Below are 70,229 nucleotides of genomic sequence, written 5' to 3'. Positions count from 1 at the left end.
TGAGCATAAGTTGTAGGGCAATTCCTTAGGGGCTGTGAGTCAGGGAAGGGGCATTTGTATGTTCTTCAGTGTTTCTAGCTCTCCTCACCAGCATTTTCTAAGACATCCCCAATATCTTATGGTCTTTGATAAATGGTCCAATTTTATCTTTTTTTTAAAGATTTATTTATTTATGCATACAAAAACTGGAGTGTAAGTCGGAGGTGCGGGTGGTGAGAGGATTCATTAGAGAGAGTGGAGAGTGGAACGGGAAGATCTACTGAAATACACTGCTGAGGGGAGCAGTGGATGCGACAGGAGATCTGCTGAGCCATGTGGGGGATCGAACTCATGCTGTAGTGGCTGGCAGTAGCTTGCTAGCTCTGTCTTTAACCCCTGCACCACGGGGGAGGCCCTGGTCCAAGGATTTCTTTAAAGCGCCTTGCTGTCTGGAATTCTTGTAGAGCCCCTTCTCTGGAAATCGGAGTCCCTGGTGCTCCCGTGCAGGTACAACATGTGACTGTGGTTAATGCTGTCCACCCTGTCCCGGCCACACTCGGGCACACACTCGGGGACACAGGCATGGATCCATTCTCCCACAAGCCTCGTCAGGAATTTTGAATGCTACTCAGCCTTTACTTAAATATGGTAGCATAGGCCCTCTCGGATTTTTAATCCCGGAAAGATTCTAGGCTTTTTGTTTCAACTTGTTCTCCCCCTCCAAATACAGTCTGTTCATCTACCTTCTAAATGTCTCCTTGTCCAATATAGACTGGGGTTGCCTTGAGGGTGGAGATGGGGTGGGAGGCCTGCGGCTTTTTCGGTGTAGTTTGCTTGGGACTCCTGCCTTCATTTTGCATTTCTGTTTTACCACTGCTTTTTAAAGTGATGAATATCAAACACTTTTTCTATTTTGGATCACTCAGTGGGGAAAGAACTGTAAGGGAATTATCTCCATTACATTAAAATGTTTTTGCCACATATAAGAAACCTCATAAAACCAACCCCCCATTGAGTAAAGTTGTGGTATAAAACTAGATTGAAAAGAGGGACCGGGAAATATTTCAATCATTCATCCAGTCAATATTGTGCCCTTAATTTTCCATCAGGGACACGTACTTTTTATAATTATAAAAAGACTTTCCTAATCAATTGAACCCTGCATGCTATTGCTGTTAATGCTGTTTTCATGTGAAGAGTGAAATTTTTCTGCTCTGCAGCCCAAACTCTCTGTCAGGCATTGTTGAGGTCCCAGCAGGTTTGGGTACAGGTGCAGGTGGTGGGGGGAGCACTGTGTGCTTGCTGCACAGAGGTAGGAGGCTGAGTCGCTAGACTGGGCGTCTCTGATGAGCAGGGAGAAGCGCAGGTTGTCCTGGTCGAGTAGCGCTGCAAATTTTCCATTATCTTTTTTTTCACGGGTGTATCTGGAGATCAGCAACTTGAGGCCTTTCCCAGAATATTGTCTATACCACACGAAGTACTCATAAGTACGGTCACTGTAAGTGCAATTGAGAGAGACAGTGGCTCCCTCCGGGACACTCAGAGGCGTCTGGCTCTGCTTCACTCCCTTCTGTTGGCTTCTCGTCCCTGTACAAAAAGGCAGTGGTCACTCAAAGAAGATTGGTTGCATAGTGGATGCTCAATCTCAAGAATTTAAATGATATTTCAACAGACTTCACACCTGAACTCTCTCTTAGAGGGAAAAAATAGTTATGTTTCTACCCATTGACCCAGAATAGCAAAATCTCCAAAATATTGGACAGTATGTTCCCACAGAGATGCCCAAACTCACCCGTTAACTGAAGCCACAGGATCATTAATAAAACCCTGGAGGATTTCATCATTCTTTCTGGTACACTGAGGGTTCAAATTTTAAACTCTAAGAAAATGAGCTTAGCTCAGACATTTCTAATTCTTCTGCTTTGGGAGTCATAAAAAGAATCTGCTCTACCAATAAGAAAAAACGATTCCCTTTTCATCACCCTTGCTACACCAGCAAGACCCACCCTTCTCTCTCTCACCTCCCTCCCCCCCTTCTCCCTTATCTCCCATCCACCACCACTCCCACCACCACCCCCCAACAACACAAACTGGAAGACTTGAGCGCTCACCTCAGAATCCCTGAGAAGACACTGCCATCTTGTGGACTCATGACAGTGATCAAAGAAACACTCAAAATGTAACCCTTGCTGTAAGAACTGATGAAAGTAACATCTGCCACTTTAGATTAAAACTTTGAGAAGCTATGGTCCAAGTTAATGTTGGGGGAGAAGGGGGAGGAGGATGTGTATTAAATGGCAACCTTTATCTCAGCAAAAGTAGTTGTACCAAATAGCTGTTTTGCTGAACTGGAAGCTGAGTCATGCAGTGCCCCTTGCAGGAGTCTGCGGGGGGGGGGGGGGGTGGCGGGTGCGGAGAGGGGAGCCTTGCCATTCAAGGGGCAGTTCATTTTTGTTTTTTTGGTTTTTTAAAGAGACATGTATTTTTATTTATTTATTTGTTTGTTTGTTTGTTTTTATTTATTACATGCACTGGGTACAGTCTGAAGCGCGGGAGGGTGAGAGAATTCACCAGAGCCAGAGGGGAGAACAGAGCAGGCAGACTGACGAAGTACACTGCTGAGGGGAGCAGCGGGCGGCAGGAGAAGTCTGCGCGCCATGTGGGACCCTCCTCCGGTGGCCGGGGAGCAGCCGGGGATCGAACCGGCGCCACAGAGGCCGCGGGCAGCTTCGCAACCCAGCGCTCAACCACTGCGCAACCGGGGAGGCCCGGGGCAGTTCATTTTGGATAGCTCCTCTCCACATCAGCTCAGACACCGCCTGTCTCATGCCCTCACATTCAACTTTTGAAGAAATCTGTCCTAGCTCAAATGAACCCTTTCAAGTAAGGACGACCTAAAATCCAACTAAACAAACATGTTTCTAACTGTATCTGGGCAATATTTTTAAACAAGATCAGGGACTAGAAATTGCTTGGGAGTCTTCATTCCATTTTACACCAATGACATGTAAGTGTCAAAATAGTGCTTACTTGAGCAGCTATTGTTATTATTATTATCATTATAAGTAGCAGTACTAATAATAGTAGTAGAGTATTACAATATAACCGTGCTTCATCATCGGACCTGTAAGTAAAGCCCAATGTGACAAACCCTTCATTTGTTTAATTCTTCTTATTCCCCCTTTTTTTGTATGAAGTCTGGGTATCTGGGACTCTAAAAGCTGAGGATCTGGACTCTCTCTGCATTTCCAGCCTACCCTAGCCAGCAAAGCAGATTTATCAGAGCACTATCTATGCAAAAAGTTTGATTCAACAGAGAAACAAGCACAGACAGCTACTGTCCCTCCTTTGTCCCTCAATTTGTTGCATGTCCTTGCAGAGGCCAGTGGCTAAAAATCAGCAAAGCAGCAGGCCCTTTCTACACAAGAGCCAAGTAATCAGTATCCATGCTACATGGACTGGTCAGGCCCTTCCCCATTGATCACCGTGTAGGAAATAAAATGAGATGAGGCTAATATGAAAATACCTTTGTCTAAGGATACATTGCACTTTACAGAAATCACAGTCATTTCTCAAAAGTAAAAACCAAAAGAGACAGGACGGTGACACAAGATGACAAGCTCTACTGTCTTAGAAACTCTATGAAAACCAATATAAAATTTTAAGAATAGGATATGAACATGAAGCACAGTCTTAAGAAAAAACAACCCTCTTTTAAACCTTTTTTTACAAAAATTAATTAAATGAAGATCTACTAGATCTAATATTGTAGTGGATCCAAAGCATAGCAGGGCTAACAAATAACAGAATTCATATGACAGCCAGTTGTCATTTCTACAAAAGCTTCTTGTCTAATGGTGTCTAAAGAAAATATGAAACTCCTTCAGATAACTAAAAATAGTTTTATGCTAGTCAATCAAAAAGAAACACTGTAGACCCTCCTGTTGTGCCAGCAAACACAGGGCAGTTTCTCTGTGGATCCAGGCAGATGGGTAAGGGAGTGTCCTGAAGCCCTCAGTGGATTCTTCAGGCTTTTAATGATCTTTTACGCCACTTGTAGTGAGGCAACCAGGTGCAGGGCAGGTAGGGGGACTGGAGGCCCGGAGGCTGGCAGGCCTCCTGCTTCTGCAAATCTTTACTCTCTCTGACATCGTCTCATGGTTTCTCCCTCTCTTAGCCAGTCCGCTGCTCTCTGCCTCACTGTCCTCTGTGACACCGCCCTTATATGCCCCACCTCCAGGCTCAGGTGTGTCCACTCATGCACCCCCCTCATCATACTCCAGGTGTCCATTATCAGACAAGCGTACCCCGCACCCACGCTCCCAAATGCCTCCTGCATTCAAGGCCACAAGTGATAGCCACAGAGGCCAATGGTGCAAAAGCCTGACCATTACTGACCCCACACCTCCCCCATTTGATTTCAGCAGACTTCATTCTCCACAGTAATAACTTTTTAGGTGTGTCTTGTGAACTTCAAAGTACTGCAAAGAAAGTGCTCTTTCAAAGATAATTTATTTTAAGATTCTGTAAATGCTACTAATTTGGTATCCATTTGAAGTACTTTGGTTTTATTGTTAAAAAGACAACAAAGGAGATCTTTATACATATGGACACGTACATCTTTAAACTATATTTCCATTCACATAGCTGTGTATATTTCCTTTCACATAGCTTTGTAGTGATTGTTTATGCATTTGATTTTCAATTGACAGGGAGAAAGGAGATACAAACAAAAAATACAAATATGCTCACTTTATATTTATCTGTGAAGTTACTTTTATCATTATTTATTATGTTTTGTATGTCTTGGACTTTTTCATCCATTCCTATAACATTTCCAGGTTGCCAGCTTCTCCAGGAATGAATAGGATTAGATGAGGCAAAAGAAAACTCAGGAAATTCACTGTTTCATCATCCCTCAGGGCCTAAGTTCCTTAGCTAGTTGTGCTTCTTCTTCCCACTCTTTTATGGGTTTTTTTTGTTGTTGTTGTTGTTTTTAAAGATTTATTTATTTATGCATACAAGACCTGGGATACAGGCCAGAGGTGTGGGGGCGTGTGAAGATTCACCAGAGTGAATCTGGTGACAGAGTGGGGAACCGAACAGGCAGATTGACTGAACTACACTGCTGAGGGGAGCAGCAGGCGAGACAGGAGAGGTCTGCTGCACCATGTGGGTAGCTCCCTGGCCGGGGCTCAAACTCATGTTGCAGTGGCTGCGGATAGCTTCATAGGCTGCGTCTTAACCCCTTGCACCACCAGGGAGACCCTTTCTTATGTTTTGTTTTTACATAAGGCTCAGGGTTTTCAGATGTTCTTAACAGGAAGAGAAGGAAAAAAGTACACCCACTCCAACTTTCCAGAAGTAGGAAATATTGTGCTTTGTCCTTCTGTGAATAACAACCTTGGACCAACCTGGTGGCTAACCTTGGTAGCAGCCCAATCAAGCCCAATAAAATTTAATTCTGGTTAGCCATCTGGATTTTCTCATCGGATAATTGTGGGCCTAGACATTGAGGGTGAATTTATTTGAATACGCTCTTCTAAGAAGTGAAGTGGCCCAGGAGGGCCAAGATAGTGAATATAATTGGTGTCTGTAAATGCTGTAAAAACATCCTGGTTCCTCTTGCTCTTTATCCTTTTGTGCAAAAGCTTTGCATTAAGAAATGGTTGGGGAAAAGAAAAAGTTATAGCTACTAGAATGGCCACACCAATTCTGTGGTGGAGAGGGAAGAGCAAGAACCCTGATGCCTGAGAAGGGAAAACCCTAGCCCCTGGGAGGTGTGAAGGCGTCAGGGATTAATTCTCCTTTTTATGCTAGATCCTGAGCTGCAGACCAGCAAGACAGCCATCTGGCCTACTGAGCCCAGCAACTGCTGCAGCTGGCCCTCTGATCTGTTCTGCTTTGTCATCCTCTTCCACAGTCTATGAAAGCAGACAAATTCATATGAATGTGGGTTATCTGTGAACTATTACTATTCTGCTGTGCCTGACACCATCAGTGGAAGCTTCCCAACCTGAATTCCTATCCCCATATTTGTATGAACACATAAATCAGCACAACCTTGTTTCAATCTGACTGCTACAAATAAATTATGCTTCTGATGTGTGAGCAGTCTTGACTCATGAATGGCCAGCGAGGTTGTAAATACTAACACTGCTCATATAGCTTAACCAAATGACGTGATGCTCATTCTAATAAGATTTAATGATAAAATTCAAACTGGACATAGCTGTTCCCCTTGGGGTTATACATTTAAGTCTATGAGAAGGAGCCATAGACTGTCTCCATTGAGAATGATGGTTGCTTTTTGATTCCTTTTTGGCAATTCACCAAAGATCCGTGTGTCAATCTAAACTCCCTTCATAGATCATAATGAATATTACACTATATCTTAGCTGTCTCATCCTGGGGCTTATTCACAGTTGTCTGAATATGGGATCCTAGGAGGCAAGACAGAGGTTAACGTTATATATTGTTTTCACCCTAGAGTTTGCTGACAGTAGCTTTGATTAAATGTTGTTTGAGATGAATTAAATAGATTTAGTCTCAGCCTCAGCTTGTCAGATTAATCAAAATGACTGATAGAGTAGCCTACTCATGAAAAAAAATCTAGAAACAAAAGTATAATTTCTGTAGAACACAGAGAATACAGGACATAGAGTGGATATTGTTGAGTGTGAGTCTCTCATACTCCTGCGTGTCTTGCTGGGTGGGCCAATAATCACTCAACCTAAACCCTTTCTCAGCGTGGCATCTGCATAAAGTCACCTTGAGGGATAAGATGATGACTTCTCTGAGGGAAAGAACATGCTTGCTTACTGCTTGCTAAAGGAAAAAAAAAAAGCTGCAAACTCCCAAGCTAGTGTTCCTCAGGCATGACACAGCCACTACGTGCCACTTGCATCCTTTGCGTCACCCTGTGGGGCTTAAAGGCAGGGGCAGCTCAAGCAAATGTGCCAATCTGGTTGCTGCACCATAAGTGACAGTCTTTTGTCCCTGGCCCAGGTGGCTGTGTCTTTACTGACGGCATCAAACAAACAGCAAACTTATTAACATGCATCAAGGGTGAAATTCAAGTCCTGACAAACTCCCCTCTGCCACCTTTACAAGTACTATAATAAAGGATTGGATTGCTTTTGAGAAAAATTAGTTTCACCAAATTGGTTTAGAAAAGACTCTTTTTGAAGGCTATAATGTGTAGTCCCATGTGGAACTTAACTACCATTTCTGATAAAATGTGTGAGCAATTTTCCGATATATTTTAATGAAATAAAACTCCTTCTGGGAAATTAGTGTTACATACTCAAGGACTATTTCTTATGTAAGAATAGAGCATAACAGCAGCCATTTTAAAGTACAGCAGCCATTTTTAGAGCTTAACTGACAGGTTGCAATTCCTGGAATCCTAGATTCTAAGAACTGGCATCAGTAACCATTAGATTACCCTAACAGTTGGATTCCTAGAATCCACATCTGAAGCTGTCAGATTACCCTAAGGGACCCATTCTGCATGCCTATTTAAACTGCTTAATTTTGGTGCTCGGGGTCCAACCCTGTGTGGGCACAGCCGCTGTGTCCGTTTCACTCCGGGGGTTCAGACCCTAGCTCGAGCTAGCTAATAAAGGCCACCTTTGCTTTTACATCGAACTTGGGTCTCAGTCATTCTTGGACTCGGCACCAGTGTGCTCTAACACTATAATAAAGGCTTGGATTGCTTTTGAGAAAAATTAGTTTCCCCAAACTGGTTTAGAAAAGACTCTTTTTGAAGGCTATAATGTGTAGTCCCATGTGGAACTAAAACTACCATTTCTGATAAAATGTGTGAGCAATTTTCTGATATATTTAATGAAATAAAACTCCTTCTGGGAAATTAGTGTTACATACTCAAGGACTATTTCTTATGGGAAGCAACTAATAGCCAGTGCACAGTCAAAAGTAGAATAATTAGGAACCAGTCCTCTAACCATAATAATGATCTTTAATCAAATTTTTTAAAAAAATAGCTAGTCTCCTATAAATGTCTTTATCAAGGCTAATTATTTGAATTTCCTTCCTGAGTAGCTTTTCTCTTGGAGCGATTTAAAATAAAACATTAACATATGCTCATAATTATTTGACTTGAAGTTACTTTTATACTTTCTAAAGTCTTTTGTTTTTTAATTTTTTTTTAAGATTTATTTTGTATTTTTATTTATTTATTTATTATTTTATTTATACAAGTACTGGGTACAGTCAGAAGCGCGGGAGGGTGAGAGAATTCACCAGAGCCAGAGCGGGGAGCAAAGCAGGCAGAAGGACTGAAGTACACTGCTGAGGGGAGCAGCGGGCGGCAGGAGAGGTCTGCGTGCCATGTGGGACCCTCCTCCCTCCTCCGGTGGCCGGGGAGCAGCCAGGGATCGAACCGGCGCTGCAGAGGCTATGGGCAGCTTCGCAATCCAGTGCTCAACCGCTGCGCCACCGGGGAGGCCCTTTCTAAAGTCTTTTGGATGTCTCTTTTTCTTTTAGATATTTCATTACTAGTCTTAGAGATTGATAACCCAGCTCATTCAGAGCATACCCAATAAAGTGAAGTCCACTGGGTGAAGACAAGCTGAGACCCTGAGTGGATCTAACTGATAGAATTCACTAAGCAAAGGAATGTTCTCTTCTGAAACTGAGGATAAGGGCCAAAGAGAACTGGCTTGTACCATGTAAACCAGTAAGGAGAATACATATATACACAAAATTATGAGCTGCTAGGGTGGGAATGAAAAGAAGGTAAATGGGGGGAGAGAGAGAGAGAGATGGAGAGTGGAGGGCAGCAGACAACAGTCATCCAATCAATAAATATTTCTTGACTATTATGGGCCAGTCACTTTTCTAGAAACTAAGGATAAAACTGTAAATAGAACAAATAATGTTTCTGGCCTCAAAGAGCTTGTTTTCTAATGGGAGGTATAAGCAATGAACACACTGACACATAAGTCAACTATATCGCTGCCTATTACAATCACAGTTGCATGAAATTGTTTGGGTATCCAGACATCTATTTCCAAAAGGGGTGTGTGGGGCTTCCCCACACCAAGCCTGCTAGTGTCTGAGAATTCAACTAAATTCTAACATCACAGTTAATTAGTGCAATCGAGGACTGCGCATAGCATGTAGGCATCTGTAACTTAAGTGTCTTTTCTAGAACACCAATAACTGAAGTGCCCAGGAGAACTGTCCTGCTGCTTCAGATCGACCGCTGGCTGGTGTCACGCTGGCATGATGGTCTCAGCCATAATGTTCTCCCAAGGAACATCTGTGGGTGCAGGAAAAGGGCCGGTGAAGTGTCTGGAAAGGTGTGCTGATGTGGAGTGTGGCTGAATCGGTGAAGCTGCTGTCTCCCCACACACTTTCTAAGAACTCGAATGGCCATTAAGTGAAAACTGAAAAATATCTGCCGGGGAAAGGAAACAGCAGGTACTGTCATCAGCCCCATTAGCTGTTTCTCGTCCAGTTATTTGACATGGACAGGTGTCAGGACCCCTGTCCGAGCTGATCTCTTCCTTGCCACCGAAATTATCACCTACTTCAGCAGCAGTAATGCAACAGGACAGTCTTACCCTTGGAATAACTGGGTGCAATGGCTGTTGAGTGAGGAGATGTTTATACTATATACACATCTAGGCTCAAAGTCAAACTCAGTCGTGTCGGAGAGAGAAATACTACCTTACACACGACATAAAAAAAAATGCTCCTGCTTCACCACCCAAGCCTCCTTGATAACCTCAGGTGCACGTTGAGTACTGGCTGCAGGTGCCCTGGGAGCACACTCCCCCACCCGGAGGAGAAGGTAAATCACTGAACTGGGAGCTGTGATGTGCTACAGTCCATTGCCATCCCCTTTCTGTTCTTTTTGTGGGTTTGTGCCCTTCTCGGTTTGTTTACTGTCTTCTTAATAGGGTTTTAAGAGATACAGTGATGAATATGTAGCCTTAATTTTTCCATTGACATTGCAAATTATCTCACTTGAGACCTTGTAAAGTCAACAGAGCAATGTACTGACCAGGGATAAGAGCAGAGATGATAATTATGGCTTTGCTGTGTCATTTCTGCTCCTTCCTTCTTTTTGAATATCAGCCAGTGCATAACATCTAATTTTACCAGAAAAGGAACCTCCTTTTTAAGCTCAGTCTTGTCTTCTTTAACCTTCTCTCTCTGTGAAGAGTCATGGTTTTTTGAGGCTATAGTTCTCCCATCACCTCTCCCAGCCCAATCGGTCAGGAGGTCATTATGCAGATACCATCTTCTCGGGCATACTTCAACTCACCAAAAGTATAATAATTTAATCATATAATACCTAATTACATAGTTATTATATAATCCCCACCAGCTTGGCCTACAACAACTTGTGGGGGAAGGACTTTGACTGCATGGATGAGCAAGAGAGGGCTTCGTTGTTAGGCAATTTTCCCTTCAAGTTACCTTGACACAAAGAAACAGACAAAACGTTAGTGAAATTTATATGACACAATAAAACCCTGTATGGCCACAGCAATATTAATAAAAAACAAGGGGTATGGAGGTGTCATGCTCCCAGGCTTCAAACTATATGTAAACAAGAAATAATAAATACTGGTGAGAGAGCTCCTATGGAAAATAATATAGAGGGTTTCTCAAAATATTAAAAATAGATACATCATATGATGTAGCAATTCCACTCCCTGACAAAGAATGCAAAAACACCAATTCACAGGGATATCTGCACTCCTCCCTCCATGACAGCACGAATTACAATACCTAAGTGATGGAAACAACCTAAGTGTCCTACAGACAGGTGAGTAGATCAAGAAGATGTGGTGCATATACACAAGGGAATACAACTCAGCTATAAAAATAAGATGAACTCTTGTCATTTGCATGGGTGGAATTTGAGGGGATTATAATAAGTGAAATAAACCAGAGGAAGAAAGACAAATACCAGATTTCACTCATATGTGGACTATAGGGAAACAAAATAAAAAAAAACTGACAAACCAAACCAAAAACCCTGAAGATTTGACTGCAGAATTGAGGATACTGGGGCAGGAGGCAGGGAGGTGGGAGTAAGAAAAAGGGGGAGAGGCCTATGGTGATCTATGGTGAAGGGATATGGGTGCACTGGTGGTAGGTGTGGTGTGGTGATGTACATTTGAGGAGATGGGAACATATCCCCCTGAATCATATACAGAGCATAAATCAATGTTACCTTAATAATAATAGCAATAAAATTACCTTGATGATGTGCAAGGAAGTCTGTTTTGTCCTGTTCTGTTTGCAATGTCATTAATGAAGAATTGGTTGTGGGGAATGCTTACTTCTTATACTTATACTCTGGACATTTAGGAACAAATGGCCATAGACTGTGCTGAAACCAAATATATCAAATACTCAGAGGCACTCAGCAGCCAGGCCCCATCTGCTGCTCAGTTTGCGCTCAGCTCCCCCTGCAGTTTCTGTCACTGTGTCACCCAGGGCACAGTAGTACACAGCCGAGTCTGACTCTTGCACTGAGGCTTTCCCCAAGTGGAAGGATTTGGAGTCTTTCTCGTAAGTGGCTTCAAAACCTTTGTTCATGCCCTTATCCTTGTCTCTCTGTGCTTTCAGTAGGAGCTGCAGACCTTCTCCAGGATATTGGACATACCAGAAGAGAACGGGGTATCCTGCAGCTGAAAAAGTACAGCTCACGTTCAGGGATTTCCTTGCTGAGAGTGTCACTTGGCCTTCCTGCTGGGTCACAGAGTCTCCATGTGTTTGTCCTGGGAAAAATAAAAGAGATTGTGTCATCTTAGACATAAAGCTCATGGATAAAATTATCATTCAAGATTTTGCTCACATAACAAAAGAAAAAATCCAAATTTTAGCAGGCATTTTACTTACCAAATATTAAGAGCACCACAGTCACTAAGCCTGGAGAAGAGTTCATCTCTAGAGTGTCACCCAAAGGTTCTTGATTCTTAACAAGAAGGGATGTTGAAGTCACAGTGAAATGATTAATGCAAGCCTGCATTTCACTCAGGAAATACGTGCGTGTTGAGATGTTGCACCCCCTGGTGGACAGAGTCTGAAATGGGATTTGAGTTTCCTGGACTCCCCCCAACGTCTTGACTTTATGGACCAGGCATATGTCAGTCTTTGGGTGGGTCTTAGAAATCTGAACACAGATTTTTTAAACTCTAAAGTCTATTTGTTCTTAGGACACTATGTGTCATGGAAATTCTTTAACAGAGCAGGGTATTCTGTAGCCTAGAAAATGTCGATTTTCTTCAGTATTTTAACACAATCTTTTTATTCTTGCATATTCCTTGTGAGCCAGCCTACAATCCAGTACAATGTTAGAAAAGCATACGGAGTTGGATACATAGGGAGTAAGAAAAAGTCAAGTCATTATTGAGTGATTTTGTGCTTGCAGCAATATACCCCAATATACAGAACAATGATGTTCATCATGTGCTACTACCGACCTAGCCACGTCCTGTCTGTGATGACGATCCCCTGCCATGCTTCCCACAGAAGGCAGAGGCACCAAGCAGAGCCTTGGGGGTTGGAACACCTCCCCTCAGTGTGTCTCTCACCCTGGGCTCACTCAGTGCACAGAAATACACTGCAGAGTCCGCCCAATGTGAGACTGAGATGACAAGGCTGATGGAATTGCTGGTCTTCTGGAAATCCAGTGAGGTGCAAACTTCTGTTACATTTTGCTGGTTATAAGAATCCTGGAAAATAACAAAGTTAAGTCTTGACGTCTGAACAGCTTGTTCCAGAGTAAACTATGAAGCACAGAACTGGTGTCATAAGTGAGTTCAGAGTCACACCCTCTTTCTCCTGCACTGCATTGCTGTTGGGTTTGAATCACCATCCAGGCAATTCTGCATCCTGGAGGGGAAAAGACAGAATTAGGGATTTAGGAATAAGTTATGTGGGATACCTTGCTACTCCTCCTTCGCAGGGTACCCACCAGACACACCTGCACCTCAGGTCCTCAGGTCATGGAGAGGGCACATCTAGAAACCTGAAGAGCAGCACGTTTCAGTTCTGCCACTAGACAGGAGGGAGCATGTTCTTCCCCAGTGTCGGGCTCTGCACTGTGAGTGAGGTGAGTCCACCAGGTGAGGGGAGATTTACTGGGTTTGTGCTGCTGCTGCTGCCCCAGAGCAGGGTCAGGGCTCTCCAGCAGGTTAGTGGGGGTCATGTTAGTTTCTCTGTGTGTGGAGTCTCTCCCAGCCCAGACTGCCTTGCATGAACCAACTCTTAAATTTATAGCAATTACATCTGATAATATAAAGATTTATTTATTTATTTATACAAGCACCGGGTACAGTCAGAAGCACAGGAGGGTGAGAGAATTTACCAGAGACAGAAGCAGGGAACAGAACCGATGAAACACACTGCTGAGGGGAGCAGCGGGCGAGGCAGGAGAGGTCTGCCGTGCTATGGAGGACTCTCGCCTGCGGCCGGGGATCGAACTGGCGCTACAGAGACTGCAGGCAGCTTCGCAGCCCAGTGCTCAACTGCTGTGCCACTAGGGAAGGCCCCTACATCTGATAATGTAGAAGTAAAATTTTACATTAAAGGAAGATTGATGTTTGGACCAACTGTTATGCTCAGTCATTGCATCTGTGATGAAACTGGGTGTGTGGTAATTATTTAAAAATGCTACATGTGATGGCTTATAGAAACAATGGAATGTGTATAATGCAAGTATCCTCACCTCTACGTGTGCTGATGTTCCATCTTAGGTAACAATAGGTCACCTATACTGAAATGGCAAAGATATTTGGGCTGATCCCTACAGTTTTTCCAACCACATCCTGATAAAACAGTATTCTCCCTCACTATCCTTACCTGTCCAATTACCCATGTTGGGCCAGACAACAGTGGGAAAATCTATGGTTTCCATTTGCTGAACCCTAGAGTGATGCCCTCAGACTGAGTCCAATCACAGAATTCCCCTTCTCTTCTCAGTTGAGGTTTATGGTTCATCTGTTCAGAATGGCCAGAATAGACTCCAGAGCTTGGCATTGGTTACCGAACCTTTGAATTTAAACTTTTTCCATTACCTCATTTGGGACCACAACGAACCTCTCCATTCTCTATGCTCAGTACTAAAGAGAGTCTATCCTTGGTGACTCCATACACCCACGCTGGTGACAACAGGTGACAACTGATCGTAGGGTTACTGGTTGTAATAAAACTTTCCCTATGTGTGAATACAGAAGCAGTCGTGCCTAGGGCTTTTACTCTGCCTTCTAGGGTCAAGAGAAGACCTCCCCAAGATTTTACTAAATTGTCCAGAGAGTAGGAAACAAATACCACCATGGCAAAGTTTAAAGCTTGAACATGCTGATCAGAGGGAACAAAGAACTGACTGCACAGACTCCTGAGCACTTTTTCTTCCCTGAATAAACTCTCACCTACGTGTGACAGAGCAGGTACATGGATAGTCACTGTGCTCCTGTTGACTTAAAAAATAACGCAGCTGGGGCCTCCCCAGTGGCACAGCAGTTGAGCGCTGGATTGCGAAGCTGCCTGCAGCCTCTGCAACGCCGGTTCAATCCCCGGCTGCCGGGCGAGGGTCCCACATGGCGCGCAGACCTCTCCTGCCGCCCGCTGCTCCCCTCAGCAGCGTACTTTGTCAGTCTGCCTGCTCTGCTCTCCGCTCTGACTCTCATGAATTCTCTCACCCTCTCGTGCTTCTGACTGTACCCAGTGCTTAAATAAATAAATCTTTTAAAAAAAATGATAATGCAGCTATATTCGATAGAAGCCATGCTTCTCTCTCACTCCATTGTCATTCAGTAGGAAGGCTCCAGAGAAGACCCCCTGCTTCCACTGGTGAGAGTTGCTAACTGAGGGAAGTAACAAGAGCCCCTTGGGTTTCTGGGCAACACACTGGCTTTTCTTCCTCAGCTGTTTTAAGTCTAAGTTAACCTAATGACGTTGCCTCCAAGAACAAACCAATTCACTAACAACAAACAACCACACCAAGGAGGCTCAAAACAATGTCACCTGGTCGTAGTAACTGCTAATTAAACCCATTCACAGGAAGAAAAGGATGCTCTTAAAAATAGCCTCACCTTAGCCAGGGGTAAAACAAGTAAGGAATTTTTTTATTTTTATGCAACTTCTTTCATTCCACTGATTTATCTGTAATACTAAAAGAAATAACTTTTTTTTGAAAAGAGGTTGTTGTTAGTCATGTTGACTCAGTCAAAGCATGAAGGCAGGGAGAGTGTAACTGGCTATATCTAAATTAACCTTGGTACAATGCTTTTGTTTTGCCTACTAATAAGATTTGAGTAAAGTGGCTGATAAATAAGCATAAAAAATTTACCTATATACCCCAGAAAGTAAGATTTCAATCATAATGTTAACAAAAAATTACAAGTCAAAGAATAAATTTAATTATCTTAAAGCTATAGAGCATTGTCAAGAAAGACAGATAAATAGAGAGAAATTGCACATTCTTTTTTTAAAAAGATTTTTATTTATTTATTTAAGCTTATAAGAACTGGAGTGTAGGCGGTGAGACAATTCACCAGAGACAGAGTGGGGAACAGAATAGGCAGATTTACTGAAATATCCTGCTAAGGGGTGCAGCAGGTGAGACAGGAGAGGTCTGCTGTGCCATGTGGGTTAGCTCCCTGGTAGGAGATCAAACTCTGCCCACCACAGTGCATGGTGATAACTTGATAGTGCTGAGATTTAACCCCTTGTGCACCAAGGAGGCCCAAAACAGTGCATTCTTAATCAAATATACACATGAGGGAATCTTGTTATTTATAAATTAATTTATAAATTCAATTCAATCATAAAACACAAATTAAAACTAAGCAAATTTTACCTTTGCTTCTTTCTTTAACAAATATCTACTGATAATCAACTATGTGAAAAAATTTGTACTAGGTATAACAAAGCAGTAAATAAAACACAGAACACCTTCTTCTAGATTCTATGAGATAGTACATGTACATGATACTGACAGAATTTTATAAAACAGAATAGATTTGTGTGTTTAATCTGAAAATCATGCTTTTTAATCACTATCTAATTTCCCTGTAATACACAAGCATTATATGCCATCACTGACTCCAAAGAAAAATCCACATCCCATTTTTCTCAACAAGAAAGTGGTCAGAACACAGGAAGGGCTGTCAAATGTTGCCATTGATATGGAGAAATAAATTAACATAAAACTGCAATTTATTAATGCCTCTCACAGAGGTATTAAAAAGAAAATGTTCCCCATGAAGAAATGGGGAACGCTCAATTCAAGATAAAATTTTAAGTGAAAAATAAATCATGTCTGATTTATAATAATTTGTAAAATGAGCAAACCAAATAGAAGAAATATTATCTTGTTCTAGAAATATCAGATTATATATTTCTTACATTATGCATACTTTATATGTGGCATGTAATGTCGTATAATCAGGAAACAAATGCTATTTTCAAACAATATTTTAAAAAGCCCATCCATAGTAAGAATTGGAATATTGCTACCAGGTAGTTCCTTGTAGGTGAGGAGTCTGAATAGCAAATGTAAATCATCTTTAAAATTTGAATTTCAAAATAAAGCATCATTATATCCCTATATGAATCCATAAAACAAAAGTGAGAGAACAAAATATTCTAACCCTTCTGGATCATTTTGAGACTAATCTAATTAAATGCTTTAACATCTAATACATCAGTTCCCACTGCAGACAGTATGACAAAGGCTGTGCTTAAGGGAAGGGCTGTGCCCAAGGGAAGGGGCTGCCAGGTGCAGGTTTCAGTACAGGCTGCAGGTGCCAGGGCAGCACTGTGTACTCGCTGCGCAGAAGTACACGGCAGAGTCTCCAGGCTGGGTGGCTGGGATGAGCAGGGAAAGATGTTTGGCAGTTTTGTTCAATGAGAGAGTGTATCTAGGTTCTTCACTAACATTCTTATTTGAACGAATGTCTATAATCAGCTGGAGACCTTTTCCAGGTTCTTGCTTATACCAAGGGAAGTAAGATGAGGCACTGTCTGAGTAAGTACAGTTGATGACAGCTCTGTCTCCCTCCGGGACGCTCAGGGTGAGAGGCTGCTGCTCCACTTTCTCCCCCTGGCTGAGCCCTAAGGAGAAAGCAAAGGTCAGAGAAAGGAGGAGTGTCAGATCATCACGCCCCAGGATTTTCTTTAACTAAAGAAATACTGAATAAAAGCAGTCTCTTCTTTGACTTCTAAAAAATATCTTCTATTAGGGTCTGCTTTCCCAAATACTTCAACTCACAGTTCCACTGCAGCCACAGCAACATGGTTACAGTTCCAATGGATGTCTTCATCCTTCTGGTTTAGGATCAATTGTGGACCTGCAATCTCCAGCCAACAGAGCTGCTTCTGTTCCCAAGTTACCACTGCTTCTCCTAACCATCATAGTGGGTGCTCACATGACCCACCCAGCCAATAAGAAAAAGACTGTTTCTGCAATACCCCACTCTCTCAGGACCCACCGAAATGAGGCCTCCCATGGTCCACATCAGCAGAGGGCACTGCCATCTAGTGGTGACATCCTCAGCAACTGAACTTGTGGTTAAAGGCTCCCTGTACCCAGGGTCTATGAAGGGCTAAGACCCATAAAGGCAGCAAAGTCACATAAATTAGGTCACAGATGGAGATTTAATGGACAGTAAGAATGTAGAGGTGAAGGTTATGTCTCCGTACACTACTGAGTCCTTGTGAATAACTTGAAAAGAGACAGATGCTGTTGGTGTTCATTCAATAATGGGCGTGGTTTCCATGTTTGAAATCAGGAGAACTCCAAGATTCACTCGTTAACAAAAAAATATAATGCCTTCCTGTTCAGTCTAACCAACCACTCTTGTTTGTCTGCTATGGAGAAAAAAAAATCTTTCTAAAAGGATCATATAAGCTAAAGATCAGGGTGAGTGAGAGAACATTACTTCAAATGCCTATTAGCTGTGGCTTTATTCCTCTAAAATGGTCCTGCCGTGCTATTTTCAGAGAATAGTCAATACCAACAGTCAAGTAGTGGAATCTTCCTTCATTAAATATAGTCAAATCTCAGTGATAAGGGAGCAAGGGCCAACTGTCATGAGTTTTCATATTTCCACTTTAAGAAATAGTTAACTCCAATTCAAAAAAAAAAAAAAGAAATAGTTAACTCATAGATTTGGTTGACTTGCAGTGTAATATCTGACATGCTTGAAGAAATCTTACCAATGCTATGTGCCTTATATCCTGCAAATTATTGAAAGACTTAAAAATCTAAGAAAACACTGAGTTGCAGATTCAGAAAACATAATTACATGTGAGTTTATTCTTAAGTTGATTTCATTGTCTGCATTGAAATGAATTTCATGTTCCAAAATGCAACTGCTGACTTACATCCTTAGTGAAATTTCTCCTATTAGCCAAGTCTTCCTGCATGCATTCCTGCTTTCCTGGCCGTTGCTGGCTCAGCTCTCATACTATATCACAGGGATTATAGTTAGCCATACCTATTTTTCACTTGAAAGTTGCTAAAAGAGTAGATTTTAAATATTCTCACCATAACAAAAGCAAAACTTGACAATAATGTCAACTGAAGAAAGTGTTGAGTAGCTACGCTATGATAAATATGTTGTAATATGTATGTGTAGCAAGTATCCCATTACACAATTAAAACTTCCCACTGTTATATGTCAATTATATTTCAGTAAAGGTAGGGGGAAAACAAAATTGTTTGTTTGTTCGTTTGTTTTGAAATGAATGGCATGTCCTAAATGCGATGACTGACTCACATCCTATGTGAAATATACTTTAAACTATGAGTCAAGTCTACTGGCAGGGATTCCTGTTGCCTTGGCCATTGCTGGCTCAGATTGCACAGGATATTCTTTTTCTCCCAAACTCTTATACATTGTTCTTCCCACAAAATATTGATAAAGTACTGCAGTCTTATTTAAATTTCAAGAATTATCTCTCTCTGCCAAAACTCCTTTGTCATGCACCTAAATGTCTGGGAATTTTCTGGTTACCTTGATGGGAATAAATCTAGTGAAACCTATATATTCTCCATGTCTGCCCGGGAGACAGTTCAAATAGGAAGCTTTTCATAAGACCTGATCATGGAAAATGATTCCTGGAAAACCAAAACTATCTCATTTCCAAAAATGGAAGTCACTTTCCGGTGGTGTACACTCCCTGGTCCCCTGGAATTCAAGAATAAATCTACTCTCTCTTCCACATCTCACACTATTAAAGATTTAAGAGGTGAAGATTATCAACTCTGTTTAAAACGTTTTTCACATATATAAAACTTCTCAATTCTGAGGATCTTCCATTTTCTCAGCAGCAAAGAATAAGATTTCCTATTGCACCCACATTCTGGCCCGCATTTGGTGTCATCAGTGCTCCAGATATCGGCCATTTTAATAAGGGTATAGGGATGTCTCACAGTTATTCAACTTAGTTTTTTTTTTTTAGTAGCCCCCATTTATTTTTTTTTAAATAATAATAATAAATTTTATTTTTATATTCCCCCATACAACTGCACATGCCCCATTCTGACCCCAATCCCTCCCCTCCCGGCCCCCACCCCCCAAAAAGTGTCTCTGGTTCATAGTTTTTTGTTGATTTTGATTTTCACTTTCTTATAGTTATTCATTTCCTGATCCCTTATTTAAGTTTTCTAGATTCCTGCTATGAGTGAGACCATCCGGTATTTTTCTTTTTCTTTTTGGCTTATTTCGCTGAGCATGATCCCTTCCAGCGCCATCCATGTTGCTGCAAATTGCATGTGTTTATCTTTTTTGAATGCTGAGTAATATTCCATGGTATATATGTACCACATCTTCTTGATCCAGTCATCTATTTTTGGGCATTTGGGTTGTTTCCAAGGCTTAGCTATTGTAAATAGTGCTGCTATAAACATAGGGGTGCAGGTGCTCTTTGGAATTGATGTTTCTGTGTCCTTTGGGTAAATACCCAGGAGTGGAATTGCTGGATCATATGGAAGCTCTATGGTTAGTAGGTCAAGAAATCTCCACACAGCTCTCCATAGTGGTTGGAACAGTTTGCACTCCCACCAACAGTGCAGAAGAGTTCCTTTTTCTCCACAACCTCGCCAACATTTGTTGTTGCTAGTTTTTTAAATATGTGCCATTCTCACTGGTGTAAGATGGTATCTCATGGTAGTTTTGATTTGCATTTCCCTGATTACAAGTGATGTTGTTCAACTTAGTTTTAAATGTAAATTTTTGTAGGAGCATTTTAATGTTGCCACCTTGATATATTCTGTAACTGGTGGATGTTGTGTAGGAAATTGGTAGTACCTCCATGATTCACATATGATTCAAAATGCATGGTTAAACAATCCCTAAATAGTTAAAAGGAAGATTATTTGTCAATTATCTTACATATCAATAATTAGTTGTTTGCTGAAACTTCATAGGCAAATAGTTTTATTTAAAACTACTACCTTCATATTTAATTTCTATTTCTAAGCCTGTGATTCTTTATGTTTGCAATGTTGCAGCAATTTTCAAAACTGGAATTTCTAAACTTTTTGAAGAAATCTAATGGTGGTTTGACTGCAGTGTCCATGTATACACCTTCGTTTTGTAATAATATACTAACTGAGGTCACTGCATCTCTTTGCTGCATGTCAGCGGCCCAGGTAGCCTGAGGATGCACAGGCACAGCAGGTAGTCCTGCCAGCTGCTCAGCTTACACTCTGCCAGCTGTGACCATGAACCCAAGCCTGCAGGTGTTTCCGTCCTGTGTCCTGCTGTCCATGTATCGTCTCTGCTTGCGCTCCATCTTCTGAAGCTTCACATATAAAACACAAGTACAAATATACAATGATTAAGAATTTCAATGCAGCAAGAGCAGAGCATTGCACAAATGGTGGTGTTCCTTCTGAGAGTGGGGCCCTGGGCAAATGCACAGCTCACCTGCTCAGAAAGCTGGTCCTGTTCCCAGCTTCCGTGGAGCCGGCCCATTTGTCTTCATCTTAATTTTTAGGTGCTGCTCCTTCTTTCCAAAGTCCTTCTATTACCCAAAGAGACACTGCAAGGTTAAAATTTCCTGGGAATTTTAATGATTTCACATACAGACTTACACTTTGGACATGATTGTCAGAAGACTTGGTCTATGGCTACAGCAAATGGGGATTTGTTTTAGGGTTGTCTTGGAGACTTTCTGCTCCCTTTTCCAGAACTATGAATGATATCACAAAATCATGGGTAATATATTTATTCAAAAGATGGGCAATGGATTTGAAAAGAATAGCATGGAAAGTTAAATGAGCTTTTCCTTACAATGTGCTAGTCAGAAATGACCAATTAGGGTATTTTTCTCAGGGATGCACGTAGACACATTGCACAAAACCATCAGTATAAACCTTGTGGATTTTGTGAAGACTCTTCTGTATCAGGTAGCTCAGGGTATAACCTTCATGATTAATAGTCATATCACCTCCAGCAAGTCACTTATGCTCTACTATCTTCACTTGATACTTCTGTAAAATAATATATAAAGGTACTTATTTACAGGGCATCACCAATACTCAAATAATAAGCTACCGAAACTGCCTCAGTAAAATTACTTTTATTACATTTATTACTTCCAGGAGCGAAAAGGCAGCATACAAACATGTAAAACAATTCACATGCTGTCCTTCCTTTTTCTTGAAAGTAGAACCATTTCCAACTAGCTGAAACACGTATTTATCTCTTTTCTACTGCTTAACCATCATATAGTCTTTAAGCTACAGTTTCAGAGTAATGTACACATCATTTCCATACTACCTCCCAGAGGGTCTGGTGGAACAGAACTGGCTATTCGCATCTTCATCAGTTGCCCTTATGGTCCTAAATTTCAGCATTTTTCCTACAAGGAATATCTGGAAGAAAATGACACAAAACGTGAAGGATCTAACCTGAAGAGAAAAAAAAAATGCAAAGAAGAATCTGAAACCTCATGTGCAAAAGCTACAGTGAGGCAACATGCAACCCCTCCCAGGAAGAGGTGGGGCTGGGCCCAGCTGCAGTTTGGGTAGAGGCTGCACATCACCCCAGAGCACTGTGCCTCCCCCGCACACAGGTAGGTGGCTGAGTCCTCCAGCTGGGAGCTCTCAATGTGCAGGGTGCTGTGCTGCTCCTTAAATCTCAGTGTGGTGGTTAACCTTCCCTCCTGCTTCGGAGTCTCTGAAGCTATGTACAACAGGGTGACCAGGCCGCCCCTGGGATTCTGTCGGAACCACTGCACTCTTGTCACTGTGGTAGAGAAGTTGCACTTCAGAGTGGAGCTGTTTCCCTCCGGGAGAGGCAGGGATGCAGGACTCTGCTCCACCTGCATCCCTCTCACCCCTGCATGGAGAGAGAAGAACAGACATTTGATCTCAAGGGCAGTCACTGATGCAGACTCCAAGCTTGTAAATTATCCCAAGAAATACCATGAGCATGGAAGACCTCTCGGAGCTCCTTGTCACCAATCCCTCCCCTCCCCATTGTCAGCTGGGGAGCTCTTCCCATACCTATCTGGGATGACCCCAACTCACAGCCAATCTGGACACACAGAAGCCCCAGCAGAGCACCCCACTGTCCCATGATTCGTGTCCTGTAGCTGGAGTGCCTTCACCCCTGCTCTGGGTGCCTTCACCCCTGCTCTAGATGCTGCCAAGATTGGGTTCAGGCATTCACAATCAACATGTTCCACCAGAATCACTGAGCACCAATCACATCTGAGCTCTGTCATCCCCTTAGCAGGAAACCCCACCTACAATGTCCCCAGGAGACTGCAAGGTAATCTCACCGAGTGTGGGAGCAAACAGTGCAGGGGGTTATATATGGGGTAACAAGGTGGTTTTATGTAAGAAAAGTGTATGGGTTAGTGTGTGAGGAAGAGAGGATCATACATCTTAAAATAATCTGTGCCTCACTGGGTAACTTTTGAATTGAAAAACAATGAAGCCTGAATCAGAGCCTGGGGAGAGATGCCTCATTTCCCAAATTGCTACTTTGGCCTAAATTCAGTTATATGAAAATTCTAACAGAAGGAGATTCTCTGATATGTTGCATTGTGTACTGAAGAAGAAAATATATTTTCAGAAAAGTTCTAGAAATCCAGGACATGTAGTTACCCTCTGCATAGAAAATGATTCCAACAAGTGTTGGTGAAAACTAAGATACGTCCACTCTAATTTCCCCTGCTCCTTCTCTGCTCCTCTCCATCCTGACCCACACAGCTGATTCTGGTCTGGGCACACACTGCTGTCAAACTCTAATCTTTTCATTAGTTCCTCCCATTTGTTATTTCATCTCTTCTTCTAGTGTCCTCAATAATCTTATTCCTTTCTGCCTGGAGGAGAAACACGAAAAAGTAGAATATTAGTAGTACTAGAATTATTTCCAAGGTCATGGATTTTGCATGTTTTGTCATAAAAATTTTTTTTAATTGAAAACAGCAAATGGAGTGGTGTTCTGTTGACCTCCAGGCTCATATGCCCCTAGGGTTCCTGTTCCTGTAGCTCAGCTCAGAGGGGAATCCTGAGCGCAGATTTATCCAGCATGGGCTCCAGCGTTATGAAGTATCTATAGAGTGGCAAAACCGAATAACAGAGGGGAACTTCACAGACATAGTGTCCCCCTCTTTCAGTCTTTGCCACATGTACTTTGATTGACTCACATGCTTTCTGCTGTCTTTTTTTCTTTTTTAAAAAAATATAACCATAATATGAATTTATTGGGGGGAATCTATATTATAATAATAAAAGCATTCTATTTAATAGACAACAAAAAGGAGAAGGTCATGAAACTCTTGGCAAAGTTTGGGATACTGGCAATGCAGTGTTTTGGGGCCTGGTCCAAAGAGATTCTGGTAGCTGTTGCTCTGTCAGGAGGGGAATTATCACTTTTCAGAGTGAGAGTCAATAGCAGCTCTCACCAAACATTAGAGACAACTTCAGGACTACAGGCATGGAGTCCATAATCATCTCAAATTTTCTCGAATTTGGTGTCTATATCTACAACTTTCCTGAGGCATATTACCAGGACCCCCTGTTCATTTTGACTTAGGCAGGCGTCTCTGCACAGTCACATTTTTATCTCTCCTTGCTTTTGGCAAGGTTATCATTGTCTTTGTAAACAAGTAGATGCTTTTTAGTGAAACTTCACTATCTCAACAGTCCCCACATTAACATCTGGGACCATCGGGAAGCCTTTGTCTTACAAGGTCTAGAGTGCCCCCTAGTGGGCTGAGACAATCAACAAAGAGTAGTTTGATGCACCAGCTCAGCAGCCCACTTACCCCATGTTTCCTGATAAGGGAAAATGCAGATGGTTGGAACAGAAACTACCTGATTGCTAACTTTAAAAGATTTAAAAGAACCAATTTCTACTTGTAAAATGTCATTTGAGGGAAAATGTACCTTCCTCTATTGGTGAACACTCAAGATGTTGCTTCCTTTATCTGTGAAATGTAACACTGCAATAAAACTTATTGAGTATTCTTTTTTATTAACAGGATTACATGTTTCTAGGAACAGAGAATAGGAAGAAGTGGGTGGATCATCCCTATGGATAGTAACTGAAAAACACTCCAGGCAGAGGGCAGGTCAGGGACAAAGACTCTGAGGAAGAAAGTTGTGAGTTCATGTCCTGATTATTGTGTTGGATGGACTTATTTAATCATTTTATTAAAGATCATTAGTACTGTAGCTCATCAGCTCATTTAATAAGCTCTCTCTGAAATTGCTGTCCTGATACCTAACTGATATGCAGTTTGCTTCAATTAGCCACAGAGGTAATTCTAGAGAGAGTAAAACAGTGAGAGAAAAAGTACACAAAAGGAGAAGGAATGGTGTATACAAGGGAAAGTGTATTATAAAACATTGGTGGTTAGGTGTATATGTGTATACATGTTGTATGAATGCATCTATATATTGCATACATGCATACACATACACACAGATACACATATACATATACACACATATATAGACACATATAATTTAAAAATACTTCTCCTTAGATCAAAAATTCACTATATTTTCTATTTTACCAGAGAGAAAAAGGAAATTTTTATCAATGCAACAGAACACAGACCACAAAAGGAAAAAAAAAGAGCATTTAGAGCAACAATAGAACATTAGCTTAAGTCCAAATATATCAATAATCAAAACATCTAGAAAAATTGTTGATTGAAGTGCAATTAAAGGTCTTGTTATATACTGCATAAGAAACAAACCTAGGAGAAAACAACCAAGAAAGAAAATCACCTAGGAGGGCTTTCTTCCTGCTGCAAAGCACAAAGCCCCTTCACTTGCCCTCTAAACCTCTCACACCCACACTGGAAAGGTCCCAAAGAAATGCCAGTTTGCTAAATGACCAGTAAGAGAGCTCAAGAGAACAAAATTTTGTGAACTAAAATAACTCCAGGGCCTCCCTGGTGGCGCAGGCATTTGAGCGCTGCACTGTGAAGCTGTTCGCAGCCTCTGCAGTGCCGATTTGTTCCCGGCCAGCCAGCGAGAATCCCACATGGCGGGGCAGACCTCTCCTGTCTCGCCTGCTGCTCCCCTCAGCAGTGTATTTCTTCAGTCTGCCTGTTCTGTTCCCTGTTCTGTCTGTGGTGAATCCTCTCACCCTCCCAAGCATCTGGCCTGTACCCTGGTTCTTGTATAAAAATAAATAAATCTTTTAAAATTAATTAATTAATTAATTAACTCCAGTTAAGGTGACAAGTATAAAATACAAAAAAAAAAAAAAAAACAGAGGTTAAAAAATAGTATTCAAGTAAAAAAGTGAAAATGGAGAAAAGGATGAAACAGCAAGAACAAAGTAAGGTTTACAGAAAAGAGTGATGCCAAAGTTAAGGAAATTCCATCTCAATATAGCATTGCATTTTTTAAAAAATCTGAGAGTTCATAACAACTTTTACATTTTAATCAATGCTCCTCTCAACCTCCATTCTTTTACAGTTTGGATTTCTTCATGAACTATTAATAAAATTAAATTTCTAATTATTGAAAAACAGTAACAGAAGGTAAGAAACTTTCATCATCAAAATTATATGTAACTACTCAATATAAGAAGTCAGTGGAGAGTTCAATCAGCTTTGGAGTCATCAATATAATGTAAAATAGTTTAAACATTTTAGCAATCTGTCATATATATATATGTGTGTGTTAGTGCAATGTTTCATTAAAAAAAGTATTCCTTTGTCATCAATATTTACATCAGGTTATATATGAATACACATTTAATATTCTTCTAACAACCTTGTTAATGTGCAATATAGAATTTGTTAATGTGTAATATGCATTTGATGCTTAATAATAAAAGAGTGGAATTTTCTTCATAATCACCAAATAAGCATTTCAATATTTTAACATTCTTTTATAGCAAAGGGCCTCTAAATCTTAAACTTATAAATCTCTGTAATTTTATCAATGCAAAGATTACAGTAAAATGGATTGTAGATCCTTGGAATTTTCAGCAACACATACCTACAAATTTTTCAGAGTAACCATATATCATTTACTGAAAATGTACAGATCAAAGTGTTAGGATGTACAATTCACATTAAAACTTTTCAACACAGACCATTAGATGTTGTATATGTTTGCAGCTAGATTTAACTTCAGTTCTAAGAAAAGTCAGTTACTGTTGTCAAAAAAACAAATTCCAGTGGTGGTCTTCTAGACTTGTAATAGAAGACCATGATAGAAAACAATTGGGCTCCCCACAACTTGATCAATAACTGAAAATTTGCTTAATAGAGAAGGGATATCAAGAGTTCAGGTTTTTATTGGCAAAACTGGTGGCATATTAAATAGCATAGTGATGTTAGAAATGCATTTTTTAATAAAAGTATTAAAGATAGCTATGTTAGTTAAAATTTGTAGAGACGGTCATGAATGTCTGTATAAGTTGATGTCCCAAGGAATGCTCAGGCAGCTGACAAACATCATTTGAGTGTGTGTCAGCATGGGTATTCCTAGTGCAGATTAGTGTTTTAATCACAAGACTGATTCATCCTTATCAATGTGGGTGGATATCATCCCATCCTATAATGTCAAAAAGGCAAAGGGTGAACTTTCTTTGCTGAAAGTGAGATTCCCATCATATCCTGCCTTCAAACATTGCCACTCATAGTTCTCAGACCTTTGGACTCAAACTGAATTATACCACTATCCATCAAGACATTAACTCTTTTCTGTACACATACCTACCTACATATATACACACATATATACATATAAAATGAAATTTACTACAAGAATTCACTCATGTATAAATGGAGGACAAGAAGTACTACTTGCAATCTGAAAAAGAAAGGAAATTGGTGGTGTAATTCAATCTGAGTACAAGAAACTATAATGATTATAAATATATATGTATCCAATATCAGAACACCTATTACAGATAAAAAAACATTAACAGAACTGACAGAAGAAATATTGATAGAAAGCAATACAATCAATGTAGGAAACTTCTATACACCAATTTCACTAATGTACAGAACATCCCAACAGAAGACCAATAAAGAAACACATCACATGTAGAACACTGTAGACCAAATGGACTTAACAAACTTAAAAAGAACATTGCAACCAATCACAGCAGAACACACATTGTTTTCAAACACACACAAATCTTTTTCCACAATCGACCACATGTTAGGTCACAAAACCTTAATTAATTTAAGAAGATTGGCATCATACCAACTATGTTTTCTCCACAGAGGGGTGAAACTAGAAAAAATAGAAGAAACTCTAGAAAATTCACAAATATGTGGAAATCATACAACACAATCTTGAACAACCAATGAATCACAGAAGAAATTGAGAAGAAAATAGGAAAATGTCTGAGACCCTATGAAAATGAAAACTCAACATACCATTTCTATTAAGTATAGCAAATACAGTACTAGAAGGAAAGTTGACAGTGATAAACACTTACACTAAAAAAGGATCCCCAATAACAACCTTATTAACACCTCAAGAAACTACAAATAGAACAAACTAACCCTAAAAATTGGAAAGGGAGGGTAAAAAATAATAGAGTAGAAAATAGTAAAACAATGGAAAAATCATGAACTAAGGCTTGTTTTTGAAAAGTAAACAGAAGAAAGCTTTGTGACATTGATTTGGTGATGAATGTGGACATGGCACCATACACACAGAAAAGGAGCAAAATTAACATGTTGGGACTATATCAAACTACAAAATTCTGCACTGCCAAGCAAACAATCCACAACATTGAAAGTCAACCTACAGAATAGAAGAACAAATTGCAAATCCATACATGGAAAGGGGTGATATCAAAATAAGCTTCTAAGGAATCACTATAATACAAAAAAAAAAAACACCTAATGAACAGAGAGAGAGAGAGAGAGAGATGAAGGAACAGAAAAGACAACTGCACAAAGAAGACATACAAAAATACTGAGTATGTGAAAAATGCTCAATATCATTAACCACAGGGAAAACTCACAGCTGTCAGAATGACCATTATCAAAAACACAAAAGACAACAAGTATTGTCTTTGTCACAGAAACTCTCTCACTTGAGTGTTTATTGTTAGAAAGACAACTGATCTATGTAACTGGTCAGGCCATATTCATGACTTAGACAAGAGGCCATTCCTCAATTATGATTTTGATTCCTTCACTTCAACTTGAATATCAGCCCAAGTCCAACATCAGATTGACCGAAGAAAGAAACAAGGAAAAATGATACTCTTTTCAATGTTCAGATCACACAAGATTCTATTCTTTCTCCTTCCTGTCTTCACCTTCTTTCTTAATTAAGAACCTGAATCTTTGGGACTTATCCCACCTTCATCACTCCTACCATAATCTTTCAGAAAGGCATTATGTAGATGCCACCTTCTCTGCTACACTTTACCTCTCTAAAAGTATGACAAGACACATCAATGTCTTCCATGTTTGCCTGGAACAAGATGTGGGGGCTGGACTTTGACTGCAAGATGTGCAAGAGACCACCTCATTGTCTGTGAGGTTTTCCCTTCAAATTACCTTGACTCTGTGAGGAACTCTGTTTGCTCTGGTTCTGTTGGCAATTTAATTAATGAAGAGCTGGGTGTGGGGAAGGCTTCCTTCTTGTTCTTATGCTCTGGACTTTTGTATGATTTGTGAATTAACCACAGACTGGGAGACAAAAGATCAGACTGTGCTGGAACCACAGTGGATCAGATACTCAGAGGAACTCAGCTGTCAGGCCCCTTCTGCTGCTCAGTTTGCGCTCAGCTCCCCCTGCAGTTTCTGTCACTGTGTCACGCAGGGCACAGTAGTACACAGCCGAGTCTGACTCTTGCACTGAGGCTTTCTCCAAGTGGAAGGATTTGGAGTCTCTCTTGTAAGTGGCTTCAAAACCTTTGCCCGTGACCTTCTTGTTGTCTGTCTCGGCTTTCAGTAGGACCTGCAGACCTTCTCCAGGATATTGGACATACCAGAAGAGAGCGGGGTATCCTGCGGCTGAAAAAGTACAGCTCACATTCAGGGAGTTCCCTTCTGAGAGTGTCACTTGGCCTTCCTGCTGGGTCACAGAGTCTCCATGTGTTTGTCCTGGGAAAAATAAAAGAGATTGTGTCATCTTGGACATAAGGCTCTTGGACAAAATTATCATTCAAGATTTTGCTCACATAACAAAAGAAAAAATCCAAATTTTAGCAGGCATTTTACTTACCAAATAGCAAGAGCACCACAGTCACTAAGCCTGGAGAAGAGTTCATCTCTAGAGTGTCACCCAAAGGTTCTTGATTCTCAGCAAGAAGGGATGTTGAAGTCACAGCGAAATTAGAAATGCAAGCCTGCATCTCACTCAGGAAATATGTGTGAGAAACTGCACCCCCTGGTGGACAGCGTCTGTAAGAAGGGACTTGTGTTTCCTGCCTACTTCCAAGTCCTGACTTTATTGATCAGGCCATTTCAGTTTTTGGGTGGGGCTTAGAAAACTGAATAACAACTAAACATCACTAACCATCAGGGAAAGACAAATTAAACTTTGAATGAGATGCCAGCTAAAACCCATTAAGATGCCAAAAGAACAAGAAAAACCCTCCAAAAATGAAAAAAAAAAAGTGATGGCAAAAATTGGCCCCTTGTGATGGTCTCACTCATAGCAGGAATCTAGAAAACTTAAATAAGGGACCAGAAAAATGAATATAAGAAAGTGAAAATCAAAATCAACAAAAAAACTATGAACCAGAGACACTTTTTGGGGGGTGGGGGGGCGGGAGGGGAAGGATTGGGGTCAGAATGGGGCGTTTGCAATTGTATGGGGGAATATAAAAATAAAATTTAATATTTAAAAAAAAAAATAAATAAATAAAAAAAAAAAAATAAAAAAAAAAAAATTGGCCCCTTGTGCACGGTTCATTAGGACTTAAAGTGGCAGCCACTGTATAAAAAAGAATGGTTGTTGGTCAAAAATTAAAGACAGAATTGCCAGATGAACCAGCAGTTCCATTTGTGGGTATAAACCCTCCAAATTGAAGTACTATGGGTATTTACTCAAAATAGTGAGAAATGTGTATGCCCATGTTTACAACATTACTAATCAAAACTGAAAAAAAGGGCCTCCCCTGGTGGCGCAGACGTTTGAGCTCCCCACTGTGAATCTGTCCACAGCCTCTGCAGCGCAGGTTCAAAACCTGCCGGCCGGTGAGAATCCCACATGGCGAAGCAGACCTCCCCTGGCTCGCCGCTGCTCCCCTCAGCAGTGTATTTCATCAGTCTACCTGTTCTGTTCCCCACTCTGTCTCTGGTGAATCCTCTCACCCTTCCGTGCGTCTGGCCTATATCCCGGTTCTTGTATAAATAAATCTTTAAAAAAAATGCCAAAATAAAGATGGAAGCAACTTAAGTGTCATTCAACAAATTAATGAATCCACAAAGGTGGTACTACATATAGTTGACTACTACCCAGCATTTTAAAGGCATAAATTCTTACAACATGGATGAAACTTGAGAACATAATACTATATCATAGCATAGATGTAAACATACAATAAAATTTCTGTTTTTCTCCTATTAATCACCAAATGCAAAGATTTTTATGTGGCTGTCCTTGTTCTTGAATCTTTGATCAAAATTCTTATGTGTATAATCAAACTAATGATTTAGGGATGAGAATGTTATTGATGACTGGTAATTCTGGACATGGTCTCTAAACCTGAGAGGGATTTTCTTAGAGTGAGTGTTTTCCATCTCACCTTATACCTGTGCCACCACAGCCTGAGGTAAGTCCTGTCTGTGATGAGAGTCCCCTGCCATGGTTTGCACAGAAGGCAGAGACACCAAGCAGAGCCTGTGGGGTTAGGTACATGCCCCCACTCCAACCTGTCTCTCACTCTGGGCCCACTCAGTGCACAGAAATACACTGAAGAATCCTCCAAATGTGAGTCTGAGATCACAAGATTGTAGGATTTGCTTGTCTTCTGGAAATTCAATGAGGAGCCTCATGTTGCATTTTGCTGGTTTTAAGAACCCTGGTGAATAAAGAAAATCATATCCCAATGCCTGGACAGCTTGTTCTAGAGTAAACTATGACTCACAAAACTGGTGTCATAGGTGAGCTCAAGGTCATGGCCTCTTTCTCCTGCACTAGCATTGCCAATGGGTTTGAGTCACCATCTGGGCAATTCTGCATCCTGGAGGGAAAAAGACAGGAGTCAGGAATTTAAGAGTAAGTAATGTGGGACACCTTGCTACTCCTCCTTCCCAACATACCCACCAGACAAACCTGCACCCCAGGTGCTCTAGTCACAGAGGGGGCACATTCCCACACTGGGCCACCCCTACCTAGCCACAGAGCCATCAAGGCCACATCTAGAAGCAACACATTTCAGTTTCCCCACCAGACATCCTGCATCCTTGGTTATGTTCTTCCTCACTGTCAGGCTCTACACTGTGAGGTGAGCCTGTGAAGGTGGATTTACTGTGTTTGTGCTGCTGCTGCCCCAGAGCAGGATCAGGCCTCTCCTGGGGCAGGTTAGTGGGGGTCAAGTCAGTTTCTCTATATGTGGAGTCTCCCCCAACCCAGATTTTAATATTTTACATGTAAAAATATATATGTGATATTCTTATAAAAACAAAAACATGAAAGAACAAATCAAGGATTATAAGGAATTAGGGTAGAGATGGGAGAAGTTATGGCTAAAAATACAGAACAAGGGAGTTCTTGGAGTCAGGGAAAATGTTATGTGTCATGAGTGTGATGGCACCTGATGTACCACATACTTTAAATATATAATACACATTTAAATATATAATATTTTAATATTTAAAATTCACAGATAAAATGACACAGTCATTTTTATATGATTCTGTAACAAACAGTAACAGAACTGAAAAATACAATGCTTGATGTGATTTCTATATTTTGACTGAACTCCACCATAGGCATTTATTATTTTCTCAACTTAGAGAAGAAAAGCACCAGCATTGCCAACTGACATAAAGAAAATGACTTTTTATACATATAAAATCACATTCTGAGCCTGGAAATAGTGAATTTTCCTCATTTGGAAAATCATAGATAAATATGTGATTACGACAACAATCCCGAGAGAGGAAATTAATCCTCATGCAATTATATGCACACACTTTCAGAGGGCGGCAGCGGGAGATTGGGTGAGAAAACAAGAAAGCCACCTGGAGACTGGGGCTGCGGCAACCAAGAAATGGCAGCAGCCGCCAGAGCAGGAGGAGCAAGGAAAGGGCTCTCCCTAGAGTTCCCTCGGGCCAGCCCTGCTGACACCCTGATTTCAGCCCAGTGAAAATAATATCAATTTCAGACTCCAGAATCGTAACAGAACAAAACTCCTCTTGCTTTAACCCCGCCATGTTTGTGGTAAATTGTCCAGACAGTGAAAACAGATAAAACAACCAGGGTGAGGGTTTAAGGCTTGAATGTGCAGGATCTGAGGGAACAAAACCCTGACTGCAACCTCCCTGGCACTTTCTCGTCCTTGGACAAGCTCTCACTAAGCGTGACAGAGCAGGCACGCCCCTCGTCACTGCACCCTCTTTTTTTTTTTAATTTATTTTTTATTGTGAACATTTTTTTACATCATTGTTCATTTTTAAACAATATTTGCTTTCCCCTACCCCTCAGGTGTAGTCCCTATAGGTTTTCCTTTACCAATGCACCTGTGCACCATCACCTCAGTCCCCTGTGCGCCTCTCTCCCTCCCTCTGATCCCTCTCCCTCCTCCTCCCCTGCAGGATGTCTCTGATTTATAATTGCCCGTTTTGCTTTGTTGTGTTTTGTACTGTTATTATTTTTTTACACTGATGTTTTATTTGGTTCCCCTATTTAATCATGGAAATGCAAATTAAAACCACATGGAGATACCACCTTATACCAGTAAGAATGGCACATGTCAAAAAAACAAGCAACAACAAATGTTGGTGAGGTTGTGGAGAAAAAGGAACTCTCCTGCATTGCTGGTGGGAGTGCAAACTGATCCAACCACTATGGAAAGCTATCTGGAGGTTCCTCAGTCTACTAAAAATGGAGCTACCATATGACCCAGCAATTCCACTCCTAGGGATCTACCCAAAGGACAAAAAAACATTGATTCAAGAGAACACCCGTACACCTATGTTTATTGCAGCCCTATTTACAATAGGTAAAACCTGGAAACAACCCAAATGCCCAAAAATAGATGAGTGGATCAAGAAGATGTGGCATATATACACAATGGGATATTATTCAGCCATCAAAAAAAAAAAAAAATAAACTCATGCCATTTGCAGCAACGTAGATGGAATTAGAAAGAAGGAATTATGCTCAGTGAAATAAGCCAGAAGGAAAATGCACCCTCTCTTCTTGACTTAAAAAAAAAAAAAGCCAGTTAAATAAGATAGAACCAGGCTCCTCTCTCACTTCATGATCATTCGGTAGGAAGTCTCCAGAGAAGACCCCCTGCTTCCACTGGTCAGAACGAGTTGTTAACTGAGGGGACTAGCAAGAGCCCCTTGGGCTGCTGGGCCACACACTGGCTTTTTTTCCTCAGCTGTTTTAAGTCTAATTTAACCAAATGACAGTCCCTCCAAGAACAAACCAGTCAACTGGTAACTAACAGCCACACAGCGACTAGAGGTGTCACCTGGTTATAGTAACTGATAATTATATCCACCCAGAGGAAGGAAAGGAAGATCTTAACAATAGCCTCACCCTGGGTAGGGGTAAAACAAGTAAAGAGTTGTTATTTTTTTATTTTTATGCAACTTCTTTCATTACACTGATTTTTCTATAATACTTAAAGAAATAACTTTTTTTTAAAAAAAGGTGTGGTTAGTCATGTTAACTCAAAGCAGGAAGGCAGGGAGAGTGTAACTGCTATATCTAAATTGACCTTGGTATAATGCTTTTGTTCGACCTACTAGTAAGATTTGAGTAAGGTGCTGATAAATATGCATAAAAAATGTACCTATATACTCCAGAAAGATTTCAATCATAATGTTAACAAAAATTACAAGTCTAGGAATAAATTTAATTACCGTAAAGCTACAGAGCTTTATCAAGAAAGGCAGATAAATGAAGAGAAACAGTACATTTTTAACCAAATATACACGAGGGAATTTTGTTATTTACAAATCAATTTATAAATTAAATTCAATCATAAAACACAAATTAAAACTATGAATAAAGAACAAAATTTACCTTTCTCTCTTTCTGTAACAAATATTTACTGTTAATCAACTGTGTGGAAAACTGTACTAGCTACCACAGACAAAGCAGTAAATAAAACACAGAACACCTTCTTCTAGATTTTATGAGATAGTACATGCACACGATCCTGACAGAATTTTATAAAACAGAATAGATTTGTACATTTAATCTAAAGTTCATACTTTTCAATCACTTTTTAATTTCTCTGTAAGACACACTATATGCCATCGTTGACTCCAAAGAAAAATCCACATCCCTTTTTCTCAACAAGAAAGTGGTCAGAACATAGGAAGGGCTGTCAAATATTACCATTGATATAGAGAAATAAGTTAACATAAAACTACAATTTATTTAAATCTCTCACAGAGGTGGGGCCTCCCCAGTGGCGCAAGGGGTTGAGCACAACACTATGAGGCAATCCGAGGCCTCTGCAGCACGAGTTCGATCCCCGCTGGCCAGGGAGCGACCCACATGGCATAGCAGACCTCTCCTGTCTTGCCTGCTGCTCCCCTCAGCAGTGTATTTCACTCAGTCTGCCTGTTCTGTTTCTCACTCTGTCTCTGGTGAGTCCTCTCACCCCCCGCATCTCTGGCCTGTGCCCCAGCTCTTTTATGCATAAATAAATTTAAAAAAAATTCTCTCACAGAGGTATTAAAAAGAAAATGTTTGGGGAGATAAGGAAATGGGTAATGCTCAATTCAATATATAATTTTAAGTGAAAAAATCTTGTCTGATTTATAATAATTTGTAAAATGAGCATGAAGTGGAAAATGTCAGGCTGACCTGTTGATGAGCTGGAGTTTGGACAGAGCCTATATACTGAAAGTTTCAGGGAACAACTCATAAGCGCTCTCAAGGGTACTCACCTGATTCATGCATCCCAGCTGACTGTACCCCTTGCTTTAGACAATAAATATTCTGTAGCCTAATTGCTCAGAGTTGGTAAAAGCCCTCCAGCATAAATAAAGAACTTCCCTTCTCCTCTCTGAGTGCTGCCTGATTACCTGGCAGAATCCTGCCGTAACAAACAAACCAAATAGAAGAAATATTATCTTGTTCTAGAAATATCAGTTTATATATATTTTTTACATTATAAATGTTTTCTATATGTGGCATGTAATGGTTTATAATCAAGAAATAGATGCTGTTTTCAAAGAATGTTTAAAATCCTGTCCATAATAAGAATTGGAATATTGCTACCAAATAGTTATAGGTGAGGAGTCTGAATAGCCAATATAAAATTATCTTTAAAGACTGAATTTCAAAATAAGGCAACACTAAATCCCTACAAGAATCCACTCACAAAAATAAGTGAACAAAATATTCTAATCCTTCTGGATCATTTTGAGCCTAACCTTATTATATGCTTTAACTTTATTACATGTCTAATAGGCTAGTTTCCACTGCAGACAGTATGACAAAGGCTATGCTTGAGGGAAGGGCTGTGCCCAAGGGAAGGGGCTGCCAGGTGCAGGTTTCAGTACAGGCTGCAGGTGTTGGGGCAACACTGCGCACTTGCTGCGCAGAAGTACACGGCAGAGTCTCCAGGCTGGGTGGCTCTGATGTGCAAGGAAAGATGTTTGGCGGTTTTGTTCAATGAGACAGTGTGTCTAGGTCCTTGGTTATCATCCTTATTTGAACAAATGTCTATAATGAACTGGAGACCTTTTCCAGGTTCTTGCTTATACCAAGGGAAGTAAGATGAGGCACTGTCTGAGTAAGTACAGTTGATGACAGCTCTGTCTCCCTCCGGGACGCTCAGGGTGGAAGGCTGCTCCACTTTTTCCTCCTGGCTGAGCCCTAAAGAGAAAGAAAAGGTCAGAGAAAGGAGAGATCATCACGCCCCAGGATTTTCTTTAACTAAAGAAATACTGAATAAAAGCAGTCTCTTCTTTGACTTCTAAAAAATATCTTCTATTAGGGTCTGCTTTCCCAAATTCTTCAACTCACAGTTCCACTGCAGCCACAGCAACATGGTTACAGTTCCAATGGATGTCTTCATCCTTCTGGTTTAGGATCAGTAGTGGACCTGCAATCTCCAGCCAACAGCTGCTTCTGTTCCCAAGTTACCACTGCTTCTCCTAACCATCATAGTGGGTGCTCACATGGTCCACCCAGCCAATAAGAAAAAGACTGTTTCTGCAATACCCCACTCTCTCAGGACCCACCGAAATGAGGCCTCCCGTGGTCCACATCAGCAGAGGGGCACTGCCATCTAGTGGTGACATCCTCAGTGACAGAACTTGTGGTTAAAGGCTCCCTGTACCCAGGGTCTATGAAGGGCTAAGACCCATAAAGGCAACAAAGTCACAAAAATTAGGTCACAGATGGAGATTTAATGCACAGTAAGAATGTAAAGGTGAAGGTTTATATCTCTGTACACTACTGAGTCCTTGTGAATTAGTTGGAAAGAGATGGATGCTGTTGGTGTTTATTCAATGATGGGTGTGGTTTCCATGTTTGAAATCAGGAAAGCTCCAGGATTCACTCTTAAACAAAGAAAATATAATGCCTTCTTATTTAGTCTAATCAACCATGCTCATTTGTCTGCTATGGAGAAAAACTCATTCTAAAAGGATCATGTGTGGGAGAGATGAGAGAGAGAGAAAGAGAGAGAGAGAGAGAGAGAGAGAGAGAGAGAGAGAGAGAGAGAGAGAGAGAACACAGTATTTCAAATGCCAATTAGCTGTAGCTCTGTTCATCTAAATTGGTCCTGCCGTGACCCTGCTATTTGCAGAGAAAAGTCAATACCAATACTCAAGATGTGGCATAGCCCTTTATTAAAGATGGTCAAATCTCAGTGATAGGGGAGCAAGGGACAACTCTCATGAGTTTTTAATATCTTGACTATAAGAAATAGTTGACTCATAGATTCAGTTGACTTGCAGTGTAATATCTGACATGCTTGAAGAAATCTTACCAAAGCTATGTGCCTTATATCCTGCAAAGCACTGAAGGAGAGAGTCAAAAAATCTAAGAAAATACTGGGTTGCAGCTTCAGCTACACTGAATCTGAGCCAGGCAGGCTACAGTTTCAGAGTAATGTACAAATCATTTACATAGTATCTCCCAGAGGATCTATTTGATCAGCACTGGCTATTGGCATCTTCATCAGTTGCTCAAATATTCCTATAAGGAATATTTGGAAGAAAATTACACAAAACCTGAAGGATCTAACTTCAGGAGAAAAAAAAGGTGCAAAGAACAATCTGAAACCTCATGTTGGGCAAAAGCTACAGAAGGCAACATGTACCCCCTCCTAGGAAGGGGTGGGGCTGAGGCCCAGCTGCAGTTTGGGTACAGGCTGCACATCACCCCGGAGCACTGTGCCTGCACCGCACACAGGTAGATGGCTGAGTCCTCCAGCTGCAAGCCCTCGATATGCAAGGTGCTGTACTTCTTCTTAAAGTTCAGTGCGGTGGTTAACCTTCCCTTCTGCTTTGGAGTCTCTGAAGCTATGTAAAACAGGGTGACCAGGCCGCCCCCGGGGTTCTGTCGGAACCACTGCGCATAGTTCACTGTGATAGAAAAGTTGCATCTCAGAGTGGAGCTGTTTCCCTCCTGGAGACTCAGGGATGCAGGACCCTGCTCCACCGGTGCCCCTCTCACCCCTGCGTGGAGAAGAACAGACACATATGATCCCAACGGGCAGTCACTGATGCAGGCTCTGAGCTTGTAAAATATCCCAAGAAACACCCAAGAGCATGGAGGACCTTCTAGGAGCTCCGTGTCAGTATCCCTCCCCACCCCCACTGTCAGCTGGAGAGGTCTCCCCATACCCCATCTGGGAAGGCCCCAACTCACAGCCAATCTGGACCCACAGAAGCCCCAGCAGAATGCCCCAGTGTCTCATATACCTGGCTGTTTCTCGGGTGCCTTGACCCCACTGTCAAGGCTGTCAAGTCCTAGGTTCAAGCAAATTACGCTCAACACTTTCCACCAGAATCACTGAGCACCAATCACATCTGAGCTCTGTCATCCCCTTAACAGGAAACCCCACCCACAGCATGCCCTGAGACCGCAAGGTAATCTCACCCAACTGTGGGAGCAAAGAGCACAGGCGGGTAAAGAGCACTATTTCCAACATATGAGGTTATAAAGGTTTTATTTCTTAAAACACGTTATGTAAGAAGAGTGTATGGGTTAGTGTGTGAGGAAGAGAGAATCACACTTCTGAAAACAATCAGTGTCTCAATTGGGTTAATGTTTACATTGAAAAATAATGAAGTCTTGAAGCAGAGTCTGGGGAGAATTCCCTCATTTCTCAAATTGCTATTTTGGCCTAGAATTTCAGGATTCATTTATATGAAAATTCTGATAGTGAAGATTCTCTGAGATGTTGCATTGCTTATTGATGATGAGAATATATTTTCTGAAATCATGAGCGTTCTAGAAATCCAGGACATATAGTTACCTCTTTATCAAAAATGATTCCAAATGTGTTGGTGAAAGTTAAGATATGTTCACTCTAATTTCCCCCTCCGCCTCTCCTCCTCTGCGTCCTGTGCCACACAGCTGATCTGATCAGGCACTCACTGCTGGAGCCCATGCTGGGCTCAAACTAAAGTGATCCCTTCCCTTTCCTCCTGCTGTTTGTGTTTCTTTTTCTTTTTTTCATCCCTTCCACCACTGGCCTCGTTATTCTTATTCCTTCCTATCCCAGAGGACAGAGATGAAAAGATAGGCTATTAATGGTACTAAAAAGTACTTCCAAGTTCATGAATTTGGGAATATTTTACTCATAAAAGTTTTGAAAATTGAAAACAGCTAATGGAGTGGTGTTCTGATGACCTTCCAGGCACATGCGTCCCTCATGTTCCTGTAGCTCAGTTCACAGGATCATCGTCAGGCGCATTTATCCAGCATGGGCCCAGCGTTATGAAGTGCAAATAGAGTGGCAAAGCTGAATACCTAAGGGGGACTTCACAGACACAGTGTCCCTCTCTTTCAGCCTTTGCTGCATGTACTTGGATTGACTCACATGCTATCTCCTCTCTTAACTATCAGGCCTTTGTCTTATAAGATCTACAGTGCCCCCTGGTGGACTGAAACCACAACAAAGACTAGTTCAGATGCACCAGCCTAGCAGCCACATTCACTCCATGTTTCCTGATGAAGGAAGTGCGCATGATTGGAGAAGAAATTACCTGACATGCTAAGTGGGAGTTTAAAAGAACCAGTTTCTACTTTTAAAATGTCATTTGAGAGATAATGTACCTTAATCTATTGATGAACAATTACGATGTTGGTTGTTTTATCTATGAAATGTAACACTGCAGAACAAACTTCTTGAATTTTTGTTTTTATTAACAGGATCACATGTTTCCAGGAACAGAGTGGGAAGAAGTGGGTGGATGAGCCATATGGACAGTAACTGAAAAACACTCCAGGGACAAAGATCTGCATAAGAATGTTGTGGTTCCCATTTTGTGTGTTAATCATTTTATTAAAGATCATTAGAACTGTAGTTCATCAGCCCATTTAATAAACTCTCTATGAAATTGTTGTCTGATCTCTGACTGGTATGTAGTTGCTTCAAGTAGCCACTTAAATAATTCTAGAGAGAGTAAAATAGTGAGGGAAAAAGTACACTCAAGGAGAAGGAATGATATATACAAGGGAAAATATGTTACCAAACAGTGGAGGTTTACGTATATATATATGTATAAAGGCATGTATAAAGGCATATATATGTGTATATATATGTATAAAGGCATATAAAGGTATATATGTATAAAGGTATATATATGTGTATGCATGTGTATGCATACATGCATGTAGATGCACATACACACACACATATACACCTATACATAGACACCCACATATAATTTAAAGACAGTTGGCTTAGATCAGATTCACTATATTTTCCATTTCAACAGAGAAAAAAAGAAATTTTATCAATGAAATAGGACACAGCCCACAAAAGAAAAAGAAAAAAAAACAAGCGCATAAGGAGCCACAATAGAACATTAGAATTGAGTCCAAATATATTAATCATCAAAACATCTAGAAAAGTTTTGCTTGAAGTGAAAGCAAAAGTCTTGTTATATACTTCATGAGAAACAAACCTAGGAGAAAACAACCCAGAAGGTGAAGCACCTAGAAGGGTATTCTTCCTGCTGCCCCCGTGTGCAGAGACCATAGCCCATTCACTTGGCCAATAAACCCACCACACCCACAACTGGAAAGATCCCAAAGAAATGCCAGTTCTGCTAAATGACCATTAAGAGAAGTCCAAGAGAACACCAAGTTAGTGAACTAAATTAATTCCTGTAAAGGTGACAGCAAGGATAAAATAAAACAAAGGTTAAAAAATAATATTCAAGTCAAAAAGTGAATGGCGGGGATGAAACCGAAAGAACAAATTAAGATTTATAGAAAAGAATGAAGACAAAGTTGAGGAAATTCCATATCTCCATATAGCTCTGAATTAAAAAAAGCTGAGTGTTAATAACACCTTTTACATTTAAATCACTGGTCCTCCCAACCTCTACACTTTTATGCTTTGGATTCCTTCATGAACTATTAATAAAAGTACGTTTCTAATTTTTGAAAAACAGTGACAGAAGGTAAGAAATTCTCATCATCAAAATTGTAAGTAATTACCCTATGCATAAGAAATTTGTAGAAACATCAATCAGCTTTGGAGTCATAAATATACATGTAAAATAGTTTAAACATTTAGCATCTGCCTTTTTTATGTTTATGTTTCAGTGCAATGTTTTGTAAAAAAAAAGTATTCCTTCGTCTTAAATATTTACATAGGGATGTGTATGAACATATAATTATTGTTATTCTAAAAAATTTGTTTTGTGTGCTAAATACCTTAGAATCCTGTGTTGAATGTATTATGCATTTGATGCTTAATAATAGAAGAGTGGAATTTTCTTTATAGTCACCAAATAAGCATTTCAATATTTTAACATTCTTTTGTGCAAAGTGCCTCTAAATCTTGAACTTAAAAATCTCTGCAATTTTGTCAATGAAAAGATTACAGTAAAGTGGCTTATAGATCCTTGGAATTTTCAGCAACATATATCTATACATTTTTCAGAGTAACCATTAAATCATTTACTATAAATGTACAGATTCAAAGTGCTAGCATGTACAATTCACATTAAAACTTTTCAACACAGACCATTAGATCTGGTGTCTGTTTGCAGCTAGACTTAACTTTAGTTCTAAGAAAAGTCAGTTACTGTAGTCAAGAAAACAAATTCCAGGGGTGGTCTTCTAGACTTGTAATAGAAGACCATGATAGAAAACAACTGGGCTCCCCTTGACTTGATCAATAACTGAAAATTTGCTTAGTAGAGAAGGGATACCAGAGTTTGGTTTTTTATTGGCAAAGTTGGTGGCGTGTTAGAAATTCAATGTTAGTGAAAGTTAGAAATGCATTTTTTTTCTTTTTTTATTTTATTTTATATATTTTTACATCATTTTTCATTTTTTCACAATGTATGCATTTTCATCTTGGTTATAGTCCCCATACAATTCCCACCCCCCTTGTTTTGATCCTACGCCCTCCTTCCCCGCCTCTGTAATTGTTGATTTTGATTATAATAAAATCAAAATCAAAATCAACAAGCAGCTAGAAATGCATTTTTAAATAAAAGTATTAAAGATACCTATGTTGGTTAAAATTTTTAGAAACAGGGCCTCCCCGGTGGCACAGCGGTTGAGCGCTGGGTTGCGAAGCTGCCTGCGGCCTCTGCGGCGTCTGTTCGATCCCCGGCTGCTCCCTGGCCACCAGAGGAGGGTCCCACATGGCGCGCAGACCTCTCCTGCCACCCGCTGCTCCCCTCAGCAGTGTACTTCGGTCCTTCTGCCTGCTGTGCTCCCTGCTCTGGCTCTGGTGAATTCTCTCACCCTCCCGCGCTTCTGACTGTACCCAGTGCATGTATAAACAAAATAAACAAACAAACAAATAAAAAAAAAAAAGAGTATTTAAAAAAAAAAAAATTTTTAGAAACAGCCATGGTTATTTGTAAAGCTTGACTGTCCTGGGGCCTCCCCGGTGGCACAGCAGGTTGAGCGCAGCACTATGAAGTTGTTTGCAGCCTCTGCAGCACGGATTCAATTCCCAGCTGGCCAGGGAGATACCCACATGGTGTGGCAGACCTCTCCTGCCTCGCACGATGCTCCCCCAGCAGTGTTTACAGTCCGCTTACCTGTGCTGCTTCCCGCTGTCTCTGGTGAATTCTCTCACCCTCCCGCGCCTCTGGCCTGTACCCCAGTTCTTATATAAATAAATAATCTTAAAAAAAAAAAGTTTGACTGTCTTAAAGGATGCTCAGTCAGCTGACAAACATCATTTGAGTGTCCAGCATGAGTGTCCCTGGTTTAGATTAGTGTTTGACTCAAAAGACTGAGTAAAGGTCACTCTCATCAATGTAGGTGGATATCGTCCCATCCTATAACACCAAAAAGGCAGAGAAAGGGCGAATTCTTTCTTTGCTAAAATTGAGATTCCCATATTATCCTACCTTCAAACATTGCCACTCATAGTTCTCAGACCTCTGGACTCAGACTGAATTATACCACCATCTATCTCTGTATCTATTGATCAAGACATTAAAGTTTTTCTGCACACATAACTACCTACATAAATACACACACGTATACACATATAAAATGAAATTTATTACAGGAATTCACTCATGTGGAAATGGAGGTCAAGAAGTACTACTATCAACCTGAAAAGAAAGAAAGTTGGTGGAGTAATTCAATCTGAATCTAAGAAACTATAACAATTATAAAAATACATGTATCCAATATCAGAACACCTATTACAGAAAGTAAACATTAAAAGAACTGAAGGAAGAAATAGAGAGCAGCACAAAGAAAGTAGGAGACTTACTACCCCACTTTCACTAATGTACAGAACATCCAAACAGAAGACCAACAAGGAAATACATCACTTGTATAACACTATAGAGGAACTATAGACAACCTAACACACATATACAGAACATTGCAACCAACAGCAACAGAACACATATTCTTCTCAAATACACATAAATCTTTCTCCACAATCGACATTTAAGGTTATAAAACAAATTTTAACTAGTTTAAAAAGATTGGTATCATTCCAACTACCTTTCTCTCCAAGTGGGATAAAACTAGAAATAAGTAGCAGAAGAAAATCTCGAAAATTCACAAATATGTTAAAATTATGCAACACAATCTTGAACAACCAATGAATCACAGAAGATTAAGAAGAAAATTAGAAAATATCTCAGACCAAAAGAAAAGAAAACTCAACATACCATTTCTATGAAAGGCAGCATATACAGTACTAAAAGGGAAGTTGACAGTGATAAACACACTAAGAAGGATGCCCAATAACAACTTAATTAACACCTCAAGGAACTAGAAATAGAACAAACTAAGACCAAAACCTTAAGGAGGATTAAAAAAATAGACCAGAAAATAGTAAAACAATGAAAAAAAATCAGTGAGCTAAGAGTTGCTTTTGAAAAGAAAACATACAAGAAAAGTTTTGTGACATTAATTTGGCAATGGTTGTGAATAAAACACCATACACATAGCAAACAAAAGCAAAATTAACATATTGGGACTATATCAAACTAGAAAACTTCTGCACAGTCAAGAAAACAATCAACAGCTTGAAAGTCAACCTACAGAATAAAAGAACAAATTGCAAACTTACACATAGAAATGGGTTAATATCAAAACAAACTTGTAAGGAGTCACTACAATACAAAACAAAACAAAAAACCTAATGTATCAATTACAAAATATGATGAAGGAGCAGAACAGACAATTGCTCAAAGAAGACATACAAAAAACTTACTATGTGAAAAAAAGTTGATGTCATTAACCACCAGAGAAATGTCACACCTGTCAGGATAACAATTACCTAAAACACAAAAGAACAATTATTGCTATTATCACTGAAAACTCTCTCACTTGAGTTCTTATTGTTAGAAAACCAACTGATCCGGGTAAGAAAAGACCATTGTTCATGATTTAGACAAGAGTGCACCCTCGATTATGTTTTTGATTCCTCCACTTCAATTTGAATATCAGCCCAAGTCCAACATCAGATTGACCAAAGTAAGAAACAAGGAAAAAATGATGTTCTTTTTTCAATGTTCAGCTTCCATACAGATTCTGTTCTTTCTCCTTCCTTTCCTCCCCTTTTTTCTTAATTAAGAATCTTGAATCTGGGCCTCCCCGGTGGCGCAGCGGTTGAGTGCTGGGTTGTGAAGCTGCCCGCAGCCTCTGCAGTGTCGGTTCGATCCCCGGCTGCTCCCCGGCCACCAGAGGAGGGTCCCACATGGCGCGCAGACCTCTCCTGCCGCCCGCTGCTCCCCTCAGCAGTGTACTTTGGTCCTTCTGCCTGCTCTGCTCCCCGCTCTGGCTCTGGTGAATTCTCTCACCCTCCCGCGCTTCTGACTGTACCCAGTGCTTGTATAAATAAATAAATAAATCTTTTTAAAAAAATAAATAAATAAAAGAATCTTGAATCTTTGGGACTTATCCCACCTATCATCACTCCTACCAAAATCTTTCAGAGACTTTAGGTAGATGTCACCCTCTCTGCTACACTTTACCTCTCGAAAAGTATAACAAGACACATCAATATCTATCATACAAGCCTGTAATAAAATGCTGTGGGCTGGACTTTAACTGCAAGAGTCCATCTCATTGTCTGTACCTTCAAATTACCTTGACGATGTGTGAGGAACTCTATTTGGTCTGGTTCTGTTGGTAATTTCATTAATGAAGAATTGGATGGGGGGAGTGCTTACTTCTTATTTTTATGCTCTGGACTTTCGTATGATTTGTGAATTAACCACATTTGGGAAACAAATGACCATAGACTTGCTGGAACCACAGTGGATCAAGTATTCAGAGACACTCAGCAGCCAGGTCCCTTCTGCAGCTCAGTTTGCGTTCAGCTCCCCCTGCAGTTTCTGTCACTGTGTCATCCAGGGCACAGTAGTACACAGCCGAGTCTGACTCTTGCACTGAGGCTTTCTCCAAGTGGAAGGAATTGGGGTCTTTCCGGTAAGTGGCTTCAAAACCTTTGTTTGTCCCCGTCGTCTTGGCTTTCCCACTTTTCAGCAGGAGCTGTAGACCTTCTCCAGGATATTGGACATACCAGAAAAGAGTGGGGAATCCTGTGGTTGAGTAAGTACAGCTCACATTCAGGGAGTCCCCTGCTGAGAGTGTCACTTGGCCTTCCTGCTGGGTCACAGAGTCTCCATGTGTTTGTCCTGGAAAAATAAAAGAGATTGTGTCATCTTGGACATAAAGCTCTTGGATAAAATTATCATTCAAGATTTTGCTGACATAACAGAAGTAAAAAAAAAAACAAAAAGCAAATTTTAGCAGGCAGTTTACTTACCAAGCAGTACTCCTTCCCAGGGTACCCACCAGACACACCTGCACCCCAGGGCTCCTGTCACAGAGGAGTCACATTCCCATGCTAAGCCACCCCTACCTACCACAGGGACGCCAAGGCCATATCCAGAAGTCTGGAGAGCAGCACATTTCAGGTCTCCCACCAGACAGGAAGGAGCGTGTGCTTCCTCAGTGTCGGGCTCTGCACTGTGAGGGGAGCCCGCCAGGGGAGGGGGGTTTACTGGGTAAGAGCACCACAGCCACTAAGCCTGGAAAAGAGTTCATCTCTAGAGTGTCACCCAAAGGTTCTTGATTCTTAACAAGAAGGAATGTTGAAGTCACAGTGAGATGATTAATCCAAGCCTGCATTTTACACAGGAAATGTGTGTGTTGAGAAACTGCACCCCCTGGTGGCCAGAGTCTGTAATGGGATGTGTGTTTCCTAGACTCCTCCAGAAGTCTTGATGTTATGATCAGGCCATGTCAGTTTTTGGGTGGAACTTAGAAATCTGAATAACAGCTAAACATCACTAATCATCAGGAAAATGCAAATCAAACTTTCCAACCCATTGGGATGCCTACTATCAAGAGCAAGAGACAGAGACAGACAGAGAGAGAGAGAGAGAGGAAGGAAGGAAGGGCAGGAGGGAGGGAAGCAATGGGGGAGAGAGAGAGAGGAGAACAAAAAAAAAAAACAAAAATCCTCAAAAAAAGGAAAAAGTGATGACAAAGGTATGCAAAAGTTGGACCCTTGTGCACGGCATGAGAACTAAAAGTGGCAGCCACTGAAAAAAAAAAACAGAATTGTTGTTCTTCAAAAATTAAAGACAAAATTGCCATAAGAACCACCAGTTCCATTTGTGGGTATAAACCCCCCATACTGAAGTCATGTGGGTATATATTCAAAATACTAAGAAATGTGTATGCCCATGTTCACAACATTACTGATCAAAATTGCAAAAAACTTTGGAAGCAACTCAAGGGTCTATCAACAAATAAGTGAATCCACAAAGGTGGTATTACAATCCACAAAAGTGGAATATTAGTCACCCTTTTAAAGGCAGGAAATTCTTACAACATGGTTGAAAACTTGAGAACATAATACTGCATGATACAAGCACAGATGTAAAAATATAATAAAATTTATATGTGTTTCTCCTATTAATCTGTCTTACATGAGTTTAATGTTAAAGCCCATACAGGGAACAAAAGAAGATACAGAAGAATTTTTCCTCTCTTACATAACATGCTCAATAAATAATTATTGAATAAATTGATCTGAAAACCCAAGAATTAACACGTATTTTGATTAATTTTTTTGGTCTTGATTCTGACTTCCTTACTCAATTGTTCTAGCTTAATTCAGTCACCAATGCAAAGATTTTTATGTGGCTTTCATTGTTTTTGAATCGTTGGTCCAAATTCTGTATGTATTCAAACAAGCTGCTGATTAGGGATAAGGATGTTATTGATGACTGATAATTCCAGACACGGTCTCTAAAACTGAGCGATATTTTCTTAGAGTGAGTGTTTTACATCTCACCTTATACCAGTGCGGCAACAGCTCTTGGTAAGTCCTATCTGTGAAGAGAGTCCCCTATGGTGGCTTGCACAGAAGGTGGAGGCACCAAGCTGAGCTTGTGGGATTAGGTACATGGCCCCACCCCAACCTGTCTCTCACTCTGGGCCCACTCAGTGCACAGAAATTCCTTGCAGAGTCTGCCCACTGTGAGGCTGAGATTACAAGGCTGATGGATTTGCTGGTCTTCTGGAAATCCAGTGAGGAGCCTTATGTTGCATTTTGCTGGTTCTAAGAACTCTGGCGAATAAGGAAAGTCATATCCCAACATCTGGACAGCTTGTAAACGGTGACTCACAGAACTGGTGGTATAGGTGAATTCAGGGTCATGGCCTCTTTCTCCTGCACTAACAGTGCCCGTTGGGTTTGAGACACCATCTGGGCAATTCTGCATCTTCGAGGGAAAAAGACAGAGTCAGGGATTTAGGAGTAAGTAATGTGGGACATCTTGCTACTCCTCCTTCCCAGGGTACCCACCAGACACACCTGCACCCCAGGGCTCCTGTCACAGAGGAGTCACATTCCCATGCTAAGCCACCCCTACCTACCACAGGGACGCCAAGGCCATATCCAGAAGTCTGGAGAGCAGCACATTTCAGGTCTCCCACCAGACAGGAAGGAGCGTGTGCTTCCTCAGTGTCAGGCTCTGCACTGTGAGGGGAGCCCGCCAGGGGAGGGGGGTTTACTGGGTTTGTGCTGCTGCTGCTGCCCCAGAGCAGGGTCAGGGCTCTCCTGGGGCAGCAGGTTAGCAGGGGTCGTATCAGGTTCTCCGTGTGCAGAGTCTCTCCCAGCCCAGACTGCCTTGGATGAAACAACCATAATTTGAAATAGTACATGTAAAAATATATATGTCATATTCTTAAAAAGACAAAAATATAAAAGAACAAATCAAGTGTTTTAAGGACTTAGGAGTGGGAGAAAGTGTGGCTAAAAATGACAGAACAAGGGAGTTCTTGGGAGCAGGGAATTTCTTATGTTCATGTATGAAGGTTATCTGATCTACCACATATTTTAAATATATAATACACATTAGAGTATATAATATGTTAATATTCAAAATTCACAGATAGAACTGCACAAATAGAATCATTCTATATGATTTTGTAACAAACATTAATAGCACTGAAAAATAAAATGCTTGTTGTGGTTTCTATTTTTTGACTGGACGCCACCAAATGCATTTATTATCTTCCCATCTTGGTTAAATAAAAGCACCAACATTGCCAACCAACATAAACAAATGACTTTTTTTTTTTTCCATAAAATCACATTCCAATCCCTGGAAATTGCGAATATTGCCTTATTTGGAAAATCAAAAAAATATATGATTAAGACAACATGCTGAGATGGAAAATTAATCCTCATGCAGTCACAAACATACTTTTAGAGGGAGGCAGTGGGAGATTTGGTGAGAAAACAAGAAAGCCACGTGGAGACTGGGAGTGTTGCAACCACCGGCCAAGAAATGGCAGCAGCCGCCAGAGCAGGAGGAGCAAGGAAAGGGCTCTCCCTAGAGCTCCCTCCTCAGGCCAGCCCTGCTGACACCCTGATTTCAGCCCAGTGAAAATAATATCAATTTCAGACCCCCAGAACCATGACAGAACAAAACTTCTGTTACTCTAACTCCTCGTGTGTGGTAAATTGTGAGGGTGTAGAAATAGATACAACCAGGGTGAGGGTTCAAAGTTTGTATGTACAGGATCTGAGGGAACAAAGCATTTGACTGCAACCTCCCGTGCACGTTCTCGTCCCTGGATAAGCTCTCACCTACACATGACAGAGCAGGTACGTCTGTAGCCATTGCACCCTCTCTTCTTGACTTAAAAAAAAGCCAGTTAAGTAAGATAGAACCATGCTCCTCTCTTACTCCATGATCTTTCGGTAGGAAGGCTCCAGAGATGACCCCTTGCTTCCACTGGTCAGAGTGAGTTGCTAACTGAGGGGAGTAACCAGAGCCCGTTGGGCTGCTGGGCCACACACTGGCTTTTCTTCTTCAGCTGTTTTAAGTCTCATTTAACCATATAACTTCCTCTCCAACAACAAACCAGTTAACAGTAACTCTCGGGTGATGGATACCACCTGGTCCAGTGACTGCTCACTATATCCATCTGTAGGAAGAATATGAGATTAAAAAGTGCATGGAACAATTAAGGAACTCATTCATTATGCAAATTATTTCTATTCATTTATCTACAATACTAAAAGAATTAACTTTTTTTTTTTTCACAGATTTATTTATTTATTTATACAAGCACTGAGTATAGTCAGAAGCGCGAGAGGGTGAGAGAATTCACCAGAGCCAGAGCGGGGAGCAGAGCAGGCAGAAGGACCAAAGTACACTGCTGAGGGGAGCAGCGGGCGGCAGGAGAGGTCTGCGCGCCATGTGGGACCCTCCTCCGGTGGCCTGGGAGCAGCCAGGGATTGAACCGGCGCTGCAGAGGCTGCAGGCAGCTTCGCAACCCAGTGCTCAACTGCTGCGCCACCGGGGAGGCCCAAGAATTAACTTTTTTAAAGAAAATTGGGAAGTAATGTTTAATTAGTTAAACATGAACATGAGACTGGAAATTTGTAGCAAGCAATCCTAAAGCACGAAACCATTAAACTTCTTAGCCCACTAATTAAGGTAGATGATAAAATGTATATAAATTTTTTCCCATTTACAGAAGAGAATAATTTCGATTATAAATGTAACCAAAAAAAATCCAATGTCTGGGAATATAGTTTTCTGAAAACAAGGATGTTTTATTGAGAAAGACATAGGTAAATGGCAAGAAATACTATGTTTTTCAATAATCAATTATAAGAACTCAAGAATTTATTGTTCATTTATCAACTCATAAATTTAATCACAAAGCTTAATTGAAATTTTTGAATATATAGAATAAATCTTTAACTAACTTTTTCTAAACAAACATCTACTGATCATCAACTTAAAAACTTGTGCTTTGTATCAAGATTAAAAACACACCAATTGGGCCTCCGTGGTGGCACAAGGGGTTAAGCACCACACTATGAAGCAATCCGCAGCCTTTGCAGCACAAGTTCGACTCCTGGCCGGCCGGTGAGAAACCACATGGAGAAGCAGACCTCTCCTGTCTCGCCCACTGCTCCCCTCAGCAGTGTACTTCAGTCATTCTGCCTGTTCTGTTTCCCATTCTGTCTCTGGTGAATCCTTTCACCCTGTCCCCCATATCTCTGGCCTGTTCCCCAGCTCTTGTATGCATAAATAAATAAATCTTTTTTAAAAACCACAATAATCTTCTAAATTCTTGAGAATAAAAGTGAACAAACACTTTTTGAAACTAAAAGAATAAACTTGTGTATTGAAGCTGAAGCACACATTCTTCAATCACATCCTGTCATAATTTTCCTCAAACATACTAGCAGTATATACCATAAAGGGTTCTACAAGAAAATACAAGTCACATTTCCTCAACAAGAGAGTGGATAAAGCACATAAATTTTACCACAAATATATAGATAGTGAGAAAATTAAAATATAATTGCAACTGACAAGAATCTCACAGAGAGCCATTAAAACCTGGTGTCAAAGGAAAGAATGAAACTGGAAATGGTCGATTCAAGATTTAATAAGTATTCCGTGAAAAAACTGAATCCTAATTATACTACAAATTATAAAAACAGTAAACCAATATTAACCAAAACCTATGTAGGTGCACATCTACTTTTTCACTTTTATATTGTAAATATATTTACATTTATTATGTAATATTTTGTAATCATGAACAATATGCAATGTTATAAAGACAAAAGTTAAAAGCTCAACCATGTGATAGTGTTACTAAGGATTTGTTATATGAACTGAACCTTAAGACCAAATGTAAAGTTATCTTTAAAACCTGAATCTCAAAACAAAGTATCACTAAATCCCTACAAGAATCCATTAAAGAAAAGTCAGTGAACAAAATATTCTAACCGTTCTGGATCATTTTGAGCTTAACCTTATTAAATGCTTTAACATCTAATACCCTAGTTCCTGCTGCAGAAAATACGACAAAGCCTGAACTTGAAGGAAGGGCTGTGCCCGAGGGGAGGGGCTGTCAGGTGCAGGTTTCAGTACAGGCTGCAGGAGCAGGGACAACACTGTGCACTCGCTGCGCAGAAGTACACGGCAGAGTCTCCAGGCTGGGTGATTGGGATGCGCAGGGAAAGATGTTTAGCGGTTTTGTTCAATGAGAGAGTGTGTCTAGGTTCTTCACTAACATTCCTACTTGAACGAATGTGTATAATGAACTGAGGACCTTTTCCAGGTAGTTGCTTATACCAAGGGAAGTAATCTGAATTACTGTCAGAATAAGTACAGTTGATAACAGCGCTGTTTCCCTCCTGGACGCTCAGGGTGGGAGGCTGCACCACTTTCTCCCCCTGGCTGAGCCCTAAGGAGAAAGAAAGTCAAAGAAAAGAGGTTTGTCAGGTCATAACGCCCCAGGATTCATTTTTCTTTTCAGTAGCAACAAATTAGGCCTAAATTAAGCCATTAAGCCATTGACCTTCTTAGTTTGCAAAAGACTATCTTTTTACTATACTTGTTTCCCCAAATCCCTCCACTCACAGACCATCCGCAGCCACAGGAACACGACCAAAGCGTGACTGGATGTCTTCATTGTTACTCCCGCCAGGAGCAACCACGCGCTGCAACCTCCAGTCAACAGCTACTTCTAGTATCAGGCAGTCCTGTCTCTTCCTAGGAACCGTAGAGGTTTCCTCACATGATCTACGCCAATTACAGAAAGGCTTCTGCCTCCCCTGAGAGTCTGTGCTTTCAGAACCCATGAAATGAGTCCTGCCAGTGCCCACCTCAGCAGAGGGGCACTGCCACCTAGTGGCCACGTCCTCAGCCGCTGGAGTCTGGCTAGATGTGCCCTCACCCGTGCCTATGTGGGGCTCAAGCAGTAAAGACAGCAAAGGTCACATAAAACAGGTCAAGGATCAGAGACCAAATGCACAGTAAGACTGTGCTAGTCAAGGTTTATGTCTCTGTGCACTACTGAGTCATTGTGTGGAAGTTGGAAAGAGGTGGATGAGGTGGGTTTTCATTCAATGCTGGGCTTGGTTTACATGTTTAAATCAGGAAAGCATCAGGATTCACTCTTACAGAAAGAAAAGATAATGTTTTCCCCTTCAGTCCAATCAACTACCTTCATTTTCTGCTATGGATAAAAACTTTCAAAAACTACACGCAAGCCAAAGGTCAAAGTACGAGTGCAGAGACTCAGTATTTCAAGTGACTATTAGCTTAGATTCTATTCGTTTAAATCGGTGGTTTCCATGACCTTGCAATTTTCAGAGAATCATCAATACCAACTGTCAATGTGCGGAATCTTCCTCCAGTAAAGATGATTTATAGTAAGAGGTAAAGAATCATATCTCAATCATAGGGACAAGGGATAACTTAATGAGTTATTAATATTTCAACTAGGAAAGGGTTTAACCCATAGAATTGATTGATTTGCATTGAGTTACCTGACATGCTTTAAGGAATCAATTCCATTATTATATGTCTTATATTCTACAAAATACTGAAATAAAGTAGAAATTTTCTTCAGAAGGGTAGAAATTCTCAGACTCAGAGGTAGAAAATGTAACCCTACATAACTTTATTTTACAGGTGTGTTTCTGCAATCAAAATGATCATGTCCTTTTATAAATGACTGGCTAATGTCATTAGTGAAATTTCCTCTCCTGGCCTGGACTCCTGCTTGCTTGGCCATTGCTTGCCCAAACTCCTGTATAGTGTGCCTTCCCCAAGACATTGGTAACACTTCTCGGTACCATGAATTTCCAGAATCATTTCCCTCTGCCAAAAACTCTTTCTTGTCTACTCTAACATATTACTAGTATTTTCTGATTTCCTTGTATGAAAATAAAACTTGGCCAGTCTAAATATTGCCTGTGTCTGCCATAAATAGCACAAATCTGTAACTGATCCCAAAGAACTGTTCATGAGATATGATCCCTAAAAAACAAGACTCCCACATTTCCAGAAGTGGAATCTGCTTTCCTGTGATTTGTACTCACTGGTCCTTTGGAGTTATGGGGAATAAATGTAACCCCTCACTCACATTTTATATCCTTAAAGATTTAAGGGTGATGAAGAATCACAAACCAATATACACACTGGTGTTTAAATATTAAATGTGTTTCTTTATATTTATCTAAAACTTCTCTATTCTAGGGCCGCCCCTGGTGGCGCAGCAGTTGAGGCCTGGGCTGTGAAGCTGCCCGCAGCCTCTGCAGCACCGGTTCGATCCCCAGCCACCTGCGAGGGTCCCACATGGCATGCAGACCTCTACTGCCGTGCCCGCTGCTCCCCTCAGCAGTGTATTTCATCAGTCTGCCTGTTCTGTTCCCTGCTTTGCCTCTGGTGAATTCTCTCACCTTCCCTTGCTTCTGACTGTACCGAGTGCCTGTATAAATAAATAAATAAATCTTTTTTTAAAAAAAAAAAAACTTCTCTATTCTAGAGATTGACCTCTCAACAATCCTCCAAGGGATAAAATTCTCAAATCTTTCATCAGCCAAATTCTTCTCTTCTTAGAGCTATGCTTTAGGTCAGCATTTGCCCTTTCAAGTTATTGTATCATTGTAAATAAAATGTTATAGTTGGAGAACACTCAGCTCAGCACAGTGTTCCGAGTACTAACTGCAGCACAGGTAGAGTCAGCCCTGAGCAAAAATCACTGCCTCATGATTATGTCATGGAATACTGCGATTCATCATCCAAGGGTCTTGAGTTGGAAAGGCCTTTTCTAGTACCTTTCCAGGCTGCCAGCTGTATGAGTACAATGTTCCTTTTAGTCTCTGGATCTCAGGATCATTTTTATAACAATGTATTCCTGATGCTCAATATTCATATTTACATGTTGCCTCCAAGAGATGTGTACCAGGGAAATGAATATTTTTACTATTTCTAGAGAATTCCTACAACTACATGTGGGTGTTGAGGACAGTCCAAGCACCATGGATCACTCCTCCAGAAGCCAGTGAGTGATGAACTGGCAATAAAATATAAATATCTCTTTAAAAATATTTTCTCGGGCCTCCCCGGTGGCGCAGCGGTTGAGCGCTGGGTTGCGAAGCTGCCCGCGGCCTCTGCGGTGCCGGTTCGATCCCCGGCTGCTCCCCGGCCACTGGAGGAGGGTCCCGCATGGTGCGCAGACCTCTCCTGCCGCCCGCTGCTCCCCTCGGCAGTGTACTTCGGTCCTTCTGCCTGTTCTGCTCCCCGCTCTGGCTCTGGTGAATTCTCTCACCTTCCTGCGCTTCTGACTGTACCCAGTGCATGTATAAACAAAAAACCAAACAAACAAACAAATAAATAAATAAATAAAACATGCCTCTATAAAAAAATAAATAAATAAATAAATAAAAATAAAAATATTTTCTCACTAATACAAAAATAGGATTTATAATGATAACAAATAACAATGCAAGTTTACAGAGTGCAAAAAAAATCTGGTGATCATAATTTTATGTAATAACTGGTGATATTATTGTTAGAAGGCTATATTGACAATAATAAGATTTCTCTAGATTGTTTTTTGGCAAGTTAATTTATCAGAATATCAAATTTAATGTTTAGTAACGTTATTTCAACTAATATAATTGAAAGGAAATTAGTTACTGTTGGTAAATGCAAGATTACAAACAGAATTTTTGGTAATTTTTAATTTAAAGAAGGGTATTTCAGTTGATGTCCCCAACACTAGAGTTCTTAAGAGTATTTTATATGCTATGACAATATTGCATAACAGCCACTAAATTAACTTGAGATAAAGTATTAGTAAATCTAGCTAGAGCTGTCTCTGGTAAAACAATTTTTCTACAAATGATTTAACTCTTCATACCAGTTTCATGTAGTCAGAATTTCATTTTAAATGTAAATTTGTACATTGACATTTCAGTGCTTCTTCTGGACATTTATGTAACTTGTGTATGGTGTATGATGAATAAAATATGGCTTCATGATCTATATATTAATCAGACTGCCTATTATATATTTCATCACTGTTTTTACATACAAGGAAAATTAACTTTAAATTATCTCTGCATTAATATTTTGTTTTAAATTAGTTCATAGTTCACATGAAATGTTGATTTCTACTTAAGCTATTATCTTTCTTTTCTATTTCTAAACCTACAGATATTTGCATTCCAATTTGCAGCTATTTCTAAAACCAGAGTTTCTAACCTTTGGAGAATTATGATCTCACGTTTTATTTCAAAGTTCATGTGTATATAATTTATAATAATTTATCCACAAGATTTACTGTCCTTTTCTTTGGAGCCTTGCAGAGACACAGACTTGCCCCCACTCCCAAGAAGGGGTGGGCTGGGGCCCAGCTGCAGTTTGGGTACAGGCTGCACATCACCCCGGAGCACTGTGCCTGCACCGCACACAGGTAGGTGGCTGAGTCCTCCAGCTGGAAGCCCTCGATGTGCAGGGTGCTGTACTCCTTAAAGTTCAGTGTGGTGGTTAACCTTCCCTCCTTCTTCGGAGTCCCTGAAGCTGTGTAAAACAGGGTGACCAGGCCGCCCCCGGGGTTCTGTCGGAACCACTGCACTCCTTGCACAGAGCTAGAAAAGTTGCATCTAAACGTGGAGCTGTTTCCCTCCGGGAGACTCAAGGATGGAGGACTCTGCTCCACTTGCATCCCTCTCACCCCTGCATGGAGAAGAACAGATACATATGACCCAACAGGCAATGACTATGCAGATTCTAAGCTTGTATAAGATCCCAAGAAACACCCAAGAGCATGGAGAAGCCTCTAGGAGCTCGGTGTCAACAACCCCTCCCCGCCCCTCTGTCAGCTGGCAGATCTCCCCAGACCCCATCTGGGAAGGCCCCCAACTCACAGCAAACCTGGACCCACAGAAACCCCAAGAACGCATCCCAGTGTCTCATGATCCCTCTCTTGTAGCTGGGGTGCCTTCACTCCCACTCTGGAGGATGTCAAGTCTTGGGTTCTGGAAGTTACAGTCAACACGTTCCACCAGCATCACTGAGCACCAATCACATCTGAGCTCCTTCATCCCCTAACAGGAAACCCCACCCACAGCGTCCTTTGAGCCCACAAGGTAATCTCTCCAAGGTGTGCAAGAAAACAGTGCAGGGGAGTGAGGGGTACTATTCCCAATGTATGTGATTATAAGCATTTTTTTTCCTTTAAAGACTTTATGTAAGAAAAATGTAAGGGTTAGAGTATGGGGAAGAGAGGACCATACTTCTGAAAACAACCAGTGCCTCAGCTGGGTAACTTTTACATGGAAAAATAATGAAGCCTGAAGCAGCGCCTGGGGAGAGTGTCTCCATTTCCAAAATTGCTACATTGGCCTAGAATATTAGGGCTCAGTTATAAGATAATTCTGACAGAGGGAGATTCTCTGAGATGTTGCATTGCGTATTAAACAAGAAAATATATTTTCTAAAATCAGGAGAGTTCTAGAAATCCAGGACATGTAGTTACACTCTGTGTATAAAATGATTCCCACAAACATAGAAAATGTGAAGCTATATCTACACTAATTTCCCCCTCTCCTCTCCTCCGCTACAGTCCTGACCCACAGGCTGACTCTGCTCAGGGCACTCACTGCTGTCAAGCTATAACCCTTTCCCTTCCTTCTTCTATTTGTGTTTCTTTCCTTTTTTCTTTTTCTTTTTTTTTTTTTTTTTTTTGTCCCTTCATCTACTGTTGTTATTCCTTTCTGTCCCAGTGGAAATAGATGAAAAGGTAGGATAGTAGATATTAGTTGTACTAGAATTATTTTCAAGTTCTTGGATTTGGGGTATTCTAGTCATAACTGTTTTTTTTAATTGAAAACAGCTAATGGAGAGGTGTTCTGATGACCTTCCAGGCTCACGTGCCCAGTGATGTTCCTGTTCCACTAGCTCAGCCAGAGGATCAGTGTCAATGAGAATTTATCCAGCATGGGCTCCAGCGTTATGAAGCGTATACAGAGTGGCAAAACTGAAAACTTGAGGTGAACTTCACAGACACCACTGCTCCCCATCTTCAGCCTTGGCTACAGGCACTCAATGCTGTCTGGGTCTTAAGGGTTCAACATCTGGGACCATCAGGAGGCCTTTGTCTTATAAGGTCTACAGTGCCCCCCGGTGGGCTGAAATCATAACAAAGACTAGTTCAGATGCACCAGCCCAGCAGCCACAAAACCTGAGTCTCATTCATTCCATGTTTCCTGAAGAAGGATATGCAGACGATTGAAAAAGAAATTACCTAATTCGCTTAACTCTAAGTTTAAAAGAACCAATTACTATTTTTAAAATGTCATATGAGGGAAAACATATCTTCCTTTATTAGTGAACATTTAAGATGTTTTTTCTTTTATCTATGAAAGATAACACTGCAATAAACCTTTTGGGGCATTCTTTTTTATTAGCTTGATGATATGTGAGGAATTCTGTTTGGTTTGGTTCTGTGGCAATTTTATTATGAAATGAAGAGCGGGGTATGGGAATGCTTACTTCTTGTCCTTATGCTCTGGACTTTTGTATGATTTGTGAATTAACCAGACTGGGGGACAAAAGATCACAGACTGTGCTAAAACCACAGTGAATCAAATACTCAGAGGCACTCAGCAGCCAGGCCCCTTCTGCAGCTCAGTTTGCGCTCAGCTCCCCCTGCAGTTTCTGTCACTGTGTCACCCAGGGCACAGTAGTACACAGCCGAGTCTGACTCTTGTACTGAGGTTTTCTCCAAGTGGAAGGAATTGGGATCTTTCCGGTAAGTGGCTTCAAAACCTTCTTTATTCTCCCTCTTATCGACTGTCTGGGCTCTCAGCAGGAGCCGTAGACCTTCTCCAGGATGTTGGACATACCAGCAAAGAATGGCATATCCTGACTGAATAAGTACAGCTCACATTCAGGGAGTCCCCTGCTGAGAGTGTCACTTGGCCTTCCTGCTGGGTCACAGAGTCTCCATGTGTTTGTCCTGGAAAAATAAAAGAGACTTGTGTCATCTGGGACATAAAGCTTTTGGATAAAATTATGGTTCAAGAATTTACTTACCTAACAGTTCAAGATTTTGCTGACATAACACATGGGAAAAAATCCAAATTTGAACAGGCATTAACTTACCAAGCACTAAGAGGACCGCAGCCACTAAGCCTGGAGAAGAGTTCATCTCTAGAGAGTCACCTAAAGGTTCTTGATTCTCAACAAGAAGAAATGCTGAAGTCACAGTGAAATGATCAAGCCAGCCTGCATTTCTCTCAGGAAGTATGTGCGTGTGTTGAGAAGCTGCACCCCCTGGTGGACAGAGTCTGAAAAGGTCTGTGTGTTTCCTGGACCCCTCCCAAGTCCTGACTTTATTAATCAGGCACATACCAGTCTTTGGGTGGGGCTTAGGAATCTGAATAACAGCTAAACATCACTAATTCTCAGGAAACGCAAATTAAACCCTGAATGAGAAATCATCTCACACCCATTAGGATAGGTATATACTGTCCAAAAAAAGAAAAGAAAACCCCCCCAAAAATGAAAGAAACCAAGTGATGACAAAGATATGCAAAATTGAACCCTTTGCACTGTTCATGAGAATTTAAAATGGCAGCCACTGTATAAAACAGAACGGTCGTTCTTCAAAATTAAAAACAGAATTGCCAGATGAACCACCAGATCCAGTGTAGGTATAAACCCTCCAAATTAAAGTAATGTGGGTATGTACTCAAATACCAAGAAATGTGAATTCACATATTCACAACATTACTAAAAAATTGCAAAAAAAAAAAAAAGATGGAAGCAACTAAAATGGCTATAAATAAATAAATGAATTCACAGGGGTTGTACTACATTTAGTTGAATACTTTCCAGACTTTTAAAAGCAAGAAATTCCTATAAAATGGATGAAACTTGAGAACATGTCATTATATGATACAAGCATTGATGTAAAAATGTAATAAAATATCTATGTTTTTCTCCTGTTAATCTCTTATGAGAGTTTAATTCTAAGACCCAGCCCCTGAACCAAAGAAGATACAGAGTATTTCCTCTCCTACAAAACATGCTCATAAGTAATTATTGAACAAACTGATCTGGTAACCCAAGATTTCACACATATTTTGGTTAATTTTTTTTGGTTTTGCTTCTGAACTTACTTAATCAATTCACTAGCTCATACAGTCACCAAATGCAAAGAGGTTTATATGACTGTCCTCATTCTTGAATCCTTGATCAAAATTCTTACGTGCACAATCAATATAATGATTTAGATAAAAAGGCATTGTTGATGACCGACAATGCTGGACAGTCTCTAAACCTGAGAACGATTTTCTCAAAGTGAGTGTTTTCCAACTCACCTTATACTTATACCTGTGCTACAACAGCCCTAGGTAGGTCCTGTCAGTGATGAGAGTCTAGTACAGTGGTTCCCACAGAAGGTGAAGGCACCAAGCAGAGCCCAGGGGTTGGGTAAACCTCCCCCAAAATGCCTCTCACCTGGGTTCACTCAGTGCACAGAAAAACACTGCAGAGTCTGCCTGCTGTGACTCTGACATAACAGGACTGATGGATTTGCAGGTCTTCTTGTCTTCTGGCACCTTCTGTTGCATTTTGCTGGTTTTAAGAATCCTGGAGAATAAGGAAACGCATGTCCTGACGTCTAGACAGCTTGTACCAAAGTAAACTATGACTCACAGAACTCACAGAACTGGTGGCATAGGTGAGTTCAAGCTGTGGTCTCCTTCTGCACTAACATTGCCTGTTGGGTTTGAGTCACCATCTGGGCAATTCTGCATCTTGGAATGAAAAAGATAGAGTCAGGGACAAGGAATAAATAATGTGGACAGCGTGCTACTCTTTTCCGGGTACCCACCACACACACCTGCACCCCAGATCCTCAGGTCACAGAGGGGGCTCTTTCCCACACTGGGCCCCCCTCCCTAGCCACAGGGACACCAAGGCTATATCCAGAAGGCCAGAGAACAGCACGTTTCAGTTCTGGCACCAGACAGGAAGGAGCGTGTTCTTCCTCAGTGTCAGGCTCTGCACTGTGAGGGGATCCTGCCAGGCGAGGGGGGTTTACTGGGTTTGTGCTGCTGCTGTTGCCCCAGAGCAGGGTCAGGGATCTCCTGGGGCAGCATGTTAGCGGGGGTCATGTCAGGTTCTCTGTGTGCGGAGTCTCAACCTGCCTTTGGATGATCCAATATTAATTTGAACACAGTACAGGCAAAAAATTATATATGACATTCTTAAAAATACAGAAACATAAAGAAACAAATCAAGGATTATAAGGAATTAGGGATGGCGGAAAGTGTGGCCAAAAATGACACAGAACAAGGGAGTTCTTGGGAACAGGGAAATTGTTATTTGTCAATTGTTATTTTCTCAACTGACGTATGAAATCATACATGATTTATGTGAAATCAAATTCTAATCTCTGGAAATGGTGAGTGTTGCCTTATTGGAAAAATCATATATAAATATGTGATTAAGACAACTATCCGGGCCTCCCTGGTAGCTCAAGGTGTTAAGCACCACACTATGAAGCAATCTGCAGCCTCTGCAGCACCAGTTCAATCCCCGGCTGGCCAGGGAGCAACCCACATGGTGCAGCAGACCTCTCCTGACTTGCCCGCTGCTCCCCTCAGCAGTGTATTTAACCGAATGACGGTCCCTCCAAGAACAAACAAGTTAACGGTAACTCTCGGTTGATGGCTACCACCTGGTCCAGTAAATGCTCCTATATCCATCCACAGAGGAATATGAAGTTGAAAACTGTGTGCAACAAATAAGGAATTCATTTCTTACACAAATTCTTTCTATTCATTCATCTTCAGTACTAAAAGAATTAACTTTTTGTAAAGAAATTGGGGAAGTGATGTTTCATTAGTCAAACTTGAAGATGAGACCAATATACACCACAAATTATTTGGGTGCTGATTTACTTTTTCACGTTCATATTCTAAATATATTCATATTTACTATGTAATATTTTGTAATCATGAACAATATGCAATGCTATAAAGACAAAAGTTAAGAGCTCAACCATGTGATAGTGTTACCAAGGATTTGTTGATATGAGCTGAGTCTTAAGACCAAATGTAAATTATCTTTAAAGTCTGAACATCAAAACAAAGCATCACTATATCACTACAGAAATCCATTAGACAGGGGCCTCCCTAAGGCGCAAGTGGTTAAGAGGCAGCACCATGAAGCTGTCCACAGCCTCTGCAGCATGAGTTCGATCCCTGGACAGCCAGGAAGCAACCCACATGGCACAGCAGACCTCTCCTGAGTCGCCCGCTGCTCCCCTCAGCACTGTATTTCAGTCATTCTGCCTGTTCTGTTCCCCACTCTGTCTCTGGTGAATCCTCTCACACCCCCCCCCACACACCTCTGGCCTTTACCCCAGATCTTGTATGCATGAATAAATAAATATTTTTTAAAAAGAAATCCATTAAACAAATATCAGTGAACAAAATATTCTAATGCTTCTGCATCATTTTGAGCCTAACCTTATCATATGCTTTAACGTCTAATACATTTTTCCCGCTGCAGACAGTATGACAAAGGCTGTGCTTGAGGGATGGCTGTGCTCAAGGGGAGGGGCTGCCAGTTGCAGGTTTCAGTACAGGCTGCAGGTGCCGGGACAGCACTGTGCACTCGCTGCGCAGAAGTACATGGCGGAGTCTCCAGGCTGGGTGACAGAGATGTGCAGGGAAAGAAGTTTGACTGCTGTATTCAAAAAGACAGTGTGTCTAGGTCCATGATTATCACCCTTATTTGAACGAATGTCTATAATGAACTGGAGACCTTTGCCAGGTTCTTGCTTATACCAAAGGAAGTAATAGGAGGTACTGTCTGAATAAGTACAGTTGATAACAGTTCTGTTTCCCTCCTGGACGCTCAGGGTGGGAGGCTGCTCCACTTTCTCCCCCTGGCTGAGCCCTAAGGAGAAAGAAAGTCAAAGAAAGGGAGTTTGTCAGGTTATAACGCCCCAGAACTTATTTCTCTTCTCAGTAGAAGCTAAAGTCGACCTAAATGAAGCCATTAAGCCATTGGCCTTCTTGTTTGCTAAAGACTATCTTTTTACTACACTTGTTTCCCCAAATCCCTCCACTCACAGTCCATCCGCAGCCACAGGAACACGACCAAAGCGTGACTGGATGTCTTCATTGTTACTCCCACCAGGAGCAACCACGCGCTGCAACCTCCAGTCAACAGCTACTTCTAGTATCAGGCAGTCCTGTCTCTTCCTAAGAACCGTAGAGGTTTCCTCACATGATCTACGCCAATTACAGAAAGGTTCTGCCTCCCCTGAGAGTCTGTGCTTTCAGAACCCATGAAATGAGTCCTGCCAGTGCCCACCTCAGCAGAGGGGCACTGCCACCTAGTGGCCACGTCCTCAGCCGCTGGAGTCTGGCTGGATGCGCCCTCACCAGTGCCTATGAGGGCTCAAGCACACACAGACAGCAAAGGTCACATAAATTAGGTCAAGGATCAGAGACCAAATGCACAGTAAATGCTGTTGGTATTTATTCAACCAAGGACTTGGTTTACATGTTTAAATCAGGAGGGCACCAGGATTCACTCTTAAAGAAAGAAGAGATAATGTCTTCCTATTCGGTCTAATTAACCTAATTGGTCAGCTATAGATAAAAACTTTAAAAAAATATATATGTAAGCTGAATTCAGAACAAGAGTGAAGAACATTCAATATTTCAAATGCCTATTAGTATAGACTCTGTGCCTTTAAATTGGGTCTGCCCATCACCTTGCTGTTTTCAGAGAAGAGTCAATAGCAAATGTAGAAAAAGATGATTTGAAATAAGAGGTAAAGAATCATATCTCAATGATAAAGGGCAAGGTATAAATCAGTGGGTTATTAATATTTCAACTAGGAAAGAGTTGGACCCATAGAGTTTGGATTTGCAAATGAGATGTTTTCTGTGCTTTAAGTAATCTACTTCAATAATGTATGTCTTATATTCTACAAAATACTGAAAGAAATTTTCTTAGAAGAGTAGAAAGAGTAGACTCATGTAGAAAATGTAATCCTACGTGACTTCATTTCACAGTTGCTTTTCTGATATCAAAGGGACAACATGTCCCTAAAGATACGACTGACTCTCATCCTTAGTGAAATTTCCTCTCCTGGCCTGGATCCTGCTGGCTGGCCATTGCTGGTCCAAACCCATATGCTATCGCTTTTCTGCCAAATTCCCATGTAGTGTGCTCTCCCCAAGGCATTGGTAACACTCCTCAGTCCCACAAATTCCCAAATCCTTTCCCTCTGCCAAAATCCTTTCTTGTCTCCATTAGCATATTGGTATTTTCTGATTTCGTTGTATGAAAATAAAATTAGGACAGTCTACATATTGCCTGTGTCTGCCATAAATAGCACAAGTAACTAATTGCAAAGAACTGATCATGAGATGTGATCCCTGGAAAACAAGACTCCCACATTTCCAGAAGTGGAATCTGCTTTCCTGTGATTTGTACTCACTGGTCCTATGGAGTTATGGGGAATAAATGTAACCCCTCATTCACATTTTATATCCTTAAAGACAAGGGTGATGAAGAATCACAAACCAACATATACCTGGTGTTTAAATATTCAATACGTTTCTTTATATTTATCTAAAACTTCTCTATTCTAGAGATTGTCCTCTCAACCAGCCTCCATGGGATAAAATTCTCAAATCTTTCATTAGCCAAATTTTTCTCTTCTTAGAGCTATGCTTTAGGTCAGCATTTGCCCTTTCAAGTTATTGTATCATTGTAAATAAAATGTTGTTCTTGGAATACACTCAGTTCCGCACAGTGTTGCATGTACTAACTGCAGCATAGGTAGAACCCGCCCTGAGCAAAAGTCACTGCCTCATGATTGTTTCAGGAGTACTGCTGACTCATCATCCAAAGGTCTTCAGCTGGAAAGGTCTTTTCTAGTACCTTCCCAGACTACCAGCTGCATGAGGACAATGCTCCCCTTAGTCTCTGGGTTCCAGGATCATTTTTATACCAGTGTATTCCTGATGCTCTATATTCATATTCATATTTATATTTATACCTTGCCTCCAAGACATGTGTACCAGGGAAATAAATATTTTTTACTATTTCTAGGAAATTCCTACAATTACATCTGAATGTTGAAGACAGCACCGGCACCATGTCTTACTCCTCCAGCCAGTGATGATGAACTGGCAATAAAATACAAATTGCTCTTTAAAAATATTTTCTCACTAAGACAAAAATAGAATATAATGATAATAAATAACAATGCAAGTTTACAGATTGCAAAAAAAAATTGTTCATAAGTTTATGTAATAACTGGTGATATTTTTGTTAGAGATCTATCTTGACAATAATATTTCCCTTGATTGCTTTTCAGCAAGTTTTTTATCAGAATATCAAATTTAAAGTTTAGTAACTTTATTTCAACAAATATAATTGAAAGGAAACTCAGTTACTGTTGGTAAATGCAAGATTGCAAACAGAATTTTGGGTAACTTTTAATTTTAAGAAGGGTATTTCGGTTGATTCCTCAAGACTAGGGTTCTTAAGGTATTTTATATGCTATGGCAATATTGCATAACTATCCACTAAATTAACTTGAGATAAAGTATTAGTAATCTAGCTAGAGCTGTCTCTGCTAGAACAATTTTTCTACAAATGATTTAACTCTTCCTACCAGTTTCATGTAAGTCATAATTTAATTTTATTTATTTATTTTTTTTAAAGATTTATTTATTTATACAAGCACTGGGTACAGTCAGAAGTGCAGGAGGGTGAGAGAATTCACCAGAGCCAGAGTGAGGAGCAGAACAGGCCTACTGAGGGGAGCAGCGGGCGGCAGGAGAGGTCTGCGCGCCATGTGGGAGCCTCACCTTGCCGGGAATCGAACCATGCCTGCAGAAGCTGCAGGCAGCTTCGCAGTCCAGTGCTCAACTGCTGGGTCACCAGGCCCCATAATTTAATTTTAATTTAGTTTGGCCCCATAAATAATTTTAAATGTAAATTTGAACATTGACATTTCAGTGCTTCTTCTGACATTGATCTAACTTGTGTATGGTGTATGACGAATAAAATATGGCTTCATGATCTATATATTAGTCAGACTGCCTATTATACATTTTATAAATGTTTTTACATCCAAAGAAAATTAACTTTAAATTATCTCTGCATTAATATTTTGTTTTAAATTAGTTCAAAGATGGCATGAAATGTTGATTTCTGCTTAAGTTATTATCCTTCATTTCTATTTCTAAACCTACAAATATTTGCATTCCAATTTGCAGCTATTTCTAAATCCAGAGTTTATAACCTTTGGAGAATTATAAATCTGAAGTTTTATTTCAGAGTTCATGTGTACATTATTTATAATAATTTATCAACAAGGTTTACTGTCCTTTTCTTTGGAGCCTTGAAGAGACACAGACATGCCCCCACTCCCAGGAAGGGGAGGGGCTGGGGCCCAACTGCAGTTTAGGTACAGGCTGCACATCACCCCAGAGCACTGTGTCTCCCCCGCACACAGGTAGGTGGCTGAGTCCTCCAGCTGGGCACCCTCGATGTGCAGGGTGCTGTTCTTCTCCTTAAAGCTCATTGTGGTGCTTAACCTTCCCTCCTGCTTCGGAGTCTCTGAAGCTATGTAAAACAGGGTGACCAGACTGCCCCCGAGGTTCTGTCGGAACCACTGCACTCTATCCACAGCACCAGTAAACTTGCACGTCAGAGTGTAACTGTTTCCCTCCGGGAGACTCAGGGATGGAGGACTCTGCTCCACCTGCATCCCTCTCACCCCTGCGTGGAGAGAGAAGAACAGACACATATGATCCCAATGGGCAGTGACAATGCAGATTTTAGACTTGTAAAAGTTCCCAAGAAACATGGAGCATGGAGGGTCCTCTAGGAGCTCCAAGTCAGCAACCCCTCCACACCCCGCTGTCAGCTTGGGAGGTCTCCCATACCCCATCTGGGAAGGCCCCAACTCACAGCAAACCTGGACCCACAGAAACCCCAAGAGCGCATCCCAGTGTTTCATGATCCCTCTCTTGTAGCTGGGGTGCCTTCACCCCTGCTCTGGAGGCTGTCAAGTCTTGGGTTCTGGCAGTTACAGTCAACACGTTCCACCAGCATCACTGAGCACCAATCGCATCTGAGCTCCTTCATCCCCTTTAACAGGAAACCCACCCACAGCGTCTCTTGAGACTGCAAGGTAATCTCTCCAAGGTGTGGGAGCAAACAGTGCAGGGGGGTGTGGGGCATTATTCCCAATGTATGTGATTATAAGCACTTTTTTTCTTAAAACACATTATGTAAGAAAAGTGTATGGGTTAGTGTGTGAGGAAGAGAGGATCATACTTCTTTTTTAATTACTATTTTATATTATATAATTCTTACATCATTTTTCATTTTTGCACAATGTATGCATTATCATTTTGGTTATATCTCCCATACAATTGTACCCCCCCCCCTTATTCTGACCCTAGTCCTTCCTCTCCCCTTCCCTCCCCTCTAGGATCATACTTCTGAAAACAGCCACTGTCTCAACTGGGTAACTTTTACGTTGAAAAATAATGAAGCCTGGAATCAGAGTGTAGTGCTAAGAAGGCTCAGAGCAGGATCTCTGTGACCCGATGCAGATGTTAGAGGAGTCCTGGAGCCCTCAGTGGCTTTTACTGTCTTTTATTGGGATTTACAAGGTACATGGCAGGCAGGGATGCGGGGGTGGGTGGGGTGGCCCAGGGAGGCTGGCAGGCCTCCCTGCCCCAGCGAATCTTCACTCTTTCTGGGCTCTCCGGCATTCTCTCCAGGCCTCTGCTTCTCTGCTGGTGCTTTCTTTTGCTATCCTGGTGTCCCCATGATGCCGCCCCTAAAAGCCCAGTATCAGTCCAGGTGTACCCACTTACATATGCCCACACCCCACACCAGGTGCCCACCATCAGGCATGCATTCAGGATCTCAGGGATCCATCATCCATACTAATGGCAGGAGTGCCGGGGACCAGCCTCCCGCAAAATGTCTGTCAGGGGTTCCTGAAAGGATGAGAAGGCCTCGGCGAATACGAATGATCTGAAACTTAGGGACTGAGGGGAAGGGAATGAGGAGACACCGACACTTGGTGAGGTGTTAGTATCTTCTGCTGAAAGGCTCAGCAGGTTCTTTATTTATACATTTTTTGCAAGCATTGAGATTATATTATCAAGAGCATAGAAACAAAGCAGAAACAATTAGTGCAACTCTTTTTCTGTGCTCTCAGCAAGAAGGCAACCTTCAAGGTTAATAAAAAACTAAGTCTTACACTAAAATTCATTGTTTTAGCTAAACAATAGCCTAATACAATTGATAGCCAACGGAACATCCCCATCAGCTAAAGCCAAAGCAAAGAAAGAACTTTTCTTATTCTCATGGCCTTCACACCAGGGGCTGGCTGCTACTCAGCTATCAGAACTTCCTTTACCTAGAAACTCCTTAACACAAATAGCTTCATTTAAGAACTTTCCCAATAAACTTCAAGGGAAGGCAAAAGAAGGACTTAGAATAATAGTTGTATTGTAATGTTTGTCAGGCATGTTCAATAACCTGTCGCCCATTGTCAAGTGGGCCAAACTGTTTAATAATTAGTTTTTAAGAGATAATTTTCCAAGCCGTTTATTTACTGTATATTGATGCATATAATGTAGCGCCTAATGTACTTTTTGGGAAATTTTTCTCCTTTTATGACCAAGAACAAAAAGTGAAGGGATGTTAGATCTTCAGCCCCACGGTGTGAGGCCCTTTGAGCTTCCCTGCTTGCCAGTAGTTTATCTGGCTGGGGCTACAAGGCCTCCTGCAGCACAGGAGGGCAGAAAAGCCTGACACTATTTTACCTTACCCTACACAGAGCCAGAGGACAGTGACCCCACTTCCCGAATTGCTACATTGGCCTGGAATATTAGGGTTCAGTTATAAGAAAATTCTGACAGAGGGAGATTCTCTGAGATGTTGCATTGCGTATTAAACAAGAAAATATATTTTCTAAAATCAGGAGAGTTCTAGAAATCCAGGACATGTAGTTACGCTCTGCGTATAAAATGATTCCCACAAAAATTGGAAAAAGTGAAGCTATATCTACACTAATTTCCCCCTCTCCTCTCCTCCGCTACAGTCCTGACCCACGGGCTGACTCTGCTCAGGGCACTCACTGCTGTCAAGCTATAATCCTTTCTCTTTCCTTCTTCTATTTGTGTTTCTTTCCTTTTTTCTTTTTGTTCACCCCTTCGTCTACTGTTGTTATTCTTATACCTTTCTGTCCCAATGGAAATAGATGAAAAGGTAGGATAGTAGATATTAGTTGTACTAGAATTATTTTCAAGTTTTTGAATTTGGGGTATTCTAGTCATAACTTTTTTTAAAATTGAAAACAGCTAAAGGAGCGGTGTTCTGATGACCCTCCAGGCTCACGTGCCCTATGATGTTCCTTTTCTCGTAGCTCAGCCAGAGGATCAGTGTCATCGCAAATTTATCCAGCATGGACTGAAGTGTTATGTATACAGAGTGGCAAAATTGAAAACTTGAGGTGAACTTCACAGACACCACTGTTTCCCCCTCTTCAGCCTTGGCTACACGTACTCAACGTTGTCTGAGTCTTAAGGGTTCAACATCTGGGACCATCAGGAGGCCTTTGTCTTATAAGGTCTACAGTGCCCCCTGGTGGGCTGAAATCATCAATAAAGACTAGTTCAGATGCACCAGCCCAGCAGCCACACAACCTCAGCCCGGTTCACTCCATGTTTCCTGAGGAAGGATATGCAGATGATTGAAAAAGACATTACCTTATTTGCTTCACCCGAAGTTTAAAAGAACCAATTTCTATTTTTAAAATGTCATATGAGGGAAAACATACCTTCATTATTAGTGAACATTTAAGATGTTTATTCTTTTATCTATGAAAGATAACACTGCAATAAACATTTTGGGGCATTCTTTTTATTACCTTGAAGATATGTGAGGAATTCTATATGGTTTGGTTCTGTGGAATTCTATTTGGTTTGGTTCTGTGGCAATTTTATTATGAAATGAAGAGTGGGGTATGGGAATGCTTACTTCTTGTCCCTATGCTCTGGACTTTTGTATGATTTGTGAATTAACCAGACTGGGAGACAAATGTTCATAGACTGTGCTAAAACCACAGTGAATGAAATACTCAGAGGCACTCAGCAGCCAGGCCCCTGCTGCTGCTCAGTTTGCGCTCAGCACCCCCTGCAGTTTCTGTCACTGTGTCACCCAGGGCACAGTAGTACACAGCCGAGTCTGACTCTTGCACTGAGGTTTTCTCCAAGTGGAAGGAATTGGAGTCTTTCCGGTAAGTGGCTTCAAAACCTTCTTTTTTCTCCTTCTTATTGCTTGTCAGGGCTCTCAGCAGGAGCTGTAGACCTTCTCCGGGATATTGGACATACCAGAAAAGAGTGAGAGATCCTGAGGCTGAAAAAGTACAGCTCACATTCAGGGAGTCCCCTGCTGAGACTGTCACTTGGCCTTCCTGCTGGGTCACAGAGTCTCCATGTGTTTGTCCTGGAAAAAAAAAAGAGACTTGTGTCATCTAGGACATAAAGCTTTTAGATAAAATTATGGTTCAATAATTTACTTACATAACAGTT

At 41.0% G+C, this 70,229-nt stretch overlaps 1 protein-coding gene and 6 gene segments (V, D, J or C); all 7 read right to left on the bottom strand.

Annotated features, from left to right (window-relative positions):
* Positions 1-11,376: 11,376 nt before the first annotated feature.
* On the bottom strand, positions 11,377-11,941 carry LOC119238024 (T cell receptor alpha variable 9-2-like). The segment is given in 2 exon segments: positions 11,377-11,744; positions 11,866-11,941. Coding segments are annotated over 2 exon segments (414 nt in total).
* A 4,818-nt stretch (positions 11,942-16,759) lies between these two features.
* On the bottom strand, positions 16,760-17,294 carry LOC119238023 (T cell receptor alpha variable 13-1-like). The segment is given in 2 exon segments: positions 16,760-17,085; positions 17,243-17,294. Coding segments are annotated over 2 exon segments (378 nt in total).
* An 11,879-nt stretch (positions 17,295-29,173) lies between these two features.
* On the bottom strand, positions 29,174-29,720 carry LOC119238022 (T cell receptor alpha variable 9-2-like). The segment is given in 2 exon segments: positions 29,174-29,541; positions 29,663-29,720. Coding segments are annotated over 2 exon segments (414 nt in total).
* A 6,414-nt stretch (positions 29,721-36,134) lies between these two features.
* LOC119238021 (T cell receptor alpha variable 13-1-like) lies at positions 36,135-36,659 on the bottom strand. The segment is given in 2 exon segments: positions 36,135-36,457; positions 36,608-36,659. Coding segments are annotated over 2 exon segments (375 nt in total).
* Positions 36,660-55,873: 19,214 nt separating this feature from the next.
* On the bottom strand, positions 55,874-56,535 carry LOC119238020 (T cell receptor alpha variable 22-like). The segment is given in 2 exon segments: positions 55,874-56,295; positions 56,487-56,535. Coding segments are annotated over 2 exon segments (471 nt in total).
* A 5,224-nt stretch (positions 56,536-61,759) lies between these two features.
* On the bottom strand, positions 61,760-62,909 carry LOC119238227 (T cell receptor alpha variable 13-2-like). The segment is given in 2 exon segments: positions 61,760-62,535; positions 62,712-62,909. Coding segments are annotated over 2 exon segments (375 nt in total).
* Positions 62,910-69,775: 6,866 nt separating this feature from the next.
* The window catches only part of LOC119238019 (uncharacterized), a 4,691-nt gene continuing 4,237 nt past the window's right edge, over positions 69,776-70,229 (bottom strand). The window contains exon 4 of the mRNA XM_054692863.1: positions 69,776-70,143. Within this exon, the coding sequence (XP_054548838.1) occupies positions 69,776-70,143 (368 nt within the window). The remainder of the gene's footprint in view (positions 70,144-70,229) is intronic.

This window comes from Talpa occidentalis, unplaced genomic scaffold (assembly GCF_014898055.3).
Source record: "Talpa occidentalis isolate TD23 unplaced genomic scaffold, MPIMG_talOcc4v2.1 talOcc4.11, whole genome shotgun sequence".
Lineage (NCBI taxonomy): Eukaryota > Metazoa > Chordata > Mammalia > Eulipotyphla > Talpidae > Talpa > Talpa occidentalis.
Note: the sequence above shows the minus strand (reverse complement) of the source record. Positions and strands in the feature narration are given on the sequence as shown.